The 71,790-nt window shown below is 40.7% G+C and overlaps 1 protein-coding gene and 2 pseudogenes across 8 annotated transcripts; 1 reads left to right on the top strand and 2 right to left on the bottom strand.

Annotated features, from left to right (window-relative positions):
• Window positions 1–19,998: 19,998 nt before the first annotated feature.
• On the top strand, window positions 19,999–45,606 carry LOC103007708 (RE1-silencing transcription factor-like). Of its 8 annotated transcripts, none has more exons than XM_057546878.1 (6): window positions 19,999–20,175; window positions 21,078–21,211; window positions 25,580–25,649; window positions 28,017–28,920; window positions 34,131–34,214; window positions 39,871–45,606. In XM_057546878.1, exons 3-6 carry the CDS (start codon window positions 25,596–25,598, stop codon window positions 41,907–41,909), a joined length of 3,081 nt encoding a protein of 1,026 aa, XP_057402861.1. In that variant the 5' UTR covers window positions 19,999–20,175; window positions 21,078–21,211; window positions 25,580–25,595; the 3' UTR covers window positions 41,910–45,606. The 8 variants fall into 8 exon arrangements, with proteins under 8 accessions (XP_057402861.1, XP_057402860.1, XP_057402859.1 ...); XM_057546877.1 differs by having other exon boundaries at window positions 21,009–21,211; XM_057546876.1 differs by having other exon boundaries at window positions 20,570–21,211.
• On the bottom strand, window positions 26,374–26,890 carry LOC103005849 (EKC/KEOPS complex subunit TPRKB-like; annotated as a pseudogene).
• Window positions 45,607–63,932: 18,326 nt separating the features above from the next.
• Window positions 63,933–71,204, bottom strand: LOC103008002 (nitric oxide-associated protein 1-like; annotated as a pseudogene).
• Between the last annotated feature and the right edge of the window lie 586 nt (window positions 71,205–71,790).

Genomic DNA, 71,790 nt, shown 5'->3' with positions numbered 1-71,790 from the left:
GCTGAATTCTCTTAGCTTTCGTTTGTCTGAAAAGCTTTTGACTTCTCCATCGAATCTGAATTAAATCCTTGCTGGTTAGAGTAATCTTGGTTGCAGGTTTTTCTCTTTCATCACTTTAAGTATATCCTGCCACTCCCTTCTGGCCTGCAGAGTTTCCACTGACAAATCAGCTGATAACCTTATGGAGATTCCTTTGTATGTTATTTTTTGTTTTCCCCTGCAGCTTTTAATATTTTTTCTTTGAATGTAATTTTTGTTAGTTTGATTAATATGTGTCTTGGTGTGTTTTTCCTAGGGTTTATCCTGTATGGGACTCTCTGTGCTTCCTGGACTTGGGTGACTATTTCCATTACAGTGTTAGGGAAGTTTTCCCCTATAATCTCTTTGAATATTTTCTCAGACCCTCTCTTTTTCTCTTCTTCTTCTGGGACCCCTATAATTCGAATGTTGGTGCGTTTATTGTTGTCCCAGAGGTCTCTGAAATCGTCTTCAATTCTTTTCATTCTTTTTTCTTTATTCCACTCCTCAGCAGTTATTTCCACCATTTTGTCCTCCAGCTCACTTATTTGTTCTTCTGCCTCAGTTATTCGGTTATTGATTCCTTATAGTGTATCTTTCATTTCGGTTACTGTGTTGTTCATCTCTGTTTGTTTGTACTTTAGTTCTTCTAGTTCTTTGTTAAACATTTCTTGTATTTTCTCAATCCGTGCTTCCATTCTATTTCTGAGATTCTGGATCATCTTTACTATCATTACTCTGAATTCTTTTTCAGGTAGATTGCCTATTTCCTCTTCATTTATTTGGTTTTGTAGGTTTTTACCTTGCTCCTTCATCTGTGACCTATATTTTTGCTGTCTCATTTTTTTGTTTTTTTATGAGTGGGACTGTGTTCCTGTCTTACTGGTTGTTTGGCCTGAGGCTTCCAACACTGGAGTTTTAGGCTGTTGGGTAGAGCTGGGTCTTGGTGCTGAGATTAGGAACTCTGTGAGACCTCACTCCAATGAATATTTTCTGGGGTTTGAGGTTCTCTGTTAGTCCAGTGGTTTGGACTCAGAGCTCCCACCGCAGGAGTTTCTGCCCAACCCCGGGCTCACAAACCAAGATCCCACGAGCCGCACGGGGTGGCAAAAAAAAACCCCAAAAAACAAAAAACAATAACAAAGTAAAAAATAAAATTATACTAGGAAACTAACAGATATATTAGAAAGAATGTAAAAATAAAAATATAGATGAATCAACAACCGGAAGGTACATCAGTACCACAATAATAAAAAAGAGGAGGAGGGAAAAGAAAAAAAAAAGGGGGGGGGGGACTTGGCTGTGGAGAGCAGGGCCTAAGCAAGGGCGAGGTTTGGACGGTGGGCAGGGCCAATGCTCAGGACCTACAGGGCTGGAAAAGGCCCTGGGGCTCTGGGGGGTGGGGCTTAGGCTCAAGGAACAGATGGGGCCCAGGCGTGCCCCCTCCCCAGGTCTCAGAGGGCAGGGGACCTCACCTGGGAGCCCAGCAGGTTTCCTGGGCTTGAGTGGGCGGGACAAACTCCCTCGTCTCCTCTCCTGTTCCTCTGGCCTGGGGTTTGGGAGGGCCCCTCCCACCTGCCTCTCTGGATCTCCCCAGCCTCCCTCCTATGCCTCCAGGACCAATGTGGGGGGGGGGTAAGCGGAAGGGGGAGCCTTGGAAAGCAGGGGACTGGACTGGGAGCTCAGCAGGCTCCCCATGCCCAAGTGGGCGGGGCAATCGCCCTCCGCTCCTCTCCTGCTCCTTCCTGAGGGCCCCTCCCACCTGCCTCTCCTGATACCCCCGGCTTCCCTCCTATGCCCCCTATGATAATTAATGATAATTAATTTAAGATCTCTTGTTTGCATTAATGTGTTCCCCTGGCCACCTCTATGGTCAATTTTTTTTTTTTTTTTTTTTTTTTTTTTTAAGCAGTGCTGTGCAGCTTGTGGGATCTTAATTCCCCCACCAGGGATTGAACCCGTGCCCCTGCAGTGGAAGCACAGAGCCCTAGCCACTGGACCACCAGGGAATTCCTTATGGTCAAATTTTCATATTTCCTGAAGAAATGCTTTGCAGGTAGTAGGTGCTTCATAGCTATTTGCTGCAAGCTGGCAGGAAGGAATGTATGAACTTACTGTGGAATGAAAAACAGATGTCACTATTTTGGAAATGTAATCAAACAGCTTTTGAGGTACCAGGAAGGAGCATATTTGCAAATCAGGAAATACTCAACCCCAGGAAGCATGTGGTAGAATGCTTTTGGTCAAAACATCTTCTTCATAGAAAGCCCTGGGTCACATTTTTACTTTGGTGACTATTAAAATTTTTAATCTGTCCAGGAAATTTATTTCCAAAATGACATTCTGAGTGACCGCTTCCATTCGCAGCAAGCTGGGTTTTGCGATAATTGCCTTTGATGTCTGTTCTGTGGCCTTCCTCCTTCTCCTAAACCCTGTAGCTGTCAATTACCGTGGGATGCTGCACATAACAATGGAGGCTATTGCCTCAGTAAAGGCGGTATCCATGGTGCCAGAGGCTGCAGGCACTGCTGAAGGCTCTACTGAGAGCAAAGGGAACTTCCAAGGGTTTGCTTACACTGAAATATATGATCTTCCTTTCTAAAACGTATGCCCATTGTCACATGGTTTTGGGCAGCAGTTTCATTGCAACTCTTCACGAGCTGTGGGCAAAGTGATTCTTAATATTGCAAGGCTGCATCTGGAGAATTCAGAGGGCAGGTAGAGAAAAAAGATCATCCCTAGGGTGTTAACAGTGCCCCAGGGGCTGTTTTTCATAAACCATTTCCGCCTTCCACACCCAGCATTTTTCTTGAAGGATTAAGATATTTTACGCACTGCCAGAGAAAGGAACTAACATTTACTGAGTAATGATTATGGGCTGTTGGCTGTATGGATCAGTCTTAATTCTACCTTGTTTAAGAGGTCGTATCAATCCACTTTACAAATGAGAAAAACGAGGCTCCTTTAGGGTGTATACTCAGATTTCTTGACTCTAAAAATCATGTTCATTCTACTTACAAGGAGCTTTGAGAGAGTAGGGAATGGGAGTCAAGATTACTGGCTTGTTTGGGGCAGTATGCTCAGTAAATGACACCAGGACAGTGCTTCACAAGGATGAGCATAAAGTAGTCTAATCCAACATATTAGTTTAATTATATTGGAATAAAACACTCACCTTGAATGCATCCTGATTTGGGGGAAATAACTGAAATTTTAAGACAGTTGAAAGTGCCTCTTTATGAATTTTTAAACAGTTTAATAGGTGTCCTGATCCCCAGCCCATCACACCTCTACAATTAGTCAAGAATCAAGGACTCCTTTTTCAGATCCTAACGCTCCAGGTTTCCACTCTTGGCCATTTCCTGTAAGATAAAGGAAGATGCCAGCCATACTGGGATAAAGTTGTACTTTGGGCTCCTGCTGCCTTCCATAATTCATCACTTTTCAAATATGCCCATGTTAGTGTAAGCTACGCTCATCATCATGAACTTCTCAATGTCTTTCTGAGCCTACCACTAACATTATTTAAAATTGACAAATTGTTTCCTAGACATGAAATTAAAATGTACTCGCGGGTTTCCCTGGTGGCGCAGTGGTTAAGAATCCGCCTGCCAATGCAGGGGACACGGGTTCGAGCCCTGGTCCGGGAAGATCCCACATGCCATGGAGCAGCTAAGCCCGTGCGCCACAACTACTGAGCCCGTGTGCCACAATTACTGAAGCCTGTGTGCCTAGAGCCTGTGCTCTGCAACAAGAGAAGCCACCGCAATGAGAAGCCCTCGCACCGCAACGAAGGGTAGCCCCTGCTCGCTGCAACTAGAGAAAGCCCGCGCACAGCAACGGAAGACCCAATGCAGCCAATAATTAATTAATTAATTAATTAATCTATAAAAAAAGAAGAAAAAATGTACTTGCCAACCTGACAAATAGAGTTGCAGGTAGAAGTGGATACAAAGAATTCCTTGAAACCAAGAAGTTCATAGAAAGGAAATTTAAAAGTTATCAAACTCTTGGGACTTCCCTGGCGGTCCAGTGGTTAAGACTCCCGCACTTCCACTGCAGGGGGCGCGGGTTCAATCCCTGGTTGGGGAACTAAGATCCCCATACTGCACGGCCAAAAAACCGAAAACAAAAGAACAAAATTATCAAACTCTTGATTGTGTGGAATAGTACAAGAACAAATTGTCACAGAGAAGCTAGGTTGTCTACAAGCAGTGAAAGATGAGTTCTTTAGAAATAGAAAAAGTTTTGAAAAGTAGCTACCATTGATTCTGGAAGGAAAAAAAGAAGATATGGCAAGAGAAGCCATTTCAACTCTTCTATTTGAATCGTGTTCTTGGAGATGACTTTTTCCCAGGGTTGAGTCTAAAATAATGTGTCCTTTCCATTGTCATTATTTAAGTCTTCCTTATCAATATGAAAGTCCAGCTCTCTGAAAAAAGTTGAATACTTTAAAAGGAGCTTCAGCTCTTTAGCAAGTCACTGGTATGAGTATACCACATGTCACAAATTCTGTTTTGAACTTAAAATCTGATTTTGAAAAAATCTGATTTTGGAAAACATTTCTATGGTAGATTTAGTTTTAATTTGCCCTGCTTTAAGAGATTTTGCACAGATAAATTCTCCTGAAGTTTTCCTAAGTTCCTTTTACCTCTTTTATAACAGTGCCTCTTAAATTTTAATGTGCATGGACAGCTTGTCAAAATGCAATTTCTGATTCAGTAGGTCTGGGTTGGGTTTCAGATTTCGCATTTTTAACAAGCTCTCAGGTGATAACAGTGCTGCTGGCCCATGAAATACATTCTGTGTGAGACTTTAGATCACAGAATTCTTAAAACTCTGTGGGACCAGTTCTCAAAAGCAGGGACTAAATGGAAGACTTTTCATAAGGGGACATTTAAGAATGAAAAGAATATGAATAGGAACTATCTTAAACCAGGACTCAGTGAGGGCTTTACTGTGGAGAAACAATGATAGGCTTTAAACAAGGAGGAACTTGGTTAGATTGGTTTACTATCACTCCTTTCTTGCTAAGTAGGAATCTATGTTAACAACACACAAGCCACCACTGGGGAAAGTAGCCAGAAAACTGCAGCAAGGCCCTAGCAAAGTCTTTCTGTCTCCCTCCCTCATGGCAGTTATATGCAAGCTGAAAAATTTCATCAGGCATAGGATACATATGATCCTCAAGATACATATGATCTCAAAGTTACAAACTCCCAGGGCTTTACAGTTTTGTAAAATACAAGAAAAATTATTTAAGGAAGCTTTCTGGATTCCATAACAAACTACAACATCTTTTCTCTGATTCTTTTTAAGCCTTGATATCTTTGCAGTATATTCTCATAGGGTCATCATGAGAAAAAACCATATAGTCCTTGGGAATTCCCTGGTGGTCCAGTGGTTAGGACTCTGTGCTTCCACTTCAGGGGGCACAGATTTGATCCCAGTTCAGAAAACTAAGATCCTTCAAGCCCAATGCCTGCTTTGATCATGACACTTAATACCTTGTATTTATAAATCTCTTTAGCTATTTCCTTACTTAAACTGTCTCCTTGGAAAAGATAATAATAAAGGTAACCTTTATTCATCACTTACTATGTGAAGGCATATTCTAAATATTTTTTATCATTACAACAGGCTAATGAAGTAGATGCTGTTATCCACGCCCACTTATAGATGAAGAAACTGAGACTCAGAGTTGTAGTAATTGCCAAAGTCATTGAGCTAGTTAGTGAAAGGGCTGGGATTTGAGCCCAGACAGTCAGGGTCTTAGAACCCACATTCCACTTGAGTAGAAGCTTCCTCAAGTATTGCTCTTAAGAATTCTATAACATAACACTGTGTGGTGTGTACCAGGCATCTAATCTTGTTGGATTTCACTTTGGTGAGATCATCAGGATCCTGCTAGGCAAGTAATTAATGTTTGTAGAGTCTAAATCTCTTCCAGAAGTCTCAGGTATATCTGTAGTATAAGTTTTCTACTTGTGTTGTCTCCACATCTTCAGCTTCCATTTACCCTTTAACCCATTCAAATCCAGCCAGGCATCTGTCCTCATCATTCCACACTAAGCGACCTTTTTAAAGTCCTGGCTGTCTTCCATGTTGCCATATCTAATACATGCATTCTACTCCTTATCTGACACAGCCTCTCAGCAGCATTTGACCCAGACCTCTGTTTTCTCTGACACTAGACTGTTTTGTTCTCTGATGTCTCTGTTCCCTCTCCAGTCTCCTTTGCTACCTCTTCATCCTCTGTGGGTCTCTAAATATTGGAGTTCCAATTTGATATTGTATCACGTCAACTACTCTGTGTCAGTCTTTATTCCTTCTCTCATTCTTTTCCCCACTCCTTCATCTCTCTCTGTTTATCCTCATGACTGTAAATACCTTCTTTTAAAAAAAAGTTTATTTATTTTAGGCTGCATTGGGTCTTTGTTGCTGTGTGCGGGCTTTCTCTAGTTGCGGTGAGCGGGGGCTACTCTTTGTTGAGGTGCGCGGGCTTCCGCTGCAGTGGCTTCTCTTGTTGCAGAGTATGGGCTCTAGGCGCCCGGGCTTCAGGAGTTGTGGCTTCTGGGCTCTGGAACACAGGCTCAGTAGTTGTGGCGCATGGGCTTAGTTGTTCCACAGCATGTGGGATCTTCCTGGAGCAGGGCTCGAACCCGTGTGCCCTGCATTGGCAGGTGGATTCTTAACCACTTCGCCACCAGGGAAACCCTGTAAATACCTTCTTGATGATGCAAGTGACTCTCAAACTTACATTGTCAGCCCAGGCCTCTTCCCTAAACTCTAAGCTTAGAACTTCCTTAACATCTCCACTGGTGTGTTTCATGGGCACCTTAAACCTCGCATGTTCAAAACTAAACCTGATTGTATTGTATAAGCAGAAAAAATAAGCCCCATAAGCTGTGGAGAGTGGGCAATCTTCTGCCAAAGAAAAGGTCTTTTCTCACATGACATTGACTACAAAGAGGAAACCAAGGGGTAAGGAAAATGATGTTTATTAGCTACTTGCCCAAATTTAAAATATGACTCCCAGAGATGTGTGTGTGTGTGTGTGTGTGTGTGTGTGTGTGTGTGTGTGAAAGATTTGTTTAACTTATCAGCAAGGGAACTGGCAGACAGTAAAGCTGTTTCAAAGACCATTTGAAGAATAGAGATTTGTAAAGTCAGCCAGGAGAGACATGCTAAATAAATTTGCTAGATGAGAGACACAACTAGTTAATGTCCTACAGGGCACTAAAATTGTAGCCATTTGGAGGTATTGTTTCAGCTGGAGAGGAATCATTTGCCCCTCTATCAGGCAAAAGTCTTCACATTAACATGTAATTTCCCAGAGCCTGGGCCTAATCAAAATGAAATAGCATGACAAAAATTGGTCATTTCCCTAGAGAATTAAATCATCCTTGGGTGGGCCTGTTAAGATAGACCTGAAGTGTGACATTGGAATGATACACAGCCTTCTTTTTGCCTTATTTCCATGTTTGGGATAATTTTTCTTAACAAGCATCAGAATCTTTACACACTTTTTTCTTGAGCACACAGTTTGTAATAAATGGACAGAGCTGGGATTTTTATTCCAAAGCTCATATTTCTTCTACCATATACCATTGACACATACCTTTTATTTAGGTTGCTTTATTTATCTTATGACAAGAGGTCCTGGTAAGGAATGCGGAACTAACAAGCTACCATCAACCAGTTGAATTTGGGAAAGGTCAAAAGGAGACAAGAGACGCCAGTCCATATGTCCTACCAACCTCTCAGAACCCTTCTGGCTGGAATCCATCTTGGCTGAGCGATATGCGCGCCACCAAGAAGGACCCTGAGTCAGAGTGATTGGCCAGAGACAACCAGGAAACTAACCCCATTACCATAAAACCCGAGACTGCGAGCCACGTGGCAGAGCAGTTCTCCCGGTTTCCCTTACCCTGCTGCTCTCCGCCCAGGTGCCCCTTCCCAATAAAGTCTCTTGCTTTGTCAGCACATGTGTCTCCTTGGACAATTCATTTCTGAGGAGTAGACAATAGCCCACTCCTGGGCCCTAGAAGGGGTCCCCCTTCCTGCAACAAAACGACAAAAATAATACAATTTAGTAATGAGTTTGATGAACTGTATTCAAGGGAAAACCATCCCTGGATTGGGGAGTACACTGCCTCACAGACAGTGGAGCCCTCTTTCCAAGGAATTTTGGGCTACAGTGAGTTTTACAGAGCTTAGAAGAGGCAACAGGAAACAGAACAAGATTGCCTAGGAGGTCAGCGATTTCTTTATAAGCCTAGAGGGTCCTATTTTCCAGGGTAAGGTGAGCTAGTTAAAGCTCAGCTAGAGGACTGGGATCTGTGCGTGTTAGGTTTCCTTGAGAGTACGGCATTTCCTGGAAGTGCAGGCTGACTTAGGTTTAGATTTGTGACCTGGGCCGGGCTGCTGGGGCGGCCTCCATTTTCTGGGTCCCCATACATGAATTATCTTTATCAATACTTTTTTTAAAATTTTATTTATTTATTTATTTATTTATTTATTTATTTATGGCTGTGTTGGGTCTTCGTTTCTGTGCGACGGCTTTTCTCTAGTGTGGCAAGCGGGGGCCACTCTTCATCGCGGTGCGCGGGCCTCTCACTGTCGCCGCCTCTCTTGTTGCGGAACACAGGCTCCAGACGCGCAGGCTCAGTAGTTGTGGCTCACGAGCCCAGTTGCTCCGCGGCCTGTGGGATCTTCCCAGACCAGGGCTCGAACCCGTGTCCCCTGCATTGGCAGGCAGATTCTCAACCACTGCGCCACCAGGGAAGCCCTATCAATACTTTTTATACAGGGGATATTGTGAGAACAAAGGGAGTCTGTGTTGGGCCCACATTCCCTAATCACTGAACGTTATTTTTTCTTAGCTCTTCCTTGACATTGAGTAATCAATGTCACCACAGCTGTCTGCATAAACCACCAAGAGTGACCACATAGTTGTCTATGATTTATATTACATGTTAAAAATAAACTTGAAGAACTTCTGGGTTTGTTTTATTTATGCTGGGGACTGTTACTCATTGAATAGCTTCCAAATATAGAAAGCAAAGATAACAGTTTATATTCATGAAAACAGTTATATGGAAGGTGGGTGAGTGGTGAGGTAATTCTATTGACTTTCAGTCTGAAATCTCTGGATCTTGGAAGGTGGTGGTTGACAGTTAAAGGAATTAGCTTTAGCTTTCAGTTTCTTTTCTGAAGAAGCTGGTGTGGCAGGCCTTCCTTAGGATTGTGATCAAGGAACTCTTCAAATAACACCCTCTATTTTATCTTCTACCCTGTCTTTCTTCACCATGTAGATTCCTTGGTACCCACAAAACATTCAGTTAGTCATCTCCTTACTTTCTCTCCTTTTACAAATTACTTTTTCATCCCAATCTTAGATTGGTGAGGGAAGATTCAAAAGAGTAAAACCTGACACTCTCTAAGTACCGAATAATTGTTAAGTGAATGAAGCAATTTATAAGCAAATTTGAACCCTATAATTTGAATATAACATTATAAGCTGCATAATATAGAAATGCATATTGTTGAAAGTACCCTCCCATAAGCCCATTTCACAAAATAATCCTGGTTAATATTTTGACCACTAGTTTTACTAAAAACACTGGACTGAGCATTCGTATTTATCTCTTTGCAGTGTAGGAGGTTATGCTGGGTGAAAAGGTTTCTCTCTCTGTGTGTGTGTGTGTGTGTGTGTGTGTGTGTGTTCATTTTGGTAGTGCCAACTTATTCGCCAAAAAGTTGTAACAATTTTGACTTCCCTAAACAAAGTGTTGTAAAATGTTCCATGATGAATTTATTTTACTTGAGAAATTCTTATTTTCTAAATTATAAAAGTACACACATCCTTTGGGAAGAGTTGAATAATTTGGGAGCATAGAAAGTAGAAAATTAAAGTATTTCCCACCCTCTATCCAATTTTTGAAATTATTTTACAATGAGATGACAATATGGTCAATGTAGTAGCCTCCCAAAGTCAATTATAGTTTTTTTTCTTCTTTTTCCTCCAGCACATGTAAACAACTTATGTCACTCCTAAGGAGTTCTGGGAAAGAACTGCCTAGGCCTCTGAGGCCTCAGGCACACTTGCATTTTGAAAAGCAAAACCCTACCTTACATCCTACCAATCATCTTCAAATACACCCACATCAAATATATATAATACAAAAGAGTAATAATTTAACATTTTTTTTCTGAAAATTACTTGACTATAAGTAACTTATTTATCAGCTATGATTTTTCAATAATTATTCAACATACTCAGGGTTTCTTGGAAAGTAAGAAAATCTAGCCTGTAAATTTTTTATTTATTTATTTTATTATTATTATTATTTCTTTTTTTTTTTTTATGGCTGTGTTGTGTCTTCGTTTCTGTGCGAGGGCTTTCTCTAGTTGCAGCAAGCGGGGGCCACTCTTCATCGCGGTGCGCGGGCCTCTCACTATCACGGCCTCTCTTGTTGCGGAGCACAGGCTCCAGACGCGCAGGCTCAGTAGTTGTGGCTCACGGGCCCAGTTGCTCCGCAGCATGTGAGATCTTCCCAGACCAGGGCTCGAGCCCGTGTCCCCTGCATTGGCAGACAGATTCTCAACCACTGCGCCACCAGGGAAGCCCCAACCTATAAATTTTTTAAAAGATATAGTGACATTTAATAAATGCTAAGTTTATGCATTAAGTTGACATAATGTATTTATAGTCTTTTCATTCAACCATTGTCAATTTGTCTTAGAATTCATTTTTCAAAGCTTGGAGCATAAACCTTTGTAGGGTTGGCTGATCTGGCTTAGAATTGAAGAGAAATTTATTCTCTCACAGTTCTTGAGGCTGGAAGTCCAAAATCAAGGTGTCAGCAGAGCCATGCTGCCTCTGAATGGCCTCTAGGGGAGGATCCATTCCATGCCTCTTCTAAGTTCTGGTGGTTGCCAGCTTCCTTGGCTTGTGGCCACATGACTCCAATCTCTGCTTCAGTTTTCACACTGCCTTCTCTGTTTTCCCCTCTGTGTGTGCTTTATAAAGACACCTGTCATTGGATTTAGGACACAACCAGATAATCCAGAATGATCTCCTCATTTCAAGATCCTTCATTTAAGTACATCTGCAAAGGCCTTAAGATAGCACTATGCAAGGCATGTGTGACTGGAGCCCAGTGAGTGAGGGTGAGAAAAGGAAGAGATATAGTAAGAGATGTTAAGGGAGAGTAGGAGGAGGAGATGCAAAAATGAGAATACTAGTTGTTAAATGACATAATTGTCACTTGAAATCAAAGTATGGACAGTATATGTTATTAGCTATTAAGTGACTTTGTGAGCATGGACTTAATGTCAGGAGAGATAATCTTCACATCTATTCTGAGCCAAAAATACCAAGTGAACTATGCTTGTTCTAAACCTGGATGATGCACCTCTATCTGCCAGATTCAGTATCTCAATGCTCTGTGGACAGTGTTAGGTAAACAGTGCCAGTTTTTCCCCCTTTGTTTTCCTCTTTTCTAGGTTACATGCAGACTGGCTTCTTATGGAAACAGTCTATCTTCTGATAGAATCTATCTATCTTCCACAACACAGGAATTTAGATTTCATTTTTGTCCAAATCAGTATACTGAATTCGGATAAGGTTTCATGGTGTGACAACCACAACTGTGATTGGATTGTAGTGGTCTGGTTTTGTTTCCCAAAGAGACTTCATCACTGCTTATTTAAGACTTCCTTGGAGCAAGCCAAGCCCATGCTTAAAATGGTATCTGTTCTAGACTGATGCCATGCACTTTATCTTCAGTCCTGATTTGCTCCAACCCCAGCTGCTTTGCCATTCTGGTTTACTTGAGTTTCCTGCATCCCTTCTCCTGCCTCTTCATCTTTCAGCAGAGGACCAGTCTCCCCTCCTCTCGGATGACACATTAAGAATGACCTTAAGGGGACTTCCCTGGTGGCACAGTGGTTAAGAATCCACCTGCCAGTGCAGGGGACATGGATTCGAGCCCTGGTCTGGGAAGATCCCACATGCCTCAGAGCAACGAAGCCTGTGTGCCACAACTACTGAGCCTGCGCTCTAGAGCCCACGAGCCACAACTACTGAAGCCCGCGCAGCGCCTAGAGCCTGTGCACCACAACAAGAGAAGCCACCACAATGAGAAGCCCGTGCACTGCAACAAAGAGTAGCCCCCGCTCGCCGCAACCAGAGAAAGCCCACGCACAGCAACAAAGACCCAATGCAGCCAAAAATAAATTTAAAAAATAAAAATAAATAAATTTATTAAAAAAAAAAAAGAACTTAGGGTAACGGATCTCTAGACTTTGGAGTTTTTGCTTATAAACTGTGCCCATGAGTTGCTTACTTTCCTGAAATAAATACTCCTCCGAAGCTTTGCCTAGCTAGAAGCCATTTCTCCTCCAAAGTCTAAAAACTCTTACTGTTTGTGCTTTTACTAAAGCAGGGTATGTTTTATTTCCCAAACTAGATCATAAGTTTGGTGAAGGTCAAAACCTATTTTATACTTCTTTACTTGCCCTCCACCCCCATACCACTTTTTACCTTAAACAGAGAAGATGCTTGATAAATACCTGTTGAATAAAGCAGCTTTAAGGATAAGAAGTGACTTTATAGTATAAATTAGTAGAGACTCTATCAGGAGGAAAATCAACATCCTTGGATACAATATTTTGTGAAAAGATTTGGAACACTTACCAAAATAATGCAAATAACCAAAACACCCCAATAAAACAAGAGTCTCCATTGTTTATAGTTACATTTTTTCAAGTTAGGTTTATTAAGGTATAATTTGCATTTAGCAAAATTTACCCTTTTAAGTTGTTCATGTCTATGAATTTTGAGTAATTTTTACAGTTAGGTATCCATTACTACAGCCAAGATATAGATCATTTACATCACCCCCCACCAAATTGCCTTGTGCCCTTTTATTGTCAATCCATTTCCCTCACCACCAGCTCCTGGCAATTACTAATCTCATTTGTATCTCTAGAGCCTTTCCCAGAATGCTGTATAAATGAAATCATAAGGTAAGTAGCCTTTTGCATCTGGCTTCTTTCACTTAGCATAATGCTTTTGAGATTCATCTGTGTAGTTGCCTCTATTAGTAGCTAGCTCCTTTTTATTGATATTTAAAGGGTCAGTAATACCCACTCACTGTGGCATATAAAAATTACTTTTAGCAGAAGGCATTTGAGTTCCTGAAATTACTTATCTTCCTAAAAATAAAACTAACATGAACTCAAATCCCCTCCACTAGAGGCCATCCGTGGGATCCACGAGGGGTGATTGACTCTTATCAAGAGCTATTCGAAGTCTCCACACCACATATAAACAGACATTGTCACAAAACTATCCTATCTCCCATCTGTTCTCCTGAGGCCCATTTATCTTTCCAGAAAGTCATTTGTTTTCCCATGAGTGCCCTTTCTCCCTCCCTTTCCCTTATTGAGAACTCATTTGTTTCCCCATAAGTGTCTTTCTCTCCCTCCCCTTCCCCTATTAAGATGGTCTATAAGCCCCAAATTCTAACTGCCCCTTGAGTCACCCTTTTCTCTGCACCCTCTACATACCTTAACGAAAATGTGGTGATTGAATGTTATCTTTTGCTAATCTGTCTTTTATCAATTGAATTTGAAAGATCCCAATCACTAAAGAGAGTACAGGAAAAGTTTTAATTCCCTGAGACTTAATTCCATTGTGTGAGTGTATTAAAGTTGTTTTATCCATTCACCAGTTGGACTTTTGGGCTGTTCCCAGTTTTTGGACACTTCCCTACCAGGTCTTTGCATAGCATGAAATTTCAGTTCTGTTCTGAAATGGGATATCTAGATTATATGCTATATGTCTCTGTAGGAAACTTCAAGACTGTTTTCCAAAATGGTTGTATTGCAGGAAAGAGAGTGGGGCAAGAGAGGATGGTCATTTTCCAGGTTGCAGGTGAGTCCCTGTGATGGCCACCAAGTGTGGGTTCTTAGCTTTGTGCAGGAAAGAATTCAAGAGCGAGCCATAGTAAAGAGAAAGAAGGTTATTCAGGGAGATACACACTCCATAGACAGAGCGTGGGCCATCTCAGAAGGCGAGAGCGGCTCCAGGGTATGAGGTTGTCAGTTTTTATAGGAGTGGGTAATCTCATAGGCTAATGAGTGGGAGGAGTTTCCCGCTATTTTGGGGAAGGGGTGGGGATTTCCAGGAATTGGGCCACCGCCCACTTTATGACCTTTTCTAGTCGGCCTTGGAACTGTCATAGTGCCTGTGGGTGTGTCATTTAGGTGCTGATGTGTTACAGTGAGCGTATACTGAGGCTCAAGGTCTAGTGGAAGTCGACTTGTCTGCCATCTTGGACCTAGTTGGTTCTGACCAGTTTGTGTCGTGTCCTCAGGGTATGTCATTCTTTTAAAGGTTGTGCCCTGTCCCCTTCCTGTCTCATTTGTAACAGTTTGCATTGTCATCATTAATATATGAAGTTCCAGTTGCTTAGCATCCCCATCAGCACTTTATATTGCCCGCTGTTTTACTTTCAGCCATTCTGGAAGGTTAAGTGATAATTTGAAGACAAATAAGGAAAACATACAGGTTCTCTCATCAAAGAAACATTTATTGATAAAACCAGTTAACTTTGGCTGGGTTGCTACAGCTTGTCAGATGTTTGATTTTCTTGACTGTCAGGAATAAGATCATGTGGAGAACGTATAACACAGTTCTTTATCTCAAGGTCCTCATGGTCATGTCAGAAAGACATGGGAAAGAAAGTATGTGCACAAGTACATTTCCCATGGCACTTTGGGAGCACAGACTAGAAGCATTTTGCCTCTTTCTCAACGGAAGAGAAAGGCTGAGAGAAGTTGTATTTTGAGTCAAGTCCCCTTTCCCCTAAACTGATGATGAGCTTTGTACATTAAAATGTCAATCCTGGGTCTTCAGTATTTTAAAAGCAATAGAAGACAATAAGGCCTCTCTTAGCCAGAAGATAATTAATTTTAACATGAAAATATACTTAAAAGTTAAGAAAATGTGGTCTGAAGAGACTTGTTACCTCAAATACCCTGTCTGTACAGCCATTGAACAAAGTAGCTCAACAGGCCCAGAGAAGTTTTCAGAAAGGAGTGCTGCTGGGGCCAGGAAAGAACAGAGGAAGCCTGGAGAGTTTGAGAGAGGTAGAAAGATCAGCAGATTGGTTGGAAATCTGTGTCCCTGGATCCGAGTTCCAGCGGTGCTCTAACTAGTTGTGCAAACTTGGACAGGCCAAATGCTTGCAGGCCTGTTTCTTTTCATCTATAAAACAACTTGGACCTCTAAGATCTCTTTCAGTCGTGACATTTTCTGGTCTGCATACCATATGGAGGGAGAATCCTAGGAAGAAGGATAATAGGGAAGGCAAGAGCAAATAGATGGAATGCAGGGGAGGGGCAGGGCTGTGCAGGGAGAGGGTTGTGGCTTGTATTTAAACAGGGGCAAATGGAGGGACCCTTGAGGCCCAAACACTCTTAAATTCCACCAAGGAAAATCCAAGGAAAGACTGGTGTATGGAACTAGGAGTGTGTTAGGAATACAATATGCAGAAGAGCAGGAAGGGAGATTTTCGACAGGAAGGCAGTGCACAGGGACCAGTGATCTGAGAGCATTTATTTGTTCATTCAACAAATAGCTATTGAAAAGGGGATATTTTAGGGGCCATTCAAAGAGGCAGGCTGACATTTAGCATGTGGAAAGTCTGTGATGGGTATTGAACTGGGGGTACCAATGGGAGTATGAGGGGCCCCATTTTGAGACTGTGACACCAAGCTAGTATCCTGTAAAGTTAACAAACACATGTTGAGTAACTACCATGTTGTAGGAACTGGAGATAAAGATTAATTTCTCTGCCCTTCTGCACCTTGGTTCTAGTAAGGAAAGATAAACAATAAAATGGTAAATAAAATGAATAAATAAAATACATGTCAAGTTTGTTAGTGATAAATGCTAATAAGAAAAACAAAGCAGGGAAGGACAGTAGGATTGGGTGTAAAGGGAATGGGGCTGTAATTCTAAAGAGTGCGGCCACTGAGAAGATAACATCGGACCCAGGAGGGGAGGGAGTGAGCGGGATGGACAGAGAGGTACTGGATAGTCTTTCAGAAAAAGAACAGCAAGTTGGGAGAGTAGCCAGGGTTCAAGGAGGCCAGTGAGGTGAAGGGAAGAGGAGCGAGGGGAGAGTAGTTCCAAATGTGGTCTGGGCTCCATGAGGAGGCAAGAAGGATCCCATCTCATTCTAGAGCTCCCTTGCTCACCTCCTTCCCGTCCCTCAGCATTTAGGGAACACCTCTGTGGCTCAAGCTGCAGGTACTGTCATGGATAAGACACTGTGTTCCAGTTACCAGAACCAGAACAAAAGGTCGGGGCCCAACTGGCAGCGAGGGTAGATGAAGCTGCCATCAACAGCACTAGACCAGGCCTTAAATCTCTGTCTTCAGACACCATCAGTCTTGAAGCCAGTATGGCTCAAGGCCTACTGGTGGGGCTCCCCACAGAGGGCAAAAGAAGCTACAGAGAAGAAACTAGGGTATATTGAACTAAAAAAATATATAATTTTTCTAGAAAACACCTGCAGGAGATTCAACATTTAACAGAATAAAAAGCACCTCAGATTTCTAAGCTGCTGAGAATTTTAGACATCACTAGTGCAACCTCTTCATTTTTTGGACAAAACTCAAGAGATGTGATTTCTTTTTTTTTTTTAATTTTATAGAAGTATAGGTGATTTACAATATTGTGTTTAATTTCTGCTGTACAGCAAAGTGACTCATTTATATATTTTTTTCATATTCTTTTCCATTATGATTTATCACAGGATATTGAATATAGTTGCCTGTGCTATACAATAGGACCTTGTCATTTATCCATTCTAAGAGAAGTGATTTCTCAAAGCAACAGAGGAAAGGAGAAACAGTTCTCTAGCCTACATGGCCAGTACAGTGTCTAATTTATCACCATTTTTTAAACTTCACCAAAAGTTTCAGAATAAGGTTGTAGAGAGCACAAAGCAATATTCTAAATTATGTTGTGAGTTCACTGTGACCTAAATGAGAAATAGAAATTGTGCTGACTCAGAGTACAAAAATTTCAGAGCCAGAGTTCAATCCTTACATGATCAGTTATATCAGGAGGAGATTCCTTGAGGGGCAAGCATTGACAGGTATTATTGGAAATGTAGGGAAAATGGGAGAAAGGCACCAAACATAAGTCCCTGACAGACCAAAGCCATCTCTGGCTGGTGACAGCAAGAATAGACCTGAAACCCAACAACATCAGGATGGAGATGTTGTACCCTTATTTTTAAACAGCACTAACTTTATGTAATATGTAACATTTAAAGCAGATTGTTGTAATTCAGTGTAACATTAACATAAGTTCAGTCAAGTTAAGCTCTTTTCTAAAGAAAAAAATGAAACATAGTAAGGAATAAAAAGCACATGGATGCTCAAAAACAATATTAAACCGAACTTGTGAAATAAGTCTCTAGAGAAAAATAGTACTAAGAACATATGATAATTAAAATTTTTTAATGATGAATTAAATATATGGGAAAAAATCCATATTCTCAAAATAAGAAAACCAGAACTCATTGACATTTTAAAGTCTTTATTTTGCAGAAGATCTTAAATTTTGGTTGAAGCAAAGTAAAATACAGCCTCTTGAAAAACAATTAAGAATTCAAGTTTATAACACTAGTTTCCCCCAAGGAGAGTTCTTATTGATTTGTAACTTGGCCTTGAATTTGACCTGTGGCCTTCATGTCAGGGTAATTTGGGTCACTCTGAATATGCCATCTCTTGAACAAGGGCCTCTACTAATTTTACATGAATGCAGCTGCCGATTTGCCATTCATTTATTTGCATCACAATATGTGGGAATAAATTTGCAATTAATAAAACATTTCCAGTAACAGTCAGACTGAGGAAATGAAGAACATTTATCTAGTAAGTTTAAAAAGATGTTTCATTTTTGCCTTTTTGGACATGAAAAAAGGAAAGAAAGTATATATCTTTGAGGTATTGATTGAGGCCAGAATTGTTCCCTGGGCTACAGCATCTAAAAAAGCCACACAACCTCAAATTAGATTTTAGTTAAAAAAAAAAAAAAAAAATTTTTAAAAAGAATAAACGTTGAAAATTTTGTACCAGTCCTACAAAAGTTTTTTTCTCCCTTTTTTCCCTCCTTCTTTCCTTCCTTCTTTCCTTCCTTCCTCTCTTTCATTTTTCTTTCTCTTTTTCTTTCTTTTTTCCTTCCTTTCTGCATTTCTTTCTTTTTCTCTTTGGTTCAATGAAAATGAATAGTTCTCAAGTTTGATTTATGGAGAGGGCTTGCATTTGATACTAAGAATCAAAACCTTTGGTAAACACATTGGGGCCTTCATTCCATCTTGCATCTGACACTGCAAAATTAATAATATATTGTCTAGATTTAGGGAAACAGTTCTACTGAGGAGTAGACCAGGGGAGTAGGGAGTCTGGAAGCTCTTGCATAAGCTAGACAAGACAAGTGAAGGAACTTGAAAAGAGAAGGAACTGGGGGAGCTCCAGAAAGAGGGAAGCCTCCGTGGATGGGTTTTGAGGCTTGCTGTTTTCACCGTGTGAAATGTTCCTTCCTCTATTTTCCACCTGTTGAAATTCTAATTCTCCAGGACTAGATTGGATAATCACCTACTGTGAGAAGTTTCTAGATCCTCTTGGTTAGAAACTATCTTCCTACTCTGAAGCCTCCTAGCATTTGCTGCTACCTTTATTATCATACTAGTGATAGTCCAACTTATCTAGATCTGGTTAGCCAGGGCCTTGAATGCTACACTAAGAGGTTTAAGGGAGCCACTAATTTTCTGAGGAGAGCTGTGAATTAAGGTATCAGAGGCAAACTAATAAAGCATTTCTGGTGAAAACAGAAAAGAAGGGGTGCATGAAACTACTTTCTCTCTCTCTCCCTCTCTCTCTCCCTCTCTCTCTAGCATATTACTATGTACCAGGTAACATGCATGGTTACTTCACTTTATAAACGTGGAAGCAGGTTACTATGGGACACTTGCTCACGAAGCAGCCGCCATGTGTTTAACACCCTTTTTACCCTCTGTAATCTGAGGGTAATTGCTACACTGAAATAGTGCTTCGAAGGTTCAGCAATGACCTGCTACTTTCTGTGTCTTGTCCCCTCTGTCCTCATTCATGAATTTTGGGTCCACGATCTTCCCGAAACATTTTCTTCTTACAACTCACTGATTGAGGTTTTTTTCTTACATATATACATATATATGCCTTCCAAATTTTAAACAGTAAGAAAAAAAACCTCAATCAGTTCATATATATATATATAGTTTTTTTGTTTTTTTCTAAAGAAGCTTAAAACGAAGCTTAATTGGTTAAGGGTGGCTATGGGTGGAGACTTGAAGAGATTCTGAAAGGTATTTTTGAGCGCTTTAGACTTGAAAGGGCGGGTGACAATCCTTCTAAAGAGAATGGTCAAAGTCTGTAGATTTTTCTTTTAACAGCGCCTTTCTCGTGCATGCACTCCAGGGCTGGGGGATAACTTTTCTGTTGTTAGTTTATGAAGGAAGTCAAGAATGGGAGCGGAGCGCTCTTCTCTTTAGACCTAAGGGTCAGAGTTGGGGGTCTGGGGAGATTAGGGACCGCCACCTCTTGGCGCGCCCCCAGCACCGCCGGGGCCCAGAGCAACCTCCTTCATCCAGGGGCGGGGCGCGCCAGACGGCCACGCGCGGGGGCGGTGGAGGGGGCGTGTCCCGCGGGCGCGCGCGGGCGGCGGAGGGGGCGTGTCCCGGGAGTGGCGGCGGCGGCGGCGGCGGCGCGGGCCGGGTGCGCGGCGTAGCCTCCTGTGTTGGAATGTGCGGCTCCCGAGAGCTCACGGCGCAGGAGCAGAGCAAGCGCCGCCGAGGCCCGGGGCCCCAGGCGGCGGCGGCGGCGGCGGCGGCCGGGACGGCAGGGGGAGAGCCGGCGGCCTGAACACTCTCTGCAGCCCCTCTCCTGGGTCTTCGTGGGCCTCGACTGCCCCAGCGTCCAACTTTTCCGCGCTCTCCCTCCCCTCCCCCGAAACTCCAGCAACAAAGAAAAGTAGTCCGAGAAGGAGCGGCGACGCGGGTCGTCGCCCCTCCTCGCCCAGGAAGGCCGGTAAGCGTGGCGCGGTCTGGGAGACGGTCGGGTGGGGGCGGCGGGCCGGCCGGGCGGTCGTGGCGGCGGTGGCCGCGGGAGGGGGAGGGCGCGGAAGGACGCGGAGCGAGGCGCTGTCCAGGGCTGATTTGCAGATACTGTGGCTCCGGCGGTGGCGGCCGCGTCGGGCGGGGACTGGCGGCTGAGCGGGATCGGGTTACACCGTCGCGGTCCGGGGGCTGGGCCGGGGGCATTGGTGGGGAGCGGCGCGGCGCCGGGACCCCCTCCCCAGTTGAGGCCGGGCCGCCGCCTCCGCGCGGGCCCGGACGTCCCTGGGAGTCTTGTCGGGAGGCCAGGAGCGGAGCTGCTTGGGGCCCTAGTTCTGAAACTTCCTCTCGTGCTCCTCCTGCTCCAGGTCTCGCCGCAGCTCCTGGCCTGCCGGCGGTCCTCCCGCCCCCTGCCTCTGCGGCCTCTCCCTTTCGCCGGAAGGCGCCGTTGAGTGCGGCCGGGAGGGTTGAGTCAGCCTGGGGCTCGGGCGGTTCTGCCAATGGGGCTGGACAGCGATTTCTGCGCTCGGGCCGCCCCGCCGCCGGGGCCCTCTGCGCGGGGCCACCTAGCCGCCGCCGTCGGCGGGGCCGGGGCGCGCGTCCCGCGGGGCGCCGTGGGGGAGTGAACCCGCAAACTTCCGGGGCGCGGGGGGCCCCCTCCGGCGCTCGGGGCCCGGCGCCTCGGGAGGGCGCTCGCGGCGGCTCCTCGGCCCCCTGCGGAGGGCGAGCCTGGGGCCGGCGAGCAGCCGGGACGGCGGCGACGCGGTAACTTTCCTCCCTCTTCCCGGACTCGGGCGCGCGGGCCAGGAGGGGGCAACCTGGACTGGGGAAGACTTGGCCTGGCCCAGCGGCACCCCGAGTTTGCCCGTCTTGCAGTCTTTAGTGTTGGGGAGCCCAGGGAAAGGTTCAGGACGAGTGTGGCGGCAACTGGTGTGTCAGTGGTGCAGTGAGCGGGCCGAGCCGAGAGGAAGCGAGAGCTCCCGAGTTTGCAAAGAGCTGCTTTGTGTTTGGTACGTATTTTGAGAAAATGGCCGAATGCCTATTTCAGTTAGGAATGCCGCCGCCGAGGCAGGCGCTGGTGGCAGCAGCACGTAGGAATTCGCGCAGCACGTTGGGCTTTCGGACTGTGCTTGGACAGTCTTCCCGACCAACGTTAAAATCCCTTTGGGGATGGTAGTTAGGGTTTGGGAAGAATTAGAAATTACCGAGTAGTCTGGGCTGTTATGTTAAACTCTTGGACAGCGTTTGCTTTGTGTGATGGCATTTGATTCCAACTTTTGTTGGTACCTATGACTCAACCGGTTTGTGTTTATGCACTTGGGTGAGACGGATTACTTTTTGCATTTTGGGTTTAACATTTTTTTTTTAGCCTTTGCCACCTATTTTGCTTTTTCTAATTTGCAGGAGAACACCTAATTTGAGAATTACACCTTTTAGATTGGAAAGTAAAGTGTGAAGACGGTTTATAAAAAGACCAACAAGTTTTCAAGGTGATCTTGTAATGGCTCCTCTAGGCAAGTGAGCCAAGTCAAGCGCAATGCAAGAAAGTTGCTGATTGCGGAGATGACTTGATCGGCTATTTTATATGGGGATTTGAAAGTTTCTTTACTTTCATTTGTGATCTCTTAAATACACCAAATTTCTCTTTTCACAGGAGAAAAGGTCCGTAATTTTTTTTTTTTTTTTTACTTTTTAACAGGTCGTCATCACAAAAAAAAAAAAAAGAGAAAGAAAGGGAAAGAAACTAAGTGGTACATTTAATAATATAGTTGATCCTTGAACAATACATGATTGAACTCTGCGGTTCCACTTATACGTGGATTCTTTTCAAGAAACAATGTAAATTTTTTGAAGATTTGCAGTATTTTGAAAAAATTAACAGATGAACCATGTAGCCTATTAATATAAAAAAAATTAGGAAACACATGTTATTAATATGTAAAATATATGTAGATAGTAGTCGTATATCATTTACTGCCATAAAATAACAAAAATCTAATAAAAGGTTAAAATTTATCAAGACTTACGCACACAAACTCATAACCAACCACATATGAGTGCCATTCACAGAAATGCAAACATGAAGATTCATTATTAAATCATAATTGCTTAAAATTAACTGTAGTACATACTGTACTAATGTAATAATTTTTTTGTGGCCACCTCTTATTAATTTTGGTGAGCTCAAGTGTTGCAAGTATCTGCTTAAAATGCCAGGTGAGGTAATCATCTCCATGTGAGCAGTCTCTCCAGTAAATTGTGTGGCAATAAAAAGTCACCACTCACGGTTCTCGCATATTTTTCATCCTGTTTAGTGCAATACCAGAAACCTTGAATAACATCATGGACCCCATAGTGCCACTTGTGATGCTGGAAATGCTCCCCAGAAGCAGAGTACAAGAAAAAGTTGAATTGTTTGTTGTGTACTGGGGTAGATTGATATCTGCACTTGAGGTTGCCCACCATTTCAAGATAAATGAATTGACCCTAAGGACCAATGGTTAAAAAAAAAAAGGAAATTTGTGAGGTCATCACTGCAGCTATGCCAGCAGGCCTGAAAACCTTGCATGTTTTGGGAAATACCTTTTTATCTCGAATTAAAAATTCAGTTTTTACGTTGGTGCAGGATTGCTATAAGTAAGGCATACCTATGGACTCTAAATATGATTTGAGAAAAAGCAAAGTCATTATATGATGACTTAAAGCAAAAGGAAGGTAAAAGATCTAAAGCTGGAGAATTTTATGCCAGCAAAGGTTGGTTTGATAATTTTAGGAAGAGATTTAGCTTAAAACATGTCAAGATAACAGAAGTAGTGTCTGCCAATCAAGACACAGCAGACAAGTTCCCAGACACCGTTAAGAAAATCATTGATCCAGACTTCCCAATCCACTGGTGGCACAGTGAATAAGATCAGTACAGGGGGCCCAGGTTCGATCCCTGGTCAGGGAACTAGATCCCACATGAATGCCGCAACTAAGAGTTTGTATGCCACAACTAGGGAGCTGGAGAGCTGAAACTAAGACCTGGAGCAACCAAATAAATAAATAAATAAATATTAAAAGAAAGTCGTTGATCACAACATTGTAAATCAACTATACTTCAGTTAAAAAAAAAAACCTGTTCGGATTGCTATTCTTTTTCTCAATGACTTTTTAATTGAAGTATAGTTGATTTACAATGTTGTATTAATTTCTGCTGTACAGCAAAGTGATTCAGTTATACATGTATATAAATTCTTTTTTTTAATATTCTTTTTTATGGTTTATTGTAGGATATTGAATGTAGTTCTTTGTGCTATACAGTAGTACTTTGTTTATCCATTCTATATATAATAGCTTACATCTGCTAACCCCAACTTCCCACTCTATCCCTCTCCCAATGCCTCCTCCCCCTTGGCAACCACAAGTCTCTCAAGGTTTTTAATACAGACAAAAGTGCCCTATTATGGAAAAAAATGAGACAGAGGACATTTATTAGGAAGAGAAATGAGCACCAGGATTTAAGGCAGGAAGGGATAGGCTAACTCTTCTGTTTTGTGCAAATGCAGTGGGGTTTAGGATTAGGACCACCCTTAAATAAAGCTGCTAACCCCCAAGCCTTGAAGGGAAAGGATAAACACCAGCCACCAGTCTTTTTTTTTTTTTAATTTATTTATTTTATATATACTTTGACTGCGTTGGGTCTTCGTTGCTGCGTGTGGGCTTTCTCTAGTTACAGTGAGTGGGGGCTACTCTTCGTTGCGGTGCTCGGGCTCTAGGTTGCAGGCTCAGTAGTTGTGGCGCACGGGCTTAGTTGCTCTGCGGCATGTGGGATCTTCCCGGACCAGGGATCGAACCCGTGTCCCCTGTATTGGCAGGCGGATTGTTAACCACTGTGCCACGAGGGAAGTCCCCAGCTGCCAGTCTTTTGGTTGTACAACAAGAAGGCCGGGACAATGAGAACCCTTTTTCTGCATCGATTCCATTGATGCTTTGTCTCTAAAGTCAGGAAATACATTGCCAGTAAGGGACTGCCTTTTAAAGTAGTTTTGATTTGGACAATACCCCTGGCCACCCAGAACCCCATGAGTTCAACATTAATGGTGTTGGAAGTGGTCTGCTTTCCCCCAGACAGAACTGTCTCTAATTCAGCCTCTAGATTAGGGAGTCTTTTTTTTTTTTTTTTTTTTTTTTTTAATAAATTTACTTATTTATTTTTATTTATTTTTGGCTGCATTGGGTCTTCGTTGCTGCGCGCGGGCTTTCTCTAAGTTGCGGCGAGCTGAGGCTTCTCACTGCAGTGGTTTCTCTTGCTGCGGAGTACGGGTTCTTAGGCACACGGGCTTCAGCAGTTGTGGTTCACGGGCTTAGTTGCTCCGCGGCATGTGGGATCTTCCTAGACCAGGGCTCGAACCCGTGCCCCCTGCATTGGCAGATGGATTCTTAACCACTGTGCCACCAGGGAAGTCCCAGGGAGTCTTTAAAGCTCATTACACGTGGTAGTCTATGGAAAGATTGGAAAGATTGTCAGTGCTGTGGAAGGGGAACCCTGATAGAACATCATGAAAGTCTGGAAGGATTACATGATTGAAGTTGGCTGTTGTTATAGGAAAAGCTGTGAAGACCGTCAAGCCCCAAACAGTAAATTCCTGCTGGAGAAAACTGTGTCCAGATGTTGTGCATGACTTACAGGATTTACAACAGAGCCAATCAAGGAAATCATGAGATTCTGGATATGGCAAAAAGAAAAAAAAAAAAGGTGGAGGGTGAAGGGTTTCAAGATAGGAATCTTGGAGAAATTCAAGAGCTAATAAACACATCAGAGGAATTAAGATGACTTGATGGAGATGAGTGCTTTCGAACCAGCGCCAGATGATGAGGAATAAGATGCAGAAGAAGCAGTGTCAGAAACAAATTGACAGTCTGGCAGAAGGGTTCTGATTATTCAAGACTGTTTTTGACTCCTTTCACAGCATGGACCTTCTGTGATACAGGCACTAAAACTAAAGCAAAGCGTGGAAGGATTGGTACCACATAGAAACATTTTGGGAGAAATAAAAAAAGCAAAAAAGTCAGACAAAAATTAGGATGTATTTCCATCAAGTTACATGAGTGTGCCTGGCTCTCCTGCCTTACCCTTCATCTCCTTCACTTCTTCCACCCCTTAGACAGCAAGGCCAACCCCCTCCTCTTCCTCCTCTCAGCCTCCTCAGTGTGAATGAAGACTAGTACGATGAAGACCTTTGTGATGATCCACTTCCAGTTAATGAATAGTAAATAATCATCATACTGTACAGTTAATGAACTTATCTATTGTGTGTGAGTGTCTTGTGAAAATCTAGTAACTTTATGGCAAGAACCCTGAGACGTTATTGTGTCATCATCTTTATCGCCTACAGGTTCATTGTGTAGAACATGGTGTGCAAAACCTGTATTGAAGTGGATAGCCTATCCTTACATTGGTATAAGGTGACTGATATTTAATATAAAATTAATTATGTGTTAGTTTTCCTACTGTTTTATAACTTTGCTTTCAAAAATTATAGTACCATACAGTACGCCTTTCTCTCTCCTACTTGGTCAAACTGTATCAGCCTGTCATCTCAGGTAAGTGGCTTTTTAAAAAAAATGTGACATTTCCAATGCTGTATGATGAATATAACTGTAATACTATATGCCATAAAATTTCTATAAAGATTCATTTGCATGTACACTAGACTACCGGGATGCAATCGTGTTGATTATATTAGGTTACCATAAAGCAATCATATTGCTGCTTCTTTGTTGTCAATGCATAAATGTTATACCTGTAAATAAGTATGAATTTCTTTTTCATATTTTCATTTTTGATGTCTAGTGTTAGTAATATGTTTAACATCAACAGTATTTTGTATCGTATAAGACAAGATGGATGTCTTATACACATGTTGTACACAAACTTATGGTATCAATAAATACAGTACTTTAAATATATTTTCACTTATGATTTTCTTTCTTTAAGTGCTGAAAATTTTTAATATTTCTGTCATTTTACAAAACATCTTTTTTTTTTTTTTCCCAATTTATATTTTGGCCACACTGCACAGCGTGTGGGATCTCAGTTCCTCAAGCAGGGATTGAACCCACATGCCTCCGCACCCCGCCATTGGAAGCGCGGAGTCCTAACCACTGGACCGCTAGGGAAGTCCCCATTTCACAAAACATCTTTTGTTGACATTCTACAAATGATACCATCCAATAATGTCCCAGTACTTTCTTCTTGTGAAGATAGTTTATATATCTTTTTGATTTCTGTAATATGTGTTATTTCTGGGAGATTTTTCAGAGAAACTTGACCTTCTATCGGAGATATTAGGTCTCCTTGATTTATTTGTTTTTCTCCGTCTTCAATATAAGCAGTTAGAATTGATGTGTCATTTGCCGAGGTACCAAATTTTTTCAAGGCCTCTGAAGTATTGTTATTTGGGGAAGGATTAAAATAATTTCAGTAGATAGAGTTCTTGTCTTCATTTTTCCCAGTTTGTAGAGGTGAACTGCTTTGTTTGCTGCCACAAGTATCTGAAATGGATCGACAGTCACTGTAGGGTTTATTAACGAGCCATCAGTGTCACCTTCCATGGCCTTTATTCTCAAGCATTTTTTACATCATTAAATAACAGAAGGGTCACCCTGTGTTTGGGAAGTAGGTCCAGCTGATGTGTTAACTGCATTTCATAGATAAGCAGGATTCAGCGGGCCCAGAACCCCAGGACTAGCTCCCTATTCTGCAAGCTACTTTGTCACAACTTTGGTGAGTCGCAGGCTTATCAGGATGATGTATCGCTGCTAGGCTGTCAGCCCTCAAAGGGAGAGACTGAGCTGATTATTGCCAGGCTGCATCCCAGGACCAGGCCTTGGAAGGTGTTGGATAAATGAAGGCATCAAGAATCACGGGCATCACCTGGAAAATCACAGTCATGGGTGCTGGGGTTGAGTCTCCCGTTCCCGCTCAGCCCAGCCCAGCCCAGCCTGGCGCCTCTTATGATTTTCTTAATAACATTTTCTTTTCTCAGCTCACTTAATTGTAAGAATACAGTATATAATACGTGTAACATGCAAAGTATGTGTTAATCTACTCTTTATGTTATCGGTAAACTTCTGGTCAACAGTAGGCTGTTGGTAGTTAAGTTTTTGTGGAGTCAAAAGTTATACTCAGATTTTAAGATAAACTACACCAGGGAGTTAGTGCCCCTAGCCTCTTGTTCAACGGTCAACTGTAGTTTATTCTTTTGGAGGTAGTTGAGTTCATATGAGATTTAATCCATTGGCCAATAATTACAGGCTTCTACTTTCCAGACTGTACTATATAAGTGCACAGTTGGCTTTTGAATTTTTCCCCTTTCTGATTCAGACCAGTAAGCTGTTGAAGCAGGAGATGGGAGGACAGCATGTTTGGAATTTATGTATGGAATTTATGTATGGAATATAAAATATAATTTTAATTAACACTAAAAATGAAAGTTACTTATATTTTTCTACCAGAGAAATTAAAAGTGCTTGAGGGAAGGCACACTAGTGGTAGACCTAGTTGATGGATGAGTTGTGTCAGACGCTTGATAGAATTTTTTGTAGGGGGTCATAGAAATTTTTTTGATGACTGCAGTAAAGAGAATTTGGAATTACAAAATATTGTAAAGGCTTATTTTCAGTAGTTAATGAGGCTGATTGAGTTTAAAGATATATGGGAAAATGTATTTTTTTAAGTTATGAAGACTTACAGTGATGTTGTGGTTTTAGAACAGTAAAAGTTGTGTTTAAACTGGTGCTTTCGTGTTATTTGTTTTGTTTTGAATGCAGAACACCATTATGGCCACCCAGGTAATGGGGCAGTCTTCCGGAGGAGGAGGTCTGTTCACCGGCAGTGGCACCATGGGCATGGCCTTGCCTAACGACATGTATGACTTGCCTGATCTGTCCAGAGCTGAACTGGCTGCGCCTCAGCTCATCATGTTGGCAAATGTGGCCTTAACTGGGGAAGTAAACGGCGGCTGCTGTGATTACCTGGTTGGCGAAGAAAGACAGATGGCAGAATTGATGCCTGTTGGGGATAACAACTTTTCAGATAGTGATGGAGAAGGACTCGAGGAGTCTCCTGAGGTAAAAGGCGAGCCCAGTGGGCTGGAAAACATGGAACTGGAGAGTTTGGAACTCAGTGTTGTCCAACCACGGCCTGTGTTTGAGGTGTCAGCTGCCTCAGAACCGTACAGCGCAAATAAAGATCTTCCTCGGGAAACACCTGTAGCAGAGGACAAATGCAAGAACTTGAAGACCAAGCCCTTTCGCTGTAAACCATGCCAGTATGAAGCAGAATCTGAAGAACAGTTTGTGCATCACATCCGAGTTCATAGTGCCAAGAAATTTTTTGTGGAAGAAAGTGCAGAGAAGCAAGCCAAAGCCAGGGAATGCGGCTCTTCCACGGGGGAAGAGGGAGATTTCTCCAAGGGCCCCATTCGCTGTGACCGCTGTGGCTACAATACCAATCGCTATGATCACTATACTGCTCACCTGAAACACCACACCCGAGCCGGGGACAATGAGCGAGTCTACAAGTGCATCATTTGCACGTACACCACAGTAAGCGAATATCACTGGAGGAAACACTTGAGAAACCATTTTCCAAGGAAAGTATACACATGTGGAAAATGCAACTATTTTTCAGACAGAAAAAACAATTATGTTCAGCATGTTCGAACTCATACAGGTAAGAGGACCTTTCTCATTTATAAGTGTACTCTACCCCCCAAATGAAACACTTTAAAAATGAAAAATTTCAAACATCTCAGAAGTAAAGAGAATGCCCCGCTGCACCCATGGGTCCCCATCCCCTATACTCAACAGTTATTAATATTTTGTCATATTTGGCAATTCATTTTTTTCAATAACAGCTTTATTGAGATGTACTCCACTCCCACACAATTCATCCATTGAAAGTTAGAATGCATTGGTTTTAGTGTGTTCACAGACTTGTGCAGCCAACAACACAGTCCATTTTAGGACATCTTCACCCCAAAAGGAAACCCCTCTCAGTGGTTGCTCCCCATTTCTCTCCAACACCCCTTAATTATTCACTTTTAAATTGACTTTCAAATCTTTGTAATTAAGGGGTCTCATTTTTTAAAAACAGTGTAACTACTGATAGTTATGTGAACATTTTCCTGATATGAATTGGTACCTTTGAGGACTGATTGCTGGACTGAACAAAATGGATAAGGTAACCTAGTACTCTACTCTTTGCATCAGAAGTGAAAAGGGGCTGTGGAATGCTGTTTGCATCAGATCCCTTTTTGAGTAGTTGTCACTCTGCAGGACTGAACCCCATGCTGAAGTGAGTCATACTGAGGAGAGGAATTGATGTTGCTTTGCTTAAGTGGTAGACATAAACAAGAAAACTTGCAGATGAAATTCCATTACAAGAAAGACCATGTGTAGCAAGCTTCCTAAGCTCTAGTTGATGGTTCCTGTGTAATTTAAAGCTGTAAAATCTAGTTACGTAAAAGAATTTGCAGTCTCTTTGGAATTTGTTGTAACCTGTGATTGATTGTCTCCAGGCTTCGAAACCATTTTATTTCAAAAGTAAAAAAGTACAAACACTTCACAATTACATGGCATAGGAAATGAGAGTTACTTGGGAATCCTACACCATTAATCACTTAACAGTTTTAATTAAACAAACTGTTAGACTAAACTAACCTCACCTGCAATATCATAAAACAAATCCCAGATACCATATATTCTTTAGCCGTAAGTACTTTATGTCCTTTCACAGTTTTCTGAAAACCTTGGGGCCTAATTTAGAATTGGCCATAATCTGTAGAGCTTTCAGGTAGTAACTGTGACATATGGTAAAAGTGCATGACTTTTATGTGTACACCTTTATGAACTTTTTAAAATTGAGGTATTATTGACAATGATGAAGTTTTACAAATATATATACTCATAGCCACCATGCAAGTCAACATAAAGAGTATTACCATTGTTGGGACTTCCCTGGTGGTCCAGTGGTTAAGACTCTGTGCTCCCAATGCAGGGGGCCTGGGTTTGATCCCTTGTCAGGGAACTGGATCCCGCATGCTGCAACTAAAAGATTCCCGCATGCTGCAACTAAGACCCAGCGCAGCCAACTGAATAAATAAATAAATATATTTTTTAAAAGTATTAAAAAAAAGAATATGACTAGTGTCTCTGTCTTATTAAATTTTGATTTTTTTTGTGTCAGTTATATTTTGATACTTTCAAAATTGTTGAGTCACTGAACAATTTAAAAATTATCCCCCAAATCTAAAAATGTTTTCAACAGTAAGTCTAAATTAGTTGATTTAAGACATTTTTAGAATTAAGAAAAAAAAGGAAAATGGAGAGAACTGGAAAAATTTCAGTTTTGTTGTATATTTCCAATTTTTTATGTATACTTTTTTTTTTAAGTAGGATCTCTACTTTTTGCCATTTAATTTTTTTTCTTATAGTGGTTTATTTTCACTTAATTACAGTCCAGGTGACTAATTTTAATAGCTGTATTTTATATACTTCATCATTCATTACTTAACTTTTTCTCCACATTAAAGTTGATATTTCCACAATAAGGTTATGACTTACATAGCTAACATTGGTTGTACATATCTCATTTCACATTTTAGTGTTAAACTTATTTGGACTTAATACATTTTTAAAAAAAATTATTTATTTATTTATTTATCTTATTTTTGGCTGCGTCAGGTCTTAGTTGCGGCATGTGGGATCTTTCGTTGCCGTGCGTGGGCTTCTCTCTAGTTGTGGTGCAGGGGCTCCAGAGCACGTGGGCTCTGCAGTTGTGGTACACGGGCTCATTAGTTAGTGGAGCTCAGGCTCAGTTGCCCTGTGGTATGTGGGATCTTAGTTCCTGGACCAGGGGTCGAACCCATGTCCCCTGCATTGGAAGGTGGATTCTTTTTTTTTTTTTTTTAATTTATTTATTTAATTTTAGCTCTGTTGGGTCTTTGTTTCTGTGCGAGGGCTTTCTCTAGTTGCGGTGAGCGGGGGCCACTCTTCATTGCGGTGCGCGGGCCTCTCACTATCGTGGCCTCTCTTGTTGCGGAGCACAGGCTCCAGACGCGCAGGCTCAGTAGTTGTGGCTCACGGGCCCAGTTGCTCCGCGGCATGTGGGATCTTCCCAGACTAGGGCTCGAACCCGTGTCCCCTGCATTGGCAGGCAGATTCTCAACCACTGCGCCACCAGGGAAGCCCGGGAGGTGGATTCTTAACCATTGGACCACCAGGGAAGTCCCTGTCTTAATACTTCTTAAAAGCTTTTCCCGCCGGTATTACCTAATTTGTGGTTTTTTAAAAGAAAAAAATTTCAAAACGGTTGGTGTATAAACAGAAGGATAGTATTTTGATTATGTAAATTCTGAGAGTATCAGTGGTATTAAACGCATGGTTCTGAAGTTGTATTTATGGAAAAATTCATCTAGTGCTGAAGAGCAGAGATAAGAAATGATCATCAACAGGAATCGCTTGTTTCTTATTTCTCACTTAGGTAGCCTGCGTTTCAAGTTCACTTAGTGGGTCTCTTATGTTCCTGTATTGAGGGCTCAGTGTTAGGTGCTTTCTTCTACTCTCTGCTAATCTTCAGAACAATTTACTGAGGAAAACAGGGTAAGTGTTTACTGAAAGCCTAAAGTGATGTGCTCAGGGTCACATACAACTAAGATTCAAAGTTCCGAATCTCATTTCTGTAGGTAGTTATCACGTTAGGGGGCTGAGGATTTTCATTTGAGTCTTCAGTCAAAAGATTTTTCATTTTGTGGTCTCGATATTTAACCAGTTCACAAATTCTACTTTTTTTTAAATTAGTTTTTATTGGAGTACACAAATTCTACTTTAAAAGATGACATTTAAAAAAAAATGACATTTTTGCCTATATGTATGACTGAAAAATTACTAGTGTTTCTAGAGTACTTATGCCTTTTTTGGTGAGTTGCACAGATAGAAGCAATCTATTTTGTTATGAAGAATTTAAAAGTAAATTATCCTTAGTGGATTGTTCATGTTAATCTGTAAGGGTATTAAATTTTTCTTCCATTAACTTATTTATTTATTTATTGGCTGCATTGGGTCTTTGTTGCTGCACATGGGCTTTCTCTAGTTGCGGTGAGCGGGGGCTACTCTGTTGCAGCACGCAGGCTTCTCATTGCAGTGGCTTCTCTTGTGGAGCACGGTCTCTAGGCACCTGGGCTTCAGTAATTGCAGCACGTGGGCTCAGTAGTTGTGGCATGCAGGCTCTAGGGTGCACGGGCTTCAGTAGTTGTGGCGCACGGGCTGTAGAGCACAGGCTCAGTAATTGTGGTACAGGGGCTTAGTTGCTCTGCGGCACGTGAGATCTTCCCGGACCAGGGATTGAACCCGTGTCCCCTGCATTGGCAGGCGGATTCTTAACCACTGTGCCACCAGGGAAGTCTGTATGTATCTTCTTTACAGAAATACATTCAGCGTTTTTTAAGCTGTTTTAAAATTCTAGGTCGAAGTAGGCATTTTGTTGCTATAATGTATTTACAGCTAATTTATAGCTACTGGCTAATAACAGCTGAATAGTTACTAGGAGCACATTTCACAGTCATCAACGCATTCTGTTTGTTTATTTATTTATTTATGGTTGTGTTGGTTCTTTGTTGTTGCTCGCTATCTTTCTCTAGTTGCAGTGAATGCGGGCTTCTCATTGCAGTGGCTTCTTTTGTTGCGGAGCAGGGGCTCTAGGCACACGGGCTTCAGTAGCTGTGGCTCGCGGGCTCTAGAGCACTGGCTCAGTAGTTGTGGCGCACGGGCTTTGTTGCTCTGCAGCATGTGGGGTCTTCCCAGACCAGGGCTTGAACCCGTGTCCCCTGCGTTGGCAGGCAGATTCTTAACCACTGCGCCACCAGGGAAGTCCCATCATCAACACATTCTCTTTTTTCTTTCTTTTTTTTTTGTACTTGTCTTTTCCTTATCCCATTTTTTTAGACACATCTATTACTGTAACTTATAGTGTAGACAAAATAATAACTGATGGTTATTGAGGCCTGTATGTGCCAGGCACCGCATTAAATGCTCTGGATATATTATCTTGATTTAAATTCTCACAATTCTAGGAAGTGAAGGTACTATTACTTTTACAGATGAGGAAGCTTGCCTGAGGTCATAATTATTACCTTGTGGCTAAAGAGTATATGAAAACAAATTAGCAAGCTGGTTTTTTGATATGTTTTGTGGTTGACAACTTGTTTCCAAAAAATACACACTTCCTGCCTTTGAGTCTTAAATTCTTTATTAAATCACTGGCCTCTCATCTTCAGTTGCTCTCAGTCCCTGTGGCCTTATGATTATAACTTGTTTTAACACTGACCTATTTTATAAAAGTTCTATCTACCACTTGAAATTTTTAGCTTAAAACAACAGCTTCCCCACTCAAAAATGTTATTGCTTTAAGCTAACAATTTCAAATGGTAGATTTATCATTTATAAGGATCAAAAAAGTTACCTAAGTCATAGCATCAGAAAATTTGGGTAGATTTTTTTTTTAAATTTTATTGAAGTATTGTTGATTTACAGTGTTGTGGATTTTTTTTAAAAGGATAATTCTAATTTTATACCTGATCTAAGATACTTTTTCATTTCTTAATATTTAATGTAATAACATGTAGCATTACTGTGAAAATTAAAAGGGCTGTGAGAATTCAGAAAGCCAATGGTATTTTTTGTCAGCAAAGCTAAAATAATGTAGTTAGGTGTATTCTGAATAATCTTTCTAATACATGATAAAAGTTGATCATTTTGCCAGGGACAGGAAAAAAGAAATCCTTGTTAAAAAATGCTCAGTACTGAATGATGTGTATATTGTTAGTGAGAATTGTAATTGCATTATTTTATCATATTTGAACACTAATCATTATATTTTTGTAGGAGAACGTCCATATAAATGTGAACTTTGTCCTTACTCAAGTTCTCAGAAGACTCATTTAACCAGACATATGCGTACTCATTCAGGTTGGTAAGAAATGGGAACGTTTCTATCATCTTTGGTAAACTACCATTATAAGAAAGTTCTTCTAGACTTGGAACTGGGTCCTTATTTATAGTTCATTTATAATATAATTTTGAAATTAGAGTTAAAAATTCGTGGTCTACTAGTGTGGAGCTGTATTTAAATGGAGATTCCTGACCAGGGAGTCTGTAGGTGGAATGTCCAAAACTAAATGTAAATGTATGTGTGTACTTTTTCTGGGAGGAGTGTCCTTAATTTTCATCAGACCTTCATCAAGTTCCATGATGTAATAAAAGTTGAACTGCTATCATAGACCAAGGCTGGTTTATCCTTTTTGAACAACCTCTGCCTTCTTATACTCCTTCCCGACTCTCCCTCCGCATCCCCAACAGAGTATAACACCAAGTTTCATAGTGTGTGGTTGCCAGGTTCCAGGGGTTCCTTCTTAGCTACCTGCTCAGGTCCTGAAATTTGGCTTTATTCTCTTGACAGTTGGTAGGGCATCTGAGGACTGATTTATAAAAGTCAAACTTTAAAGAATGATAAGTAGTCCAGGATCCCATTTTATTAACCTATAATAGATAAAATGCAGGGCTATAACAAGTGGGAGATTTATATCCCCTCTAGTGACTGAAATTATCATGATCACCACCAGAATTGGTCCCCATTATCAAAATACGTAGGTAGATGGCAAAGTTAAAAAGCATAGTGGTCTTGAATGGATAATTATTTCATTTTGGCCACACTGACCCTGGGTGAGCAGTCACATCTGATCAGAGTACTCTCTTCCTAAATTTAGAATATATACCCCTGTGGAGGAGGTATGCTAAAATCTTGCTGTTTACCAAAGTGTATGTAGACCCAACTCCCTTAAGTTAACAGTTAGCAATTACCTTAGGTTAACAGTTTGTGCTGTCTAATTGGATAGCCACTAGCCACACCTGAATTTAAACAGTATGAAGAAAATTATGTAAAATATCTATTTTTTAATATTACACGTTGGCATGATACTGAATATATTGGGTTAAGTAAGTAGTAAAGTTAATGTTACCTCTTTCTTTTTTACTTTTGTAATGTGACTGCTAGACAATTTAAAGTTACCTATGTTGCTTGCATTTTATTTCTATTGGATATTGCTGTTTGAAGTCAGTGATTGAGTAAGACTTGATTATAGTATGAATTCTAATTTGAGCAGCTCTGAGGGCTCACAGCATGCTCACTGGCTCAACTTGACCTTACACTCTTGTCAAGTTTTATACTTTGAATGTTCCTTCTCAATCTTCTAAACTATTGAGTCACTTAACCAGAAACCTGTTTTTAGTATTACTTTTGGGTGCTTCCTGGTTTCATTTTCTGTGGGTAATATGGTTGCTTTATTGAGGGTAGGCCATCATATCCTACTGATACTTGTGCTCTAGCCCTTAAATAAAATATTTAAGAGCTTTTCATGAGTTGGATCATTTCCGTTTTCATAACTGTCTCATGATGAGTAAGTTCTGATATTGTCACCATATTACAAATGGGGAAACTAAGGCCTTGGAGAAATATGGCCCTTTTTCCTCTGGAATGTCCCCTCTTCTGGATTTGTGTAAACTTGCTTTCTCATGGTATCATTTAGTTTTTCCTCTGTCCCTGTGCCTTGTATAACTTGTACACTGGAAATTAAATCTAAATGCTTGAATTGTAGTTAATAATGTGCCTCACTTGAAGTCATATCTGGTTGACCTAATACTAGTGTCACTGGATCAGAATGACAACACACTTGTATTTTTTTCATTGAATCGATAATACTTTTGTCACTGTATACATTTTTATCTATGGTGTTTTACACCAGACAATAATGATTGCCTGAATGATTTTGCATTGGTTACTGTTATCTTTTGTCTGTTATATCTTAAAGGTGATTTTTAGTAGTTGCTGTTATAGTACAGCAAGTATTTAAAAAGTGTTATAATAATGAGTAGCAGTTACTATTCATTGTATGCATGCTGGGTACTGAAAAATTGGAATTTGTTATCTATAATCTTAGTACCTCTAGAATACTTAAATCCCAGTTTATAGATTAGGACACTGGCTTAGAGAAGATAAGTGTTTTACCTAAGGTTAATTGTCATTCTTGCAATTTAGAAGAGCTCGGATTTGGCCTCAACTCCCCCACCCTCATTTTCAGTCATCAGCAGTGTTTAAAGAATATTATGGCTCAGAAAATGGCTCAAGAAGCTACAGCATAGCACAGAGTATGGAGAGAGCAGAGCCATTGTCTTTTTCTGTATGCCAACAATTTGTGAGTCACAAACCAGAAACAAACATGGTTAGTTTGTTTTGTGTATGAATGTGCTGAATTATTTCCAGCCGATCCTATGTTTTAGTACTTCTCTTAGAAGTTGCTGATAATAACACTTGCAAATTAAGTGAGGCTAAGTGTGGTCAAATTGGGTAGGTAGTCTTTCTGACTGGGTTGCATGGAGTGAATATCTTGGATGCTTTCTCTGTGGTCTTGAGTCTGATCTTTATAGGTCACCTTGGGCATTCACTTCCTTGTTCATGTGAATGTATTTTAGGGAAGAGAAGTGTATGCTCAGTCTCTTATTTCTGGAAGAGACTAGGCTCTGCTGAGTTGGTACATTTTAGCTAAAATGACAAATTGGTTTATAAAGCAAAACCACATTGGTTATTTCCTTGGACCACTTCCATTAGGGTAGGTCTTCTTCTGAGGCCAAAGTAAGAAGGGATCAGAGTATTGGTTTGGTGAAATATACAGACACACTAACCTAATCTGGTGTTATTCTGTGTTTTATTGGTGTTTGTAACTAATGGTTTTGAAGTATCCTCACTTGGGTAGTCTAGAGATCCTGACATAATCCACAGCTCTCCATTTCCTATTCTGAGTGGATATGCTACCATTTCATCCTGGAGGAAATACATCCAGTTTATGATGTTTTTGTAGGTATCACACTGGATAGTTCTCCTGTCCTGCCAGCATAGGAGTTCATTTTGAATATTTTCCCATTATGAGTGTAATGGATGTTTGTTAAAGGAAACTAACAACTTGGCAAGTTCCACCTCCATCAACTACTCTTTAAGACGGAAAAATATTTTTTTCAGCAAAAATTATTTTCCTTTCACCAAGTATTTGAAACATGTTATGGTTTGAGAGTCTTTTTGTGAATTTTAGAATAATTTTAAAAATAGTATTTTATTAAGGTTTAATTGATACACATGAAAATGCACACATCTTAGGTATACAGGTCAGTGACCTTATGTATGTTTTCTTTTGTTTGACTACCATCTAGGTGAAGACATGAAATGTTTTACCGCCCTCAGAAAAGTTCTCTCCTTACCCTTTCTAGTCAATACTCCCATAGTCTCCCCTCAACTGATACTCTGACTTAAATGTAACATCCTTCTGTAAAATATTTTTGAGATTCATTCCATGCTGCATTATCAGAACTTTGTGTTTATTGCTGAGTAATATCCCCCTATTACTCTTTAATTAAAAGTTCCCTTGTTACTCTTTCTGGGCTCTTCTTGATAAGAATGTGTAAAGCTTGTAAAACTCCCTTTTTGAATTTCCCTTATCTCTATAAATTAATTTAGGAAGAATAAAATAGACATCTGACATATTTATAAAGATCAAAAACAGGTAAATATTACTGTTGGTACAGGGCAAAAGAATTTTCATTGAGCTAGGTATTAATAAACTAAACTTGATGAATAGATCTTTCAATACAAGAAAGAGGTTAACGGCAGCAAAGCAAAAATGTGGGTAGGGTGAATGAAGCGACTAAATGATGCCATCACTGTTTAAACAGAGTCCTACGAACTCCCATTCCCTGACCATTTCACAGATGGAGGTTTGCACCTTGCTTGATGCTGGCTGTGTAAATACCCTCATTCATTAGGACTTAAAAATGACCATTTTCATTTTAATTATTTTATGAGCACAAATATTTTCCTAAAGAGATCAGCTCCATTCATCAGCTCTTTGTTTACTGAGAGGTAGGGTTTATATGGTAAGGCAGGATAAACACATGAAATCTTCCCTTTTGTTTACCCATTCTAAAACTTACCAGCCATTCCAAAAGTGATGCATTACAGGTAATGTGTATTGACTGCTTGGCTATCTGTCCTTTGCTAAGAGGTCTATGTGGATTAGATTATTTATAGTTCACAACACTTAAGAGTATTTTACAGATGAGGAAATTGAGCCTTAGGGAGTTTTCAGTACCTTGCTCAAGACTTCACAGTAATTTGCAGAGCCCATATTTGATCCCCCCAGGTATTCTTACTGTAGAACAAATTCTTAACTGTTATGTCACGCATCTTTTCCCCATTCTGTGTCTATATATGTTAAGTAAATGTTTGTCTCCTTTGAAGTCATTCAATGGAGAGGACAGGATAGGGCCAGGTATAGACTAATGCAGCATGTTGTTAGAAACCTCCATTTATGAATCTGTTAATGGACTAATGTGGGGAAGAGTTGTCCAGTTAGCTACGTTTACAATCTGACATACGCGGATAAGTTTTTGTTTTTGTGATTGAGTATTCTGTCATCAGACATTTTTTAATCATGTAAAGCTTACCGTCTATATGGTTTTACTTCATGTCTGAGTAGTTTTGCTTTATGAAAAAAATTAAATAAGATTTGATGTGAATTTGAGAATGTTTGAGAGATGAATTTTCATAAATGTCAATTTCCATTTTTCTGCTATGCATTCCATTGGACCAGTGGGGTATGGATACCATTTGGTAATATTTGCTAGAGTGTGATCTAGATAGGTATGTATTCAGGAAGAATGAGTTAATCTTAATGCTTTTAATTTGGGGGTTGGGGGTGGGCTTCTGGTCTTGTATGTACCTGTGATTATTACTTTCTTTGCTAATTTTATATACCATATATATTTGTATGCCCCTTTTCATTTACCTAGTTTCTTTGCCCATTCTTTAGAAGAAGGTGGGAGAAAATCAAGAAAAGATTTCTGACTTGTTATATTTTTGCTGTAGACTAGAAACTCCAGCAGTGAAAAAGTTTGCTAAGTGAAACTTGACTCAGCTGTTGCCACGATGCACAAAAGGGTTAAATTTAAAGAAAAATCCTTTTGCTCCCTGAAGCCAAAGCATTCTTTTAAAACTTTCACACGGAAGGTCTGGGAGTGTAGCCTAGAGTGTGTAGTATTTCTTTTGAAGCCTCAAGGTTTATCTGAAATGTATGGGATTTTTATGTTCTACTCCATTATACATTTGTTTTAACTAAACATAAAAACTTTAAAATTATCTTATCTCTTTGAGTGCCCTTGCCCCAAAATTAACATCAAGAGCCCAAGTCACTTTTCCAGTAATTGTGTATTTCTTGATGAATCTGTGTCCTTTATTAGTGCTTGAGAGCCCTAGCTTGATGAACTTTTTAGAAGATGGTGATTAACTGAGAGAATTATTCTCCCATTTGCTATGAGAATCAGTGTCAAGGGATAGAGGAAGGATATACAAATAAATATGGTAAATGTAATTTGCATGATAAAGTCTTCAAGAAATAGTTTTGGTGGTTTTTTTGTTTGTTTGTTTTTTTACATATATCCAGTTCCTTATAAGTATGCTTGAGTAAATCTTGAATTCATTTCTTAATGTATGCCTTCTGCAACATCTCTTGTTTACCTTCAGGTGAGAAGCCATTTAAGTGTGACCAGTGCAGTTATGTGGCCTCTAATCAACATGAAGTAACCCGTCACGCAAGACAGGTTCACAATGGGCCTAAACCTCTTAACTGCCCACACTGTGACTACAAAACAGCAGATAGAAGTAACTTCAAAAAACACGTGGAGCTACATGTTAATCCACGGCAGTTCAACTGCCCTGTATGCGACTACGCAGCTTCCAAGAAGTGTAATCTGCAGTATCATTTCAAATCTAAGCATCCTACTTGTCCTAATAAGACCATGGATGTCTCAAAAGTGAAACTAAAGAAAACCAAAAAGCGAGAGGCTGACTTGCCTGATAACAAAATCACCAATGAGAAAACAGAAACAGAGCAGACAAAAATGAAGGGGGATGTGACTGGGAAGAAAAACGAGAGGTCTGTCAAAGTGGAGAAAAAAGATAATGTTTCAAAAGAGAAAAAGCCTTGTAGTAATGCCTCAAGCCAAGTGACTACCAGAACTCGCAAATCGGCAATGGAAGCTAAAGAAATGGATGTGCACCCAGGAAATAATTCAGAAAAAAGCTGTAAAAGCAAGAAAAGCAAAAGGAAGACAGAAGCTGAAGCCCGTTCCTTACAAGAACCTGTTAATGATGAGGAACCTGTGACAAAAAAGAAAAAGAAGGCAGAAAGCAAATCCAGAAATAGTCAGGAAGTGCCAAAGGGTGACAGCAAAGTAGAGGAGAATAAAAAGCAAAGTATTTGCATGAAAAACAGTGCAAAGAAGAAAACTCTGAGAAGTAAACCATGTAAAAAAAGCAGCAAGCCTGCTCAGAGGAGGCCCGCTCAGATAGAGCCTGCTCCTCCCGTGGAGTCCGCTGAGGTGGGACCTGTTCAGACAGAGCCGCCTCCCGCTGCCCCCCCATCTCCTCCTCCTCCTCCTCCTCCTCCTCTCCCCGCCGTGGGGCACGCTGAGGTCGAGGTTGCTCAGACGGAGCTGCCGCCCCCTCCTCCTCCTCTCCCCCCGGTGGGGCACGCTGAGGTCGAGGTTGCTCAGACGGAGCTGCCGCCCCCTCCTCCTCCTCCTCCTCCCCCATCCCCTCCTCCTCCTCCTCCTCTCCCCGCCGTGGGGCACGCTGAGGTCGAGGTTGTTCAGAAGGGGCCTGTTCATGTGGAGCCTCCTCCCCCCATGGAGCCGATGCCCAAAAGGTCTCCTCAGAAAGCTAATGGGAAGGTAAAGCCCAACATGCAGAGTGAAATGGCGCAGAAGGAGCAAGTCCTTATTGAAGTTGGCTTAGTGCCTGTTAAAGACAGGCAGCTTCTAAAGGAAAGTGCCGGTGCACAGGATCTCTTACCACCATCACCACCTCTGCCAAAGGAAAACCTAAAAGAGGAAGAGTCAGAAGACCAAAAATTAGTCCCTGCAGGCGAAGGACATAAAGAAGCTCCTCTTCAAAAAGTGGAAGCAGAAGAGGCAGATCAGAGTCTAGCTGGTCTTGCTGCTGTTAGCAAGGCATCTGCCAATATTTCATCCTCTGAACAAAACTTGAATATGCCAGAGGGTGAAACTTTAGATGGTAAACATCAGGCTGACACTATGCTTTGTGAAATGAAGAGGGACACTGATGAGAAGAAAACAGAGAATCCCCCCGGCAGAGACTCGGCAGTTGAAGAACCAACTTCACCACCACTTCTTCCTCTACCGCTAGAAAAATGTGAAGCAGTGTCCACAGCTACTGTGGCATCACCTCCCGTCACCGTGGCAGTAAATGAGTCTCAGGAAATGGATGAAGACGAAGGCATCCACAGTCATGATGGAAGTGACCTAAGTGACAACATGTCAGAGGATAGTGATGATTCTGGATTGAATGGGGCTCGGCCAGTTCCACAAGAGACTAGTAGAAAAAATGGAAAGGAAGCCTTGGCAGTCAAAGTGGCCGAGGGAGATTTTGTTTGTATCTTCTGTGATCGTTCTTTTAGAAAGGAAAAAGATTACAGCAAACACCTCAATCGCCATTTGGTTAATGTATACTTCCTTGAAGAGGCAGCTCAAGGGCAGGAGTAAATAAACTTTGGGCAAGGCTTCAGTTCTTAGTTTGTAAGGTCTCTGACATTTTGTATTCATTTGTAGTAGTAGACAACCTTTTGTTTTTAAAAAATTGCTTTAATTAGTATCCAGTCTTGATTTTTAAGTGGCATTCTTTTCCTTAGGACTCCATGTACCTAATGATGTACAAATTTTAGCAAATCCGAGGGAGTTAGTGTAATAAACCAGCTAAATCTGTTAGCTTTTGCTTTTAATTGAGCCAAGAGGGCCAAGGTGGTATTAGAGCATTCTATTGATTTGTTCAGCTATAACTTGCAAGTTTTTTCCTCATGTCTATCTTCCTGTTTCACTTTAGTTTATTCTTAGTTCCTTGTTTAGCTCTGTAAAAATTGGCATACTTAAATAGCAAATTACTTGAAGAATTTGCCTGCTTTATATAAAGTTAGCACTTTAAAATTGTTTTAGAGATGAAAAGAGACATTTAAATTGAAGAGAAGTTCTGCCAACAATGGACAGTGTATCAGCCAAGGTATTTACTTCCTGAGTTTTGATCAATACATATTTCTTATTTGTGTATATGTTAATCGTTATAAAAACATTGATTTTGGTGTGTTTTTTTATTTTGGTGCTTTAATAGCTTAAGATGTTGCACATTGTTGTTTTTTTTTTAATCTATGCAGTTACATTTTTTTCTAGAACTAGCATTATTTTTGTTGAACAGTAACACTTTATACATATATTTGCATTTTATTTTTTCCTCTTTGGAGGGATGCTTTTAATCTTGTTTGCAAAAGGGCAGTTTTCTTTTTTCCTTTGCTGCAATTGTCTTTTTTGCAGAATATTAGTGTGTGCAAATTTCTGAGCAAATGAAACATGCAGGTTAAATTCATTGATTTTGATATTCATATCTATGCCAGAATCTGCATTTCATATAACTTATTTATTTTAAATGCGTATAGTGAATTCATAGCTCTCAGTTTGAACTTTACAATAAATAAGCCACTAGGTCTATACTGAATGGATTTTTATCTCAAATACCAACCATAAGTAAACTTTTGGCCTATCTTAGTACATCTACTTCCTAAATGTACGGTGTTAAATCGTATCTTAGAGGAAAACCTCTTTCATAGATGGTTGGTGTTTTTATGTCTACTCCGCTGAATAAAGAACTGTAGTTTTTATTTGGAAACTGCAAATCTGGAATTAGGAGGCATAATTACTCCTTCAAGTTATACAGAATATCAGTTTGTGAGATTCCAAAGCCATAGCGATTATACAGAAAACCTATGATGAGAAAGGTAGTATGAGTGCTGGTAGACCAGCTGCTACTTCCTGTGAATACAGTGAAAAAGGCTGGTGAAAGTTAAATTCAGTCCAGATTAAAAAAATCACACTTTCTCAGGGATCTCCACCAACTAGTGGGTGTCCTAGCTGTTCCTGTGACTGCCTTTTTCTACAGGCGAGGACTCAGATGAGCTGCAGCTATTCTCGTGTTCCTGTGGGGCACTTTGTATGGAAGAGTATGTACTTCCAAACTTTGTTGGTAGGTTCTTTGGCCAGTCACCAAAGAATATGAAAGAATCCAGTAAAGGATTTTTCTTGTTGACAGCAGTTATTCATTGTAGTCCCAATAAAAGTATGATCCCCATAGGGAACCTTGAACAATTCCAGTTCTCCCATGTTCTATTCTGAAATAACCACTTTATATTTCATTGATTTTCTTTTGTCTGATGATCTCTGAGGCAGGTTTCAGAGTTTGGCAATGCAACAGGAAAGATTAGAAAAAGTATTGAAGTATGGGTGGAAAACTTGTTAAAATTCTGAGAGTGAAGTCCAAGTTAAAAGACATTTGAACTTGGAATTGACTGGGAGGCCAAAGATTTAAAGAAGCAGAAGATTCTCTCAAGACATGAGGAGTAAGTTGTGTTACTGGTGTGTGTTTTGTGTGCACGTTGGGGATTTGTAAATGATGTTGAATTCTAAGCTCCGACAATCATTGTCAATGGAAGATCAAGCTGCAAATATTTATGTTTTAAAACTTAAATTATAAGGCTAGTTAAATCTGTCTAACAAATATTTTTTAATATTCATGGGTACATTTTGTATAAGTTACCTTTTACAGTATACATGAAAAGATTCATGTTAAGTACAAATTACAGATTGGGAATCAGTTTTGGGAAGAGGTTTTGTGCATTCTTTGATACTTCAAAAGAAAAAATCTGACTTCTGGGGAATTGGACTAATTTTCTAATCTAGATTTTAAGACTAGAATGCCAAAAACAAAAGTATGAAGGAAATTAAAACTCCTTATTATGAAAGTGATCTGTGAAAACATTGTTACTGGAAATTGAGTGGACTTGAGGCCTTTCTTCCAGAAAACAAGGACTTGATTGTCAGGCCTATATTAGGTTCTGAACCTTAATGCCATGTATTTGTTCTTATTAAAAATTGTTTCAATGAAAAGTGCATTAGTAATAAGAACTTCTGGTCTAGTTGGGAGTTCTTCCATTTGAAAAATGTGATATTTGCATGGAACTGTTTGAATCTTTTTGTTTTCTCAGTATACCCTCCACTGGATAGGATTGAAGCTAGAATTTTCCCTTTTGATAAAGGAATGAAAAGTGAACATGTTATTTGTAGATTGATGTTTAGTACTAGAGCAAAAGTTGAAATATTAGAATATGTTATAAGCCTAATCCTTGGTAGTCTTATAAAAATATATCTCTTTTAACTATCTTCTGAACCTATATTCACATTGGTTTTCAAGGTATTTTAAGTTATGTTTTCTTCCTCTTTTCAGAGCTGCTTCTATGGGGCTGCCTTTTTTTCTTTTTTAAAGTTAAATTGAGGTGTCATTCACAAAGGGCTGCATTTTTTGTTAAGGTTCCTTACAACTATGGCTGGGTGTTTTACTCTGGTCTCCCAAGAAGGGCCATTTTATCTTTGTCATGACTTTAGAGTCCCTCTAGAGTCACCTCTAAAGTCATGTGGTCTTTAACTTTGGGAACTATTTCTCATCTGAGTGCTAATTCAGATTTAAGCTTGAGTCATCGCCTATCACCCCATGAATGTTGACAGTGGAAGGAATACCTTTCCTGTAGTTTCAGTTCTAGACTGAAAACCTGGGGGAAGAAACTTCATTTTCTTTTTTGCACAAATCAAAAAAACAGCTACTGTGCAGTTTCCTTGTTGACCTCAGCAGATGAACTGGACTGGTAGTGTTAATTCAGATTTAAGAAATTATCTGAATCTTGATTTGAGTAAACTTGTGATCTACATGCAATATTAACTAGATTGGATAGCTTTTATATTTTCACACGTACACATAGGCTCTCCCCACCCTCATCAACATCCATTAGTTATCGAACTTTGTGAACTGGCATTGAAGCATTACAACAATGTTTTGTTGCACCAATTTTATAAACTTTTACAGTGCAATACATGTTATTTTTCAGAGACAAACCAAAGTTTAATTTCTCAAGGTTCATGCTGTTTGCTTTAGCAGCATTTGATGGTGGATCTTTTATATACATTTGTAATAGATGGAAAAATAAACCAGATTGCAAATGCTTTTTCTTTCTTTTTTAAAGCAAACCATGTACCAAGTTTTTTGGTCCAAATTGTGTAGGATAAGTTAAATTGCGTTCTAATAACCAATATGAGTGTATTTCTGTAAGTATAGTTATGTTGAAATAAAGTTTTAAAAAGCATTTTATGCCTTTGTTTATTATTGGTACATCAAGTATCAAGGAAGTCAATTTATTTGGCTGGAATTGCAAGTGTATTAATTTTCAAAATCTTTTACCCCAGATAACCCATGGTAGGTAGAAAGGTTGTGGCAGATGTTTTTGTTTGAGTTAACAATCCCAGTGGGTAGTAGTCTAAAGCCTGTCTTTCTATAATTTGCTATTTGGGAGGCAGAGGTGAAGGTTGGGAAAAAACAACCTGCAGACAATTTATAGGAGATTTTACATAGTAATTCCTTCCCAACTACAGGTCCCTTTAACAGTTTTAATATACATGTCCCTTCTCAGTTGCAGGCCTGGTATTAGTAAATTTTGACTCATAATTGAAAAAAGATGCACTGAAGAGAAAATAAAATGAGTTACATTGAATGTTCACTGAAAGCCTGGGCACTATTTTAAGGATTTTACTGTATTCAGTGGAAGTCTGAGAAGAGTATGAAACCCATGAAAAAGTGACAAGCCACATTCTAGTAAGGTTCTCTTTCCTTTGTTAGTTCACATAAACAGTGGTGCTGTATGTTGAAGGCTTAGGTGTTTTTGTGGACTTTAGGGAAAAGGGAAAGCGATGTAAAGCATGAAAACAACCGGATTGCATTCTGTCCTGATGCAGCAAGTGACCTGGAAGCTTTCAGGAAAGAATAGATATTTCTTGTTGAACCGATGAGTGTGATTCACTCTCTTCCCCCTCTTGCTTCCCCCTCTTGCAAGAGTCCTTATCAGGAACAAAGCAAAATGAGTTTCCAAGCATTTGTTTTATTGGCATGGTAGAATCAGTGATGAGGAGCATGAAAGTTTCTGCCTGATGCAAGGGTATATGGGGAATTTATCATGAATATATAAATGTTACTGATGTGTGACTTGGTTTGTTATTTTAAGGAATGAAAGAATGGTTATTCGTGTGTTTCTCCAGTCCCTTGCTATTCCTTTCTCAGAGGCTCACCCTGTTATGATTTTCATATGTACATCCGTTTACACTTAACCTTTGGCCATCCTTTCTTTGTATTCTGCCCATGGTCTCAGTCAGGGCTTGACACTAGTTTGTAGTTAGAGTTAACGGTACAGTAGTATGATCTCTAGGGTACGTTACAGCTCTCATCCTCAGCTCCATAAAGGCAGGTTGGTGAAGCTGCTAAAACAGTGTGCTAATGTTTGGTAATCAGGGAAAGTTTGTGTTACGAAATTGCCTTTTTAAAGGATTTCAATGTTTGCTGTATGAGGTGCTCTGTGGCCCTTGCAATTAGAGCTGGGTTCACAGTGGGCCTCTCTTCCTTACTACTATAACTGGGCAAATCATTTTTAACTTTATTAAACCTCTTTCTTCATCCAGAAAATGGGGGCATATGGTATTTCTATCCATAGAGTGGCTTTGAGTGTTAAATGCTTATTGAGCACTTAGCCTAGTGCTTGGCATGTAGTTTTAATATTAAGACATTTTCCACTAGATAACAGAGTAAGTATCCTTAAATATATAATGTGCTTTCTCTATTTGACATTATTAAATTGTATAATCCACCTGCTTGTCTTCATGTCTTGCAAAATAGTGGAGTTTTAATGTTATATGTGGGCTTTTGTGTCCACTACTTTACTCAACTATATTGTAATCTCTGTAAGAGTCAGAATGCTTTTGTGTTCACTGCTTTCCTCAAGCACCTAAAACAGTATCTGGCCCGTGGAAAGGCAAATAGTTTTTAATTGCCCAGGCCAAGAATAATTATGTGTGTGGTGTCTTGGTGTGTGTGTGTTTCCTTGACTTCAACTAATAATACAATGATAGTGGTAATTTTAAGATTTTGATAATGCAGAAATCTCTGTGTTCATAGACTAGGATTTTTTTTTCTGGATGCATTAACAAGTCAAGGAGCATTCACCCAAGTAGCAGGAAATAGTAAGTTTTGAGAAAGAGACTTAGTTAAGAAACTTTATTTTGGGACAATAGTAAGTTTTGAGAAAGAGACTTAGTTAAGAAACTTTATTTTGGGACTTCCCTGGTGGTCCAGTGGTTAAGACTCTGTGCTCCCAATGCAGGGGGCCCGGATTTGATCCCTGGTCAGGGAACTAGATCCCGCATGCTGCAATGAAGATCCCGCATGCTGCAACTAAGACCCAGCACAGCCAGATAAATAAGTTACAAAAAGAAACTTTATTTTGAGAAAGGTTCAGACTTAAGAGAAGTTACAGAAATGGTACCCTGAATTCTTGTGTGCCCCTTATTATTTTTTAAAATTTTTATTTAATTTTATTTATTTGGTTGTGCCAGGTCTTAGTTGCGGCATGTGTGCTCCTTAGTTGCGGCTCACTGGCTCCTTAGTTGTGGCATGCGAACTCTTAGTTGCAGCATGCATGTGGGATCTAGTTCCCTGACCAGGGATCGAACCCGGGCCCCCTGCATTGGGAGCTCGGAGTCTTAACCACTGCATCACCAAGGAAGTCCCTTGTGTACCCCTTACTGTGATCCACTACTCACATTTGCTTTCTATTATGTATGTATTATGTGGTGGACCCCCAGAAATTAAGTTGCAAGCATACCTCTTCATCTCTGAATACTTCAGTTTATCTCTTAAGGGTTAGGGCATTCTCTTATAATGATGAAATTCAGGACTTTAAAGATTGGTGTAGTCTTTAATACACAGTCTATATTCAAAGTGTGCCAAATGTCTTAATATTAACCTTCAACAATCTCCCTTTTCCTAATCCCTCATCGCATTTAGTTGTCACATCTCTTCAGTTTCCTTTAATTTGGAACAACTCTATGCTTTTGTCCTTTACAACATTAAGAGTTTGAAGAGCGTATGCCAGCTGTTTAAAGATTGTTCCTTAATTTGGATTATTCTAATTGTTTTCCTCATGCTTCAATTCAGGTTACGCATCTTTGCAGGAATAGTAAGTACTGGTGCATTACATCGGAAGGCACATGATGCCATTATTGGTTGTGTTAACTTTTTTTTTTTTTTTAATATTTATTTATTTATTTATGGCTGTGTTGGGTCTTCGTTTCTGTGCGAGGGCTTTCCCTAGTTGTGGCAAGTGGGGACCACTCTTCATCGCAGTGCGCGGGCCTCTCACCATCACGGCCTCTCTTGTTGCGGAGCACAGGCTCCAGACGCGCGGGCTCAGTAATTGTGGCTCACGGGCCCAGCTGCTCCATGGCATGTGGGATCTTCCCAGACCAGGGCTCGAACCCGTGACCCCTGCATTGGCAGGCAGATTCTCAACCACTGCGCCACCAGGGAAGCCCCGGTTGTGTTAACTTTTATTATTTGGTTAAGGTGTTGTCCACCACATTTCTCAACCGGAAAGTTTTTTTTTCCCTTTATAATTAATATTCTGTAGGATGATGTAGTGAAACGATCTTGTTCTTCAACACAGCCATTGATTTTAGCATCTACTGATTTTTGCTTAAATCAATTATATATCTTCTATGGTAACTGGTATTCTCTATCAAAAACAGCTTTCTCTTTTCCCCATAGACCTAGGTTCTTGTTTCATGTGCTGAGTTATTCACTTTACCCCAGTTCAGTGGGTGGGGGGGTGCCCTCTTAAGCTAAACGAGACTATTACAGTTTGAGTATCACACTGAACGACTGAAACTCAGAAATACTACATTTCTCTGTGCTTAAGTCATAGCAGTACAATAAAAGTTATGAAAGCTTGATGGAATGCCTTAAGGGATAAACTGCAAGTAGAAATTTGCCAGTGGTAGAGATTCTACCACCAGAAGGCAATTTTAGAGAATGATGTCTTAATTCTTTTATTGATTTTAAAATACCACACCTTTCATTTCTTTTTTGGTGTGCTCTAATTTTTAAAAGACATAATGCAAGTACAACTACATACTCAAAATTCAAGCAAGTTAAAATTCCTCCTGACTAGCTCTCTTCCTACTAATCCTCTTACTCTCATTTGTTTCTCCTCTAGAATTAACTACTGTTAATGATCTGCTGTTAACTGTTAACCTCCATATGTGTATGCATATTGAAATGCTTGAATTCTATGCTTTTTACATAATTCAGATTATTGATATTCTGCAGTGAGTAGAATTTTAGGATCTTTGTCCTAGTTAAGGACCTTCCTTATTCTTTACAACTGTTGCATAATATTTCATAGTATCATGGTTTAATCACTGATTATAGTGAAAATTGACCATCTGGAAGTGTCTTGAGAGGGGACACCATGTGAAGTGAGTGGTTCAGGGGATCCAAAGGATCTTAACAACCTTACAAGTTATGTTTATGCTTATGTTCTTAAAGTAGAACTTCTTTTAGATTTGCTAATAGTAATCAAGTCTTGCACTCTTTATTTCAAGGTGGTTTTTTGTTTTTTTTTAAAATACAGAAGATGGATGTTTAATTTAGTGTTGCTTAAAGTAACAGAATGATGAGTAACATGTTCATTTAACATTCACCATTGATGTGATAGGGGAATAGCACCTTGGTACTCAGCTAATTTTACTGGGGGGAAATGAATTCTCCATATGATGGTATATTAAGGAATTGCAAGTTAATAAGACAGAGGTCCCTGCTTGAGCATGAGCTACAGTGGTAGCTGGAATTTTGCCATGTCTAGTGGACCAGTGTGGGGATCCCGGCAGGAGTTTTATCTGCATGGCAGGACAAAGATTTTTCTTTTTTTTTTTTTTTTTTTCCCCTTTCAATTCGTTTAAGACCAAAGATTTTTCTGATGAGATACAGCACATCTTACAGATACTGAGAATAAGGTAGGCAAGTTTGCGTAGTAGCACGCATGAGGCCTTGCAGTTAACAGTAGCAGAGGTAGCTGTAGTGATTGCAGTACCCAGGGACCAGAGAGAGGCAAGGGCAGGAATCTGCAGTAGTGTGTTAGAAGTGCTGAGATAGCCTCTTTGGTAGGGACACTAATGAACATGATTTTTCTGTAGGTTAGTAGCAGCAGCAGTGGAGTGGTGAGACTTGCATGTTTCTGCTCTGTGTCCTGTGTGCACAAGTATGAAATTCCATTGAAGGGAGCTGTTGTTGGGGAGGAAGGAAATGGCTGATTTCACGTAAGAGCAGGCTGGCCTTATTCACGACCCACGGGAGCCAACCCTGGGGACACCGGAAATAATTGGGAAACATTTTGCACAGAACTGGAGATCCCACATTAGCATCTAGGAGTAGTCCTTTTCTAAGTACCAGGCACTCTTCTAAGCACATCCCATTTACTCTGAATCCTCTCAACATCCCTAAAAAGTAGGTTGTTATTCCCACTTTGCTTCCTACAGACAAGCCAATTGCCTGAAGTCACACAAGTAGGAAGTGGCAGGTCTGTGTTACACTGCTTTTCTGATAAAGTGAATTTTATGTGGGGAAATGGGTGCTGTAATAAATGCAAGGAGCAATTAGGAGTGGTGGTGAAAAGGATTTCAGCCTAATCTGAGTGTTCTCAATTTATGATAATGTATTAATTATATTAACATGATATAGAGGTCACTCTTTAAGCAGCCTTCTCTCTGTCATAACATCTAACCAGTTTATATTTACTGACGATCATGAGAAGTTTACTAGCAGTAATGAGATCAACTTCACCTTTTTGAGATGAAAGTGAAGTAGGGTAATGCAGTTGTTCCCTGATTCTACTTATGCCTGGTTCTGAGATAGCATAAGCTGGCATTTTTAGATAAGCGACTATATTATGTGGATAGTTATTTTTTAAAAAATAATTAGTATTTTTAAAATTTTTTATTGGAGTGTAGTTGATTTACAATGTGCTAGTTTCTGCTGTAGAGCAAAGTGAATCAATTATACATATTTCCACTCTTTTAGATTCTTTTCCCATATATGTCATTACAGAGTATTGAGTAGAGTTCCCTGTGCTATACAGTAGGTCCTTATTAGTTACCTATTTTATATAGTGTGTATATGTCAATCCCAATCTCACAATTTATCCCTTCCCCTCTTCCTCCCCTTTCCCCTTGGTAACCATAAGTTTTTCTACTGTGTGACTCTATTTCTGTTTTGTAAATAAGTTCATTTGTATCATTTTTCAAGATTCCACATATAAGCAATATCATATGATATTTATCTTTCTCTCTCTGACTTACTTAGTATGATAATCTCTAGGTCCATCCTTCTTGCTGCCAATGGCATTGTTTCATTCTTTTTTATGGCTGAGTAATAATTCCATTGTATATATATATACCACATCTTCTCTATCCATTCCTCTGTCGATGGACATTTAGGTTGCTTCCATGTCTTGGCTATTGTAAATAGTGCTGCTGTGAACATTGGGGTGCATGTATCTTTTCGAATTAGAGTTTTCTCTGGGTATATGCCCAGCAGTGGTATTGCTGGATCATACGATAGTTCTATTTTTAGTTTTGTTTTTTTTTTTAAAGGAACCTCCATACTGTTCTCCATAGTGGCTGTACCAATTTACATTCCCACCAACAGTGTAGGAGGGTTCCCTTTTCTCCACACCCTCTCCAGCATTTAATGTTTATAGGGTTTTTAAAAAAATTAATTAATTATTTTTGGCTGCGTTGGGTCTTTGTTGATGCGTGTGGGTTTTTCTCTAGTTGCAGTGAGTGGGGGCTACTCTTTGTGGTGCACGGGCTTCTCATTGCGGTAGCTTCTCGTTGCGGAGCATGGGCTCTAGGCGCGCGGGTGCTTCAGTAGTTGTGGCTTGCAGGCTCTAGAACGCAGGCTCCTGTAGTTGCGGTGCACGGGCTTAGTTGCTCCGTGGCATGTGGGATTTTCCTGGACCAGGGCTTAAACCCATGTCCCCTGCATTGGCAGGCAGATTCTTAACCAGTGCGCCACCAGGGAAGTCCCGTTTGTGGAGTATTCAATGATGGCCATTCTGACCGGTGTGAGGTGATACTTCATTGTAGTTTTGATTTGTGGGTAGCTATTTGAAAACAGAAGAACATATCATAATTTAAAGAGAAGAACGACATTTATTTTGAAACATCCTTGGTTCTTGGGCCCTGTGAGCCTGCTGTATTGTAGGCCCAGAAATTTGTCCCATTTGATCCATTTATTAGAATATCACTTGAGTTACAGGCACTTGGCATCAGGTGCCTGTCTCCTGGTCTCTCAGAATCCATAGGGAGTGGTGGAGACATACAACAACAGGCTCTCCATGCTAGACAGCAGGAAGTGCTGAGAGCAACAAATGTCTCCACGTGGGTTTCTGCCTCCTTCTTTGGCGTCAGAGATGGAGAAATGCTGGTAGGCAGCCAGTGCTAAGAGAAGGATTCTGCAATCACTTTCAACCCCATGTCACTCCACTCCTCTCCCTGGTTGTAGAGCCAGGAAAAGAAAGGAAGAGTTTCTAGGGCCTCAGGATCCTAAGCTTGGATTCTGCCTAAAACCTACTTTCTCCTTGGAGAGTAATAGGGTACTACTTTGAGATACTAAGTTCCTTCATTTCTGTGTCCTCATTACCTCCCCTAACAGAGACTATGCAGATAGCTGACTTCCTGATTTAACATTCTGATAGTGTAAGTGCTCCATGAGGGTGGGTCAGGATGGGAGTAGAGATTGCCTAGGTTTGCACCTGAACGGATTTGTTTTTTCACTTTAAATTTATGAAAGTAATACATGCACAGTTAAAACACTATTCCTGAAAGATTCATGATGAAATCAAAATCCCACAGCCTTGTGTTCCTTCCTTTCCAGTCACAAGCTGCCCTATGTATCTGACTCCTGAGGTAAATTTAAGTCAGCATCAAATTTCTTACTTGATAAATTTACAGTGGATTCTCTTCACATAGGTCAGAATATATAGCATGTTATACTGCATTTTCCTCAAGGGGATGAACGTGCTGAAACCTTGTGATGGATGAAAGTGGCTACAGATTCTTTGCAGCCCTTCCAATCAGCTTGAGTCTGTGCTGCCATTGCAACTTGCTTTGACCAGTAGAATGCAGCAGAGTGACATTGCATGATCTCTGAGCTTCAGAGGCCTTGCAGCTTCTACTCTCATGCTTTTTCTGAACACGAGGATCTTGTGAACAAGCCTGAACTGGCCTACTTTAGGACAATATTCTAGGTAGAGAGAGGGACCCATGGAAGAAGGCCCAGGTTTCCAAGTTATTACAGCCATCCCAGCTGAAGCTCCTGACATGGAGTGAGGTCTGCAAATGCATATCCCCACAGAGTGGGAGAACCACTGAGCTGAGCCCGGATTAAACTGCCCAACTAAAGAGCAAATAGAAGCTTGTTTTTAGTCACTAAGTTTTGGGGTGGTTAGTTACTCAGCAACAGATGTGGATACAAACCTAATTATGCCCTCAGTCTAGTTAAAAAAGAAACATTTCCGATTGACAAATGAGCAACTGTACCTAGAACTGATTGAAGCCAGGCTGAATGGGGGAACATTGTTTTCTTTTGTTGAATAGTCTCATCCAAGTTCCCATGCTGTAAATTTTCAGTACATTTCTTGGAATTAACTTTACATAATAGCTTTTTCATCCAGGGAAAAAGACATTTTCCTTAGCAAGTGTTTCAGTAAAATATATCTTCTATCTAGTATTTAAGGGAAAGTAGTCACCATTTCTCTAATTTTTATTCCAGTTGAATATTTAACCATAAAGTTTAAAGTGAACAGTGGAAAGTGAGAAATCTCTTTAGGCTAGATGTTAAATGTTGAGAAAACTGGAGATAATAGAAAGCTTTTAGTTGGGCAACTAAGATCCCCTTTTAGTGAAAATCAGTTAAGATGTGAAAAGGAACAGGAAACAGGATGAATGCTCAAGCAGGAAGGCAAGGCCATTTAAACAAGTTCAGGGCCAAATTAATTTGGTTTTTGAAGCTATTTGATTTGCGAATAAATAGGGACTAGGTCTATGTCACTAATAGGATCAGGACTTTATTTATTATTTATTTATTTTTAACATTACATTAGTTTACTTGAAATACAACTACAGAAATTTTTTAAATTAATCATCTCCATTTCTTTGATAAGAAACTTAATGAACTTCTTTTTTTCTCCTTTATCATCAATGGTTTGTTTTTGTTTTTGTTTTTTTGACAGGTTCTTATTAGTCATCAGTTTTATACACATCAGTGTATACATGTCAATCCCAATCGCCCAATTCATCACCGCCCCCCCTCGCGGTTTTCCCCCCTTGGTGTCCATATGTTTGTTCTCTACGTCTGTGTCTCAACTTCTGCCCTGCAAACTGGTTCATCTGTACCATTTTTCTAGGTTCCACATACATGCATTAATATACGATATTTGTTTTTCCCTTTCTGACTTACTTCACTTGTATGACAGTCTCTAGATCCATCCACGTCTCAACAAATGACTCAATTTCGTTCCTTTTTATGGCTGAGTAAATATTCCATTGTATATATGTACCACAACTTCTTTATCCATTCGTCTGTCGATGGGCATTTAGGTTGCTTCCATGATCTGGCTATTGTAAATAGTGCTGCAATGAACATTGGGGTGCATGTGTCTTTTTGAATTATGGTTTTCTCTGGGTATATGCCCAGTAGTGGGGTTGCTGGATCATATGGTAATTCTATTTTTAGTTTTTTAAGGAACCTCCATACTATTCTTCATAGTGGCTGTATCAATTTACATTCCCACCAACAGTGCAAGAGGGTTCCCTTTTCTCCACACCCTCTCCAGCATTTGTTGTTTGTAGATTTTCTGATGATGCCCATTCTGACTGGTGTGAGGTGATACCTCATTGTAGTTTTGATCTGCATTTCTCTAATAATTAGTGAGGTTGAGGAGCTTTTCATGTGCTTCTTTGCCATCTGTATGTCTTCTTTGGAGAAATGTCTGTTTAGGTCTTCTGCCCATTTTTGGATTGAGTTCCTTGTTTCTTTAATATTGAGCTGCATGGGCTGTTTATATATTTTGGAGATTACTCCTTTGTCCGTTGATTCGTTTGCAAATATTTTCTCCCATTCTGAGGGTTGTCTTTTCGTCTTGTTTATGGTTTCCTTTGCTGTGCAAAAGCTTTTAAGTTTCATTAGGTCCCATTTGTTTATTTTTGTTTTTATTTCCATTACTCCAGGAGGTGGATCAAAAAAGATCTTGCTGTGATTTATGTCAAAGACTGTTCTTCCTATGTTTTCCTCTAAGAGTTTTATAGTGTCCGGTCTTACATTTAGGTCTTGAATCTATTTTGAGTTTATTTTTGTGTATGGTGTTAGGGAGTGTTCTAATTTCATTCTTTTACTTGTAGCTGTCCAGTTTTCCCAGCACCACTTATTGAAGAGACTGTCTTTTCTCCATTGTATATCCTAGCCTCCTTTGTCGTAGATAACTTGACCATAGGTGCGTGGGTTTATCTCTGGACTTTCTATCTTGTTCCACTGATCTATGTTTCTGTTTTTGTGCCAGTACCATATTGTCTTGATTACTGTAGCTTTGTAGTATAGTCTGAAGTCAGGGAGTCTGATTCCTCCAGCTCCGTTTTTTTCCCTCAAGACTGCTTTGCTATTTGGGGTCTTTTGTGTCTCCATACAAATTTTAAGATTTTTTGTTCTAGTTCCGTAAAAAATACCATTGGTAATTTGATAGGGGTTGCATTGAATCTGGAGATTGCTTTGGGTAGTATAGTCATTTTCACAATCTTGACTCTTCTAATCCAAGAACATGGTATATCTCTCCATCTGTTGGTATCATCTTTAATTTCTTTCATCAGTGTCTTATAGTTTTCTGCATACAGGTCTTTTGTCTCCCTAGGTAGGTTTATTCCTAGGTATTTTATTCTTTTTGTTGCAGTGGTAAATGGGAGTGTTTCCTTAATTTCTCTTTCTGATCTTTCATTGTTATTGTATAGTAATGCAAGAGATTTCTGTGCATTAATTTTGTATCCTGCTACTTAACCAAATTCATTGATTAGCTCTAGTAGTTTTCTGGTGGCATTCTTAGGATTCTGTATGTATAGTATCATGTCATCTGCAAACAGTGACAGTTTTACTTCTTTTCCAATTTGTATTCCTTTTATTTCTTTTTCTCTGATTACCGTGGCTAGGACTTCCAAAACTATGTTGAATAATAGTGGTGAGAGTGGACATCCTTGCCTTGTTCCTGATCTTAGAGGAAATGCTTTCAGTTTTTCACCATTGAGAATAATGTTTGCTTTGGGTTTGTCGTATATGGTCTTTATTATGTTGAGGTAGGTTCCCTCTATGCCCACTTTCTGGAGAGTTTTTATTATAAATGGGTGTTGAATATTGTCTAAAGCTTTTTCTGCATCTTTTGAGATGATCATATGGTTTTTTTTCTTCAATTTGTTAATATGGTATATCACATTGATTTGCATATATTGAATCCTTGCATCCCTGGGATAAATCCCACTTGATCATGGTGTATGATCCTTTTAATGTGTTGTTGGATTCTGTTTGCTAGTATTTTGTTGAGGATTTTTGCATCTATATTCATCAGTGATACTGGTCTGTAATTTTCTTTTTTTGTAGTATCTTTGTCTGGTTTTGGTATCACGGTGATGGTGGCCTCATAGAATGAGTTTGGTAGTGTTCCTTCCTCTGCAATTTTTTGGAAGAGTTTGAGAAGGCTGGGTGTTAGCTCTTCTCTAGATGTTTGATAGAATTCACCTGTGAAGCCATCTGGTCCTGGACTTTTGTTTGTTGGAAGAGTTTTAATCACACTTTCAATTTCATTACTTGTGTGTGGTCTGTTCATATTTTCTATTTCTTCCTGCTTCAGTCTTGGAAGGCTATACCTTTCTAAGAATTTGTCCATTTCTTCCAGGTTGTCCATTTTATTGGCATAGAGTTGCTTGTCGCAGTCTCTTAGGATGCTTTGTATTTCTGCGGTGTCTGTTGTAACTTCTCATTTTTCATTTCTAATTTTATTGATTTGAGTCCTCTCCCTCTTTTTCCTGATGAATCTGGCTAATGGTTTGTCAATTTTGTTTATCTTCTCAAAGAACCCACTTTTAGTTTTATTGATCTTTGCTATTGTTTTCTTTGCTTCTGTTTCATTATTTCTGCTCTGATCTTTATGATTTCTTTCCTTCTGCTGACTTTGGGTTTTGTTTGTTCTTCTTTCTCTAGTTCCTTTAGGTGTAAGGTTAGATTGTTTATTTGAGATTTGATTTTTCTTGTTTCTTTAGGTAGGCTTGTATAGCTATAAACTTCCCTCTTAGAACTGCTTTTGCTGCATCCCATAGGTTTTGGATCGTCGTGTTTTCATTGTCATTTGTCTCTACGTTTTTTTTGATTTCCTCTTTGATTTCTTCAGTGACCTCTTGGTTATTTAGTACCGTATTGTTTAGCCTCCATGTGTTTGTGTTTTTTATGTTTTTTTCCCCTGTAATTGATTTCTAATCTCATAGCATTGTGGTCAGAAAAGATGCTTGATATGATTTCAATTTTCTTAAATTTACTGAGGCTTGATTTGTGACCCAAGATGTGATCTATCTTGGAGAATGTTCCGTGCGCACTTGAGAAGAAAGTGTAGTCTGCTGGTTTTGGATGGAATGTCCTATAAATATCAATTAAATCTATCTGGTCTATTGTGTCTATTTAAAGCTTGTGTTTCCATATTAATTTTCCGTTTGAATGATCTGTCCATTGTTGTAAGTGAGGTGTTAAAGTCTCCCACTATTACTGTGTTAGTGTCGATTTCCTCTTTTATAGTTAGCAGTTGCCTTATGTATTGAGGTGCCCCTATGTTTGGTGCATATATATTTGTAATTGTTTTATCTTCTTCTTGGATTGATCCCTTGATCATTATGTAGTGTCCTTCCTTGTCTCTTGTAACATTCTTTATTTTAAAGTCTGTTTTATCTGATATGACTATTGCTACTCCAGCTTTCTTTTGATTTCCATTTGCATGGAATATCTTTTTCCATCCCCTCACTTTCAGTCTGTATGTGTCCCTAGGTCTGAAGTGGGTCTCTTGTAGACAGCATATAGATGGGTGTTGCTTTTGTATCCATTCAGCAAGCCTGTGTCTTTTGGTTGGAGCATTTAATCCATTCACGTTTAAGGTAATTATTGATATGTATGTTCCTGTTACCATTTTCTTAATTGTTTTGGGTTTGTTTTTGTAGGTCCTTTTCTTCTCTTGTGTTTCCCAGTTAGAGAAGTTCCTTTAGCATTTGTTGTAGAGCTGGTTTGGTGGTGCTGAATTATCTTAGCTTTTGCTTGTCTGTAAAGCTTTTGATTTCTCCATCGAATCTCAATGAGATCCTTGCCAGGTAGAGTAATCTTGGTTGTAGGTTCTTCCCTTTCATCACTTTAAGTATATCATGCCACTTGCTTCTGGCTTGTAGAGTTTCTGCTGAGAAATCAGCTGTTAACCTTATGGGTGTTCCCTTGTATGTCATTTGTCGTTTTTCCCTTGCTGCTTTCAATAATTTTTCTTTGTTTTTAATTTTTACCAATTTGTTACTATATGTCTCGGTCTGTTTCTCCCTGGGTTTATCCTGTATGGGACTCACTGCGCTTCCTGGACTTGGGTGGCTATTTCCTTTCCCATGTTAGGGAAGTTTTCGACTATAATCTCTTGAAATATTTTCTCTGGTCCTTTCTCCCTCTTTTCTCCTTCTGGAACCCCTATAATGTGAATGTTGTTGCACTTAATGTTGTCCCAGAGGTCTCTTAGGCTGTCTTCATTTCTTTTCGTTCTTTATTCTGTTCTGCAGCAGTGAATTCCACCATTCTGTCTTCCAGGTCACTTATCCATTCTTCTGCCTCAGTTATTCTGCTATTGATTCCTTCTAGTCTATTTTTCATTTCAGTTATTGTATTGTTCATCTCTGTTTGTTTGTTCTTTAATTCTTCTAGGTCTTTGTTAAACATTTCTTGCATCTTCTTGATCTTTGCCTCCATTCTTTTTCCGAGGTCCTGGATCATCTTCACTATCGTTATTCTGAATTCTTTTTCTGGAAGGTTGCCTATCTCCACTTCATTTAGTTGTTTTTCTGGGGTTTTATCTTGTTCCTTCATCTGGTACATAGTCCTCTGCTTTTTCATCTTGTCTGTCTGTGAATGTGGTTTTTGTTCCACAGGCCGGAGGATTGTAGTTCTTGCTTCTGCTGTCTGCCCTCTGGTGGATGAGGCTGTCTAAGAGGCTTGTGTAAGTTTCCTGATGGGAGGGACTGGTGGTGGGTAGAGCTCCATCAATGGTTTTGTTCTCAGATCAAGTATAGACCTTCATGAGATGCAGTAAATTCTGAGTAGAACATATTTTCCAGCACAGCTATAGGCACAAATGTAGAAGTCAGGCTGCTGCCTGCTGACCTCTCTTCTGGCTCTGTAACTGCAGATGACTCCACTTTTTAAAGCATCAGGATCAGGACTTTATATTAGTTTTTTTTTTTTTTAGGATACTTTACTGGTATATTTCTTTGGATGTTTGCATTCCAAATTTCCTGTGTATGTAATTTCCTATTTTCTTAATCAGAATTGTGGGTCAGGATCTCCACTCATGCTGTGATCTGTCCGTGGTACTTGACAAAGCTCACTAGCAATGTGAAAAGATTCCCAGCCAGCCATGAAAGCACTTTCAATTTAAAACTACCTGAGATGGTAAGATAGCATGAAAATCACAGTGAGACACTTTAGGTTTGGGCAGCATTGCTGAAGTCAGACAGCAAGGGTGCAGCACATCACACACACACACACCCTAGCTCTGAGGAATGTTCTCAGGCTGGAATTGTATATGGGAGGGTTCAAAGGAAGATAGAAAGAGAACTAAGTGGCAGTGACACAGGGTTTCCAAGGAAATTGTGTCAAAACCTTTGGTCTTCAAAGTGGGTTGCTTTTCTTTTCTAAGATAACACGTTTTCCTCTTAAGGTTGAAAAGTTCTCGCCTTCTCGCCTTTAGCCTTGTAATGGGTTCTAATATATAGAGGAAGTATTGTGTGGTGGTTAAAACCTGGGTGCTGGTGGAACTGTTTTGTATCCTGATTATGGTGGTTGTTAATTAACTTGTACATATATTAAACTCCATAGAACTGTACATAGAAAGGGAAAAAAAAGTCAGTTTTACTGTATAATTAAACAAACCCACAGGGTGCTGGGGCTAGACTGCTTGGGTTTGTTTGAATCAGAGATCCATCACTCCTTCATTGTGTGACCCTGGGCTGGTTACATGTTCCCTAGCTTCCTCATCTCTAAATGCAGGTAGTAACAATACCACCTGCATGGGATTGTTGTAAGGATTCAGTTAATAATGTAAAGTGCTTAAAAGTGCCAGGCTCATTGTGCGTGCTTAAACAGGAGTTAGCTATTATTACTAGTATAAGAATGTAAAGGAATAAAAAGAAGCTATATGGGCTATCATGATCATAGCAGCTGTGAATAGTCTCACATACAACTGTCCTGAGGTACTGTCTTTAGGCAGTACAGGAAGAAACCCTAGAAAAGTGTGAAGTTACTAAGCAAATTTAAGTCTGCTCTATTGCTATTTTTCAGGGAAGGCAAAAACCCACCTCCAAAACAAAAAACTCACCTCTTCCTCCTAATTCATTCATTCATGCATTGAATGCTGGCTATTTTTGAGAAACTTACTGAAAAATTAGAAAGGATCTTGGCAGTCTCTCATGTCCAAAATCACCTGATGACGTGTTCTCTAGCATGTGTGTCTTTGTGTGTGGCCTCAGTTTTCTCAGATTTACCACAGTTACTGGCCAGAGGTACTGACTGTCTGTGATTAAGCATCATACCTATTGCACCTACCAGTGAGAATATTATGACCAAATTCTTCCGCTAGGTTGATTAGCCAGAAGGTAAATTCTGAGAATTGTTTGAGAAGCAAAAGGAAGCTTCTGCAAAACAGTGTTTTAAGGATGGTCTAGACTTAATAATCAGAACATGAAACTCCTGTATTAAATGAGAGAATATCGATGGTCTTTGACATGAAGGGGAAAAGTGAGGCATCATTCCTACATGATGTTAAAATATTAATCTTTAGCCATTCCCACCCACTACAGGGCATCAGTGGGGCAGACAACATGACAGAGACATTAAGAGCAGGCAGAGGTGCTATCTATTGGATTCACATGAGTCTGAAGTTTTGTTTTTATTGTTTAAGCATTACTCTTTGACAGTTGAGAGAAAACAATCCCCTGGGGAGGAAGAGAGCAGCCAAGAGAAAATGGAACATTCTGAGAAAGAATGGAAATGATTCTATTGCTCCACAAGACAGAGCCAAGTGGGAGGGAAGCCAGGGTAAATGATCAGAGGCCATCTACAAAACAGCTCGCCTCAGCTTCAGTGCTGGGTGCCTACTCGGTGAATAACAGCTCTGCCATGTCCGGCACAGCTGGAGCTCCAAGTTAGTCATCTGCAGGAAACTAGCCTTGATTTCCATTTTGCAAAAAGCGTCTGAGTGATCAAGAAACACAAGCACACAGGATTGCATCTGTGCTCCACTTTTCCTTGGTTGTCATGGGAATTGTTGCAAGTAACATAAACAAATTTAGACTCTGCGGAACTACACAGTAAAGACCTAGTGATTAGTAGGGCTTGCTGTTTATGGTGATTAAAAATGCAAAATGTTTAAAACTTCACTTTGTCTCAGTAACTTTGAAGAAAATGCTCCTGTTTTAAAGAGGGGAAGAAAGATATGATGGAACTTTAAAAAATAAAAATGCATATTTAATATCACATAGAAGTCAAAAAACTCTTTGATGGCACATATTTTCTTTCTTTTAAGGTGTCATGAATACAAAAGGGGTGACATGCTGAACACAACAAGGCTGCAGAACCAACTGGTATAAAGTTACTAAATCATTTTCTAGCCCCTCAAAACAACCTCTGTTCTGTGGACATGAGGGGGCTGTACTGACACCTTGCCATTAATTTCTACTCTTTACTAGTTCCTGCATGCTGCCACAGTGTAAATGATTAGTGATGGAAGGGCACTCTTCACACTAAGATCAATGGATTAAGAAGTATCAGTAAGCTGACGTATGCTCAGAAACCAACACAGTAAGAGAACTTTCTTAAACCAAAATCCATTGTGGGTCAATTGGATAGAACAGCAGTGATCCTGGGCTGCATTAGGTTGGCAGAATGTGGTGTAAATTAGTAGCAGATCCTAGCACCAGTTCTCAACTGTCTAGGCACAGTTGTCTGAGGTCTGAGGGCCTTTTCTGTCTGAGGTATTGTAACCACTGTTTCCTGGCTTTCCTGCCTGTTTTTGCTGAGAATCATAAAATGTTAGGACTGAAATATCTACTGTCATTCCCCCATTTTACAGATGAGAAAATGATGACCCAAAGAGACTAATACAACCAGGGAAACTGAAACTTACTTAGTAAATTGCACTGTTTGAAGTTGCTAGCAAAATACCTTGGAACATTTTTAGATATGCCTCAGTCAAAACATAACCATTGAATTTTACAGGTAAGAAAAACCTGAGAATATAAGTTATGAACATTTAAAAATGGAATCTTTGCTGGTTGAGAGGTCTAAAAGCCTAGAGAGAAGATAAGGAGGGAGAAATATTCTGCTTTCTAAAATACATTAGAAGTTTTCAGGGTAAATACAGCATCAGTTTTTGGATTCTGTATTTTTCCACAAATGCTAAGTTTACCATATTTTCTTCATTTTATCTAAAGATTCAGGCCTAGCTCCAAACTATAAACAGTAGATAGAAATATAATGGTCACAATTTTAACTTGTAAAATTAATTGTATTTCACTCTCTCCAAAATAAACTAGAAATCGACTACCAATCATTTTCTCAACTTGGGAAGCTACCGCCCTCTAGAGGGTGGGTCTGGAAACGTCAGGGGTTTTTCTCAACTATCACGATGAGGGATGGGGCTGGGAAGTTGCTACTGGCCTTTCATATCTGGGGATGAAGGATGCACATGAAGAACTACCTTCCCCAAGATGTCAATAGTATTCACTTTGAAACCCAATGAAAGTGAGATCTACAAAGTTTTGACAAGTTGCATTTTAAAATACCATTTATCCTACAGTGACTTATTTAGTGAGAAGGGAGCTAGAGTGTACACGTTGACAGAGAACATGGGACTACTAAGAAGTTCATGCTAGGGCTTCCCTGGTGGCTCAGTGGTTAAGAATACACCTGCCAGTGCAGGAGACACGGGTTCGAGCCCTGGACCAGGACGATCCCACATGCCGTGGAGCAACTAAGCCCATGCACCACGACTACTGAGCCTGCGCTCTAGAGCCTGCGAGCTACAACTACTGAGCCCATGTGCCACAACTACTGAAGCCCATGCGCCTAGAGACCGTGCTCCGCAACAAGAGAAGCCACCGCAATGAGAAGCCTGCGCACCGCAATGAAGAGTAGCCCCTGCTCGCCCCAACTAGAGAAAGCCCTCACGCAGCAACGAAGACCCAGCACAGCCAAAAATAAATAAATAAAGTAAATTTATTAAAAAAAAAAAAAGTTCATGCTAAACCTGAGTCTATAGGAAGCTCATGGATCTGCGTTTCAGGCCAGCTTACTCCACGAGCTTTTATCTCAACATTGGGATCTGGGACTTGACTGGCCAGTTCATTGTCCACAGCTGTAGTGCCACTTACTCAATTAGGGATACATAAAGGTAAAGACTTCTGACTGATGTAATGTTATACAGTGTTTACAGGCAAATGTTGATAAAATGGTTAAAGTGCTCTGATCCTTGCAGAAGAAACTGAATGCCAGAAAGACATAACATGAATTCTTTTCTAAGATTTTCAGGCACTTTTAGACTACGTAAGGGAAACTTCTACTTGTTTTCCACCTTCTATTCTCCCCTTCTTCTCGTAAGTAATAAAAGTCCGAAATCCCCATTTCCCTCTGCATCCTCCAGCTTCCCCATGGGGGGGGGGGTGTGGCCGTGTAACTGTTGAGCAATGGACGCTGTGAGTGGGCAACTTCCAGCACTTCCCCCTTCTTTTCAGTAGGGGAGCTGCATGCTCTTCACTCTCTTCTCTTTTTCCCATTGCGAAAGGATGACGACTTGAGCAACCACCTTAGACCCAGAGACGGAAGCTGCGGCACATTCCCCCAGTCGGGTCCTTGGATGACTACGTGGAGCAAAGCCACATACTCACTTCTATCTCATTTAAGCCAATGTATTTTGGAGAAATTGATTCTCTGCCATTTTTTCATATGCCAACTAAGTTGCTCTCTCAACTAGCCTCCAAATTAGAAATGCCATCTGGTTTCATTAAAAATATAGTGGAAGAAACCTGAATTCAACAGAACTCCTTTTTAGGTATATCTGAATCACAGATACACACATATATGTACCCAGCAAAAAATAACTTGTGTTTACAAACTCAATTCATTAAAAAGAGGCACGGTCCTTGGTAGCTTAAAAAGGGTGGTGGAAGGCTTTATTATAGCAATATTTAATGCAATGCATACAGTAATGTTCTATATCGTTAATCTTCAATGTGAACAGGTCAGCTTCATATATTTATCTTTTTTTTTTTTTTTTTTTTTTTCTGCAGATTGTACACAAGGGCAGGAGGCTTTTTGGTTTTATAGGCCATGCTTCTCCGGATGCGCTCTCCTTTGATGTTAACTACATGTGGCAAGAGTGGGCGCCGGACCGTCAGAATTGTTCCTTGAGGTGTGTAGCCTCGGAGGTGCAGTTTGTCCTTGAACTGCGGCGTTACTGCTACCCAGCCTATGCAAGAACACGGCAGAACACAAATGGTGTTAGCAACTATCTTATTAAAAACACCAAACACAGCTCAAAATGGAAACCCAAGGGAGGCTACTGCTGTCTTTCACTCTATTTTTTAAAAGCATACAATGCATTTGTGAAAAGGTACAGATTTATTTTCAGAGTGGGTTACATCTTATGAATAATCTAGAATGTATTTCTTAAAATATTCAGCTTATGTCAGTTAAGGCACATCTGTATAAAAATATACTAAAAGTCAGTAAGGCTACTTTATTCACCTTTTAAAAAGTGCTTGGTGAAAACAAACAAAAAAACCCTAATGGTTTTTGAATAAGAATAAGGTATTTTTGTTTGTTTGTTTGTTTGTTTTGGCCATGCTATAGATAGGCAGTTAATGAAAGCTTAATCTCATTACGATAAATAATTTTATAACATTTTCTGACAACCCAATTATTCTAAGATCTCAACAGTGAAACCATATTTCTTTTTTTTTTTTTTTTAGACACTTTTTTTTTTTTTTTAATAGCTACTTTATTTATTTATTTATGGCTGTGTTGGGTCTTCGGTTCGTGCGAGGGCTTTCTCTAGTTGCGGCAAGTGGGGGCCACTCTTCATCGCGGTGCGGGGACCGCTCTTCATCGCGGTGCGCGGGCCTTTCACTATCGCGGCCCCTCCCGTTGCGGGGCACAGGCTCCAGACGCGCAGGCTCAGTAGTTGTGGCTCACGGGCCCAGCTGCTCCGTGGCATGTGGGATCTTCCCAGACCAGGGCTCGAACCCGTGTCCCCTGCATTAGCAGGCAGATTCTCAACCACTGCGCCACCAGGGAAGCCCAACCATATTTCTAATAAAATAAAATAATTTGGAAGGTCAAAAAAAAAAAAAAAAAGTGCTTGGTGTAGGGACCTCCCTGGCGGTCCAGTCGATAAGACTCCGTGCTTCTATTACAGGGGGTGCGGGTTCAATCCCTGGTCAGGGAGCTAAGATCCCACATGCCGCGCGGTGCGGCCAAATTTAAAAAAAAAAAGTGCTTGATGTAAAATTACCTGCAGAGGAGAACTTGATGTCAGCCACTGCTTCAGATTCCCCAAGTCCTTCATCTAATGTGATGTCTTCAGCAACAAGAGGAGGAAATCCTGCCATTCTTTCTTCTCCACCCATTGGAACCTTCCATTGGGAGGAGATCAAGATATTTGGAAGTTCAAATTAAACCCCTGATAACTCTAATATTAAGTAAGGCACTGATAAGATATTACTGTACAGGTATCAAGAATAAAATCCTTTTAAACATTCAACTGTTGAAAAAACCTCAAATCACTTCTAGGTCAAATGAAAAACCCGGGAGCTCTGTGATGAGATGAAGCCTATAGATCCCAGTGACAAGGGCCCCATATGGGCATCCAACTGGTGGTAACCTCCAGACAGCAGAATCTTGCTTTATTAGCTTACAGTTTTTACAGTCCTCCATAAAGCTTTAGACACAATAATTTTGGGCAATTAAAGCAACATCCTTCCAAATACCTTAGTTCTTACATGCCTGGCTGGACACAGAGATTAATCCCTGCCTCATTACCTCTCAAGGGTACATGGATAATGGGTAAGATTCAGCTTCTGTGTTTACAGGTGTTTCCATGAATTGGAAGTAACTGGATAATAATTTACCTGTTTATTAACAGATCTCTCTGTGTTTAGCACTAAGGACACAAAGATAGCTATTACAATATGTTCTATATGGTCCCTACCCCCGAGGAGATCAGAAGGTGGAAACAGCAAGTAAATAAACTACAAGGTAAGAAACGCGATGAGAGGCATCTACTAAGTACTGTGATTGTGAAGGAAGTAATGAACGTGGTTTGGTCAAGGAAAACATTAATGAAGAGCAGAATTTGAAAAATAGATTAAAGTTACTCAGTGGAAAGGTATCCTGGGTTAGTATCATGTACAGACACAGAAATTGGAAAAAGGATAATGAGTTCAGAGAACGGTAGTTTAACTGTACAGAGTGTGTTATGTGTGTGTGTGCATTAGTGATGAGGCTATCAGTTTAGAGTTCTCTCAGTAATGTGGAACTACCAAGGAATTATAAGCAGGAAAGAGAAAAGAATCAAAAAAGAACACTGTGGCCTGCTTTGTATTTTGGAAAAATCTGCGTAGTGCAGGGTTTCTCAACCTCAGCACTATTGACCTTTTGGGCCAAATAATTCTTTGTCCCGGGAGGCTGTCCTGTGCATTGCACAAGTTTTAGCAGCCTCTACTCAGCATCCACCAAGTTGTGAAAACCAAAAACGCCTCCAGTCTTTGTCAAATGTTCCCTTGAGGTAAGAGTCAACCCTGGTTGAGAACTACAGCTGTGGTGGGGTGATGGTGGGCAGAAGGCAGTGAAACTGGGAGCTGGGAAAATATCTAAGGATCTCAAAACAGCCTAAAGAAAGTAGATTACAGTTTGGACTATGAGGCTGGTCTCAGTGATCATTAGGAGGCAGGATTGACTTTGACTTGGGAGGTGAGTAAGAAAACCAGAAGGCAAGGATGAGCCACAGAGCAGCCCAAGAAACCATTTGTATTACACCGGGAGAGAAGCCTCAGTGTTGCTTTGAGAAGTATCAGTGAGTCCACTCTGAAGACTACACAGATGCATGGGGGTGGAGCCCTACCCTGCAAATCCTACATGTCTCTGGAGTATTAACTTTAGGGCAGTTATTTCGATGGAGTTTTAATTTCACTCTGGCTTTCTTAGGAAATCCAGAGAGAAAGAAGCATTTACTTCCCAAGTCAGGTTGGTTTTATCCTTGTTGAAGGGCGGGTGTGTATTTTGTGTTTTGACTTATTTTCAGTTGTATGAGCATTAATTAATGGTAAATCACCTCTTCCTTGGACGTACCCGCTATTTTTGCAGTAGGTATGTCCCATAATCTTCATCACCACAAATACTTACGTAGCAGTGACAACAGTCCCCTTGCACTTGATCTTCTCCACAACCTCGTGGTGTAGGTGCAACAGAGAGAGGTAAAGGAACTTACCTAAAGTCACACAGCTTCGTTAAGTGGTGGAGCAGAGCAGGATTTGGACCCATCCTGGCTCCAGAGATCTTAACTATCATACACTACACACTAGCCAACAGTGTGTACCCATGTCTGGTTAAAGATCTGTAAACAGGTCCCATTCAGTCTCTGGTGAACTTGGAACAATTTCAGTGGCATAGAAAGGGCACAACAGGGACTGCAGAGGATAGGACGTGAGAAGCAGGATTAAGCTTGATTGTAAAGAGGAGGAACGAGCGGGACACTGAGTTTTGTTTTGTTTTTTAAAGGTCAGAGAAATTTTAACACAGTCCTTAAGAGGTCAAAGGAAGGAGCAAGTAAAGCAGGAGAGAAGAGGTACGATAATCTCTAAGTGCCTGGGATTAAGAACCTCGGAGGAGAGCTTTTCCACTCATACAAGGGCTTCTCAACTCAGCACTACGCACCTTTTGGACCTGATAATTCTGTGTTGTGAGGTGCTGTCTTGTGTATCGCATTATGTTTAGCATCATCTCTGGCTTCCACCCACTAGATGCCAGTAGTATCACCCAGTTGTGAGAAAATCTGTAACTTCTCTTCACTCACATTATCCAGTACAACTTTCTGCAATGATGTGACCGCTGGGCAGTTGAAAAGTGGCTAGTGCAAGTGAAGAACTAAATTTTAAAGTTTATTTCATTTTAATTAACTTATTTAAATAGGCACATGGCGCTACAATATTGGACAGTATGACCTAGAGAAAACCCAGCTCTGTCACTATTCTGGATCAGTCCAATCCAGCATCCCTTTTCTATAAGAGCCCACCTCACTTTATAGCCAAAATCCTCAAGGTGAACAAGGTCGGGGAGAGCTAGCTGATGGTGTAAGAAAGTTGGTTCTGTCCAACAAAGGCTTTTTTAGCAGGGCCGTGGGACTATTACAGGGTGTGTTAACCTAACCATACAACTATCAAAGCGTGTTGCCTCACCTTGAGTAACATATGACCCCCGTGCTTCTGATATACAGTGTCCACCTTGTCCAGTGAAGTAATGTGAACGGGAAGGAAGTTGGAAGCCACAATTGTAAGCCAAGTTCACTGATTTTCCTTAAGAAAGGAAGAAGGAACTTATTTTATACAATGAAAAACTACCAACCAGTATAAAATCGCTGTGTGTATAAGTCAACCAAAGTTCTCTACAGAGAAAAACAGCTTTTCAAAGTTAAATACTGGTTTCAAAGGAACAAATGAGGTATTTAGTTTTGCCTTCTATGACAAACAGGGTCATAGAAGCACCCATTTTGCAATTACTACAGACGTTTCTTAAAGCCACATATTTGACATTTCTTCTCAGCAAAGCCACACATCATATTGCATTAATGAATTATTCAAATGTTAAATCTGTATAGTAATCTCATGAGTAAATTCAAGATATGAAGAGAAAGTGAGGGGTGGAGCTAGGTGTAGAAAGTGAAAGAAGGATTTTCCGGAGAAATATACAAAGAACTAAAGCTACAAGGGAAACCTCCAAGATAACAGAAACTACTTTGTCATCTGGTTCACCTACAGTGCCTAGAAGAGGGACTGGTACATAGAAGTACTCTAATTATTTCTGTTGGAAAGTTACTACAACATATACCGAATTTCCAAGCACTAAACTGACACAGAAGAGAAATGTGACCAAAGTAGGTAGATAATTTTTAAAGTGAAGGCTCCAGCCAGCCCCTAGTGGACATTAAGGAAAGATATAGGATTAGGTGCCTGAACCACGATCAGACTTCCAGCGTCTCAGAAAACGATGGGGACGGGCGCCCTAAGGCTCACCAGACCATCTGGTCAATAGCTTCGGCGCCCTTGGTGATGAAGTAATCGGACTCCAGGAGCGTGCTGAAGAGAGTGCACTTGCCAGCGTTGGTGGCGCCAACCAGGTAGACGTAGCCGCGGTAGCGTCAGGAACGCTGGAGCGCGGAGATCAACTCTTCGACTCCATAGCCAGTCTTGGAGCTGATGAGCCGCACGTCTCTGAGCATCGTGCTGGACTTGGGCGAAGGATTCGCTTTCTCCTGCTCGTCCCGTGGCCGGTCCCCGCTGGGGTGTTGTGGCCTTCGGTAGCCAGGGGGCGGCAGGAGCCCGGCGCGGGCACAGTCGTTCCACAGTCGCTCCTGGAGCCGCTGTCGGTAGCCGGGATATCCAGCGGCAGCAGATTCACCTTGTTTCCCAGCAAGATCAGCTGCTTGGGGCCCACCGGCGCGGGCAGGTGGGGCAGCAGGGCGTCGGGCAGATCAAGCAGGTCCACCATGTATGGCACCAGGGCGAGCCTGGGCCGCCGCAGCACGGCGGTCACCAGCTCCAGGTACTGCTCGCGGCTCACCTGCAGATGCAGGGCGCGCCGGTGAAGCACCAGCAGTCAGCAGCGCTGGCACACGGTCCGGGTGCATCTGCCTGCCGTTCCGTAGTTCCTGCTGCCGCCGCTCCTCCCGCCGCTGCAGCACCGTCGCTCCTCCTCCTCCTGCCGCTGCTGCAGCTCCCGCAGCTGGTCCTGGAGGGTCACTGCGGGCTCCGGATCCGGGACGTACTCGGGGAACAGAAAACTCTCCTCCATGTCAGCCCTTCCTTGGTTATCTCTAGTCGCTGTCGCGCCACGGGGAAGCCCACATCCCAGGCCGGATGGGTACAGGGAGGAGATGGCCTCACATCTCCTCTTAAGGAGCGTCTCCCGGAGGCCATGGCCCGCTACCGTGGGAGTGGATCCCCGCAGGAAGCTACATAGCAGCCTACGAGTGAGGCCCGTGGGCAGCATGAGAAACGCGGGCGTGGGCAAAAGGGGCTGAGCCACCTTTTCGCACGTGCTCTGTGGCCCCATATGTGAGTAAAACAGTAGAGACTACTTGAGAGCTGTCATTTGTCAGCGTCTCACTTCGGCTCCTCCTCTCGCGTCTAATCTCGTGAGTTCTCGCGATGAAGGCTCTGTGGCCTGAGAGCCCAGTTGAAACCAAGATAAAGGCACCGAGGACTTAGACTACGGTGGGTTGGTCGAATAGGCTAGCGAGTGAGGGTTTGTTCACTTTCAGGCTTCTTCAACGCGCTGGCACCATCTGCTGGTAAGAAATCACATTTTAAAAATCTTCGTGTTTTTTTGTCTTTGGAACTGGAAAAAAATAGAAAATTGAATGCCGCAGACATATGGCCACAATAAAATCCTTTTTTTTTAACATCTTTATTAGACTATAATTGCTTTACAATGGTAAAAGCCTTTTATTAATACATCTTCTTGGCTTTTTTTTTCATGTGTCATTATTTGTGCAACAGCATTAAAAAGCAAAAACTTTCATTGGCTAGATCCAAAGCTAAGAGTGTAGAAGCAGCCCCCCCCTCTTCAACTACTTGAAGCTTCAGCCCACAACTTGCGCATGTGCAGTTCTAGCCGTCAGCAAACCTTAACCTACACTTTGCGCAGGCGCAGAATTAATATTGGGCCTTTGCGGGGATTTTTTTTCCGCGCCCCCTGCCCCTCCCGCGCCATGAGACGCAGAGTATTCTAGGAACGCCCGATACGGAAATGTTTTCGTTTGACGCTGCGTAGGTTTGTGGGCGCTTGGCTTTTCTC

Source organism: Balaenoptera acutorostrata, chromosome 5 (genome assembly GCF_949987535.1).
Source record: "Balaenoptera acutorostrata chromosome 5, mBalAcu1.1, whole genome shotgun sequence".
Lineage (NCBI taxonomy): Eukaryota > Metazoa > Chordata > Mammalia > Artiodactyla > Balaenopteridae > Balaenoptera > Balaenoptera acutorostrata.
The sequence above is the reverse complement of the archived record's forward strand: the minus strand, read 5'-3'. Positions and strand labels throughout refer to the sequence as shown.

Coding starts and splice junctions, on each gene's coding strand:
- LOC103007708 (XM_057546879.1), top strand. CDS start 25,596: ATGGTGTGCAAAACCTGTATTGAAGTGGATAGCCTATCCTTACATTGG. Junction 25,650..28,016: donor TATCCTTACATTGGTATAAG/GTGACTGATATT, acceptor TTTTGAATGCAG/AACACCATTATGGCCACCCA. Junction 34,215..39,870: donor ACATATGCGTACTCATTCAG/GTTGGTAAGAAA, acceptor GTTTACCTTCAG/GTGAGAAGCCATTTAAGTGT.